Source organism: Pseudophryne corroboree, unplaced genomic scaffold (assembly GCF_028390025.1).
Source record: "Pseudophryne corroboree isolate aPseCor3 unplaced genomic scaffold, aPseCor3.hap2 scaffold_1139, whole genome shotgun sequence".
Lineage (NCBI taxonomy): Eukaryota > Metazoa > Chordata > Amphibia > Anura > Myobatrachidae > Pseudophryne > Pseudophryne corroboree.
In genome coordinates this window covers 69740-138761 of record NW_026967764.1, presented here as the reverse complement: position 1 = coordinate 138761, position 69022 = coordinate 69740, and the positions used below count along the sequence as shown (strand labels likewise).

The following is a 69022-nucleotide window of genomic DNA, read 5'->3' as shown; positions in this document are numbered from 1 at the left end:
AGATGCATCCTCATTTCAATATCTACTGAAATAATACAGGTTGACACCAGGAAACATTAACGCCACTGCATCCTTGCTGCTTTCTCATGTGGAAGTCTGTTTAATGTGAAAACAAGGTGATATCTAATTAGCACACAGGTAAGGAATTAAGAAAATCTTTATTTAAGGGTGAAGATGTTTCTCACAAAATCGTTGCCCCAATGCATCATTGAAATTCAAGCTGGAAAGATGATTTTAATATATCACTTGTACATTTTGTATTGCTCTTCTGGTGACAATGTAGTTTGTTTTTGTCAATTACCATTTTAATAATCGGGTAAAGAAAATTAATTGGATTTTTGAAAGAAAACAATACTGTCAATATACTATTAAAAAAAATTAAAATGGTAAAAGTTATTGTACTTTAAGTAAAAATAAAAGCTAAAATATCAATCCCAGTTTTGGATTACTTTAATGAACAAAAAAAAAATGCATATAGCAAAGGATAGTTTCAATCTGCCTACCTCTGGGTTATGGGCCCAGCATGCTTCCAGTGCAGTACTCTGCTGCACATGTAAGTGCAAAAGATCCTGAAGCACTCACTCATCATGCGAAAGTACCAATGTGTTTCTTCATTGGTTGCTGGAAGAAACATCTTACAAAAACTCTCCAGATTATTGACTTTTTAAAGTTTTTCTAGGAAACGTTCTAGATGAATGCTTATTAGTCTTTGTCAGTATGTACTTTTTGCAAAGTGTCTCTGTGGCGCAATCGGTTAGTGTGTTCAGCTATTAATCAAAAGGTTGGTGGTTCAATCCCACCCAGGGACGTAATTGACCTTGTGATCAGATTTTGGTGATATTTAAGTAGACAAGTCAAAATTTCGAAAACCCCTGTTATGGTGTAGGGTACCTGGCCTTCTCTGATGTAATCAGAGTTAGATTTGATTCAGTGATTTTATAAAAACAGCTAGGAAGCACAATTTAGCAGTGGGTTGCAGAGAAAAAGAAATATGCTGGCAAAAAAATCCAATTGACTGATTAAACAGCTCTTCATTTTCTGGCTTTATTTTTATGCTAACAAATTTGTTCTCTGAAAAGTGTCCACAAAGCCAAGTATCTGATTAACATCTTTGTAGGGATGGTTTTTCACCTATTACTAAATTAAACTTGCTTCATTGGAAAGGCAGCAAGATGCATCCTCATTTCAATATCTACTGAAATAATACAGGTTGACACCAGGAAACATTAACGCCACTGCATCCTTGCTGCTTTCTCATGTGGAAGTCTGTTTAATGTGAAAACAAGGTGATATCTAATTAGCACACAGGTAAGGAATTAAGAAAATCTTTATTTAAGGGTGAAGATGTTTCTCACAAAATCGTTGCCCCAATGCATCATTGAAATTCAAGCTGGAAAGATGATTTTAATATATCACTTGTACATTTTGTATTGCTCTTCTGGTGACAATGTAGTTTGTTTTTGTCAATTACCATTTTAATACTCGGGTAAAGAAAATTAATTGGATTTTTGAAAGAAAACAATACTGTCAATATACTATTAAAACAAATTAAAATGGTAAAAGTTATTGTACTTTAAGTAAAAATAAAAGCTAAAATATCAATCCCAGTTTTGGATTACTTTAATGAACAAAAAAAAAATGCATATAGCAAAGGATAGTTTCAATCTGCCTACCTCTGGGTTATGGGCCCAGCATGCTTCCAGTGCAGTACTCTGCTGCACATGTAAGTGCAAGAGATCCTGAAGCACTCACTCATCATGCGAAAGTACCAATGTGTTTCTTCATTGGTTGCTGGAAGAAACATCTTACAAAAACTCTCCAGATTATTGACTTTTTAAAGTTTTTCTAGGAAACGTTCTAGATGAATGCTTATTAGTCTTTGTCAGTATGTACTTTTTGCAAAGTGTCTCTGTGGCGCAATCGGTTAGTGTGTTCAGCTATTAATCAAAAGGTTGGTGGTTCAATCCCACCCAGGGACGTAATTGACCTTGTGATCAGATTTTGGTGATATTTAAGTAGACAAGTCAAAATTTCGAAAACCCCTGTTATGGTGTAGGGTACCTGGCCTTCTCTGATGTAATCAGAGTTAGATTTGATTCAGTGATTTTATAAAAACAGCTAGGAAGCACAATTTAGCAGTGGGTTGCAGAGAAAAAGAAATATGCTGGCAAAAAAATCCAATTGACTGATTAAACAGCTCTTCATTTTCTGGCTTTATTTTTATGCTAACAAATTTGTTCTCTGAAAAGTGTCCACAAAGCCAAGTATCTGATTAACATCTTTGTAGGGATGGTTTTTCACCTATTACTAAATTAAACTTGCTTCATTGGAAAGGCAGCAAGATGCATCCTCATTTCAATATCTACTGAAATAATACAGGTTGACACCAGGAAACATTAACGCCACTGCATCCTTGCTGCTTTCTCATGTGGAAGTCTGTTTAATGTGAAAACAAGGTGATATCTAATTAGCACACAGGTAAGGAATTAAGAAAATCTTTATTTAAGGGTGAAGATGTTTCTCACAAAATCGTTGCCCCAATGCATCATTGAAATTCAAGCTGGAAAGATGATTTTAATATATCACTTGTACATTTTGTATTGCTCTTCTGGTGACAATGTAGTTTGCTTTTGTCAATTACCATTTTAATAATCGGGTAAAGAAAATTAATTGGATTTTTGAAAGAAAACAATACTGTCAATATACTATTAAAACAAATTAAAATGGTAAAAGTTATTGTACTTTAAGTAAAAATAAAAGAGCAAAAATATCAATCCCAGTTTTGGATTACTTTAATTAACAAAAAAAAAATGCATATAGCAGAGGATAGTTTCAATCTGCCTACCTCTGGGTTATGGACCCAGCATGCTTCCATTACAGTACTCTGCTGCACATGTAAGTGCAAGAGATCCTGAAGCACTCACTCATCATGGGAAAGTACCAATGTGTTTCTTCATTGGTTGATGGAAGAAACATCATACAAAAACTCTCCACATTATTGACTTTTTAAAATGTTTCTAGGAATCGTTCTAGATGAATGCTTATTAGCCTTTGTCAGTATGTACTTTTGCAAAGTGTCGCGGTGGCGCAATCAGTTAGTGTGTAAGGCTATTAACCAAAAGGTTGGTGGTTCAATCCCACCCAGGGACTTAATTGACCTTGTTATCAGATTTTGGTGATCTTTAAGTAGACAAGTCAAAATTTCAAACCCCCTGTTATGGTGTAGGGTACCTGGCCTTCTCTGATGTAATCAGAGTTAGATTTGATTCAGTGATTTTATAAAAACAGCTAGGAAGCACAATTTAGCAGTGGGTTGCAGAGAAAAAGAAAAATGCTGGCAGAAAAATCCAATTGAGTGATTAAACAGCTCTTCATTTTCTGGCTTTATTTTTATGCTAACTAATTTGTTCTCTGAAAAGTGTCCACAAAGCCAAGTATCTGATTAACATATTTGTAGGGATGGTTTTTCACCTATTACTAAATTAAACTTGCTTCATTGGAAAGGCAGCAAGATGCATCCTCATTTCAATATCTACTGAAATAATACAGGTTGACACCAGGAAACATTAACGCCACTGCATCCTTGCTGCTTTCTCATGTGGAAGTATGTTTAATGTGAAAACAAGGTGATATCTAATTAGCACACAGGTAAGGAATTAAGAAAATCTTTATTTAAGGGTGAAGATGTTTCTCACAAAATCGTTGCCCCAATGCATCATTGAAATTCAAGCTGGAAAGATGATTTTAATATATCACTTGTACATTTTGTATTGCTCTTCTGGTGACAATGTAGTTTGTTTTTGTCAATTACCATTTTAATAATAGGGTAAAGAAAATTAAGTGGATTTTTGAAAGAAAACAATACTGTCAATATACTATTAAAACAAATTAAAATGGTAAAAGTTATTGTACTTTAAGTAAAAATAAAAGCTAAAATATCAATCCCAGTTTTGGATTACTTTAATGAACAAAAAAAAATGCATATAGCAAAGGATAGTTTCAATCTGCCTACCTCTGGGTTGTGGACCCAGCATGCTTCCATTGCAGTACTCTGCTGCACATGTAAGTGCAAGAGATCCTGAAGCACTCACTCATCATGCAAAAGTACCAATGTGTTTCTTCATTGGTTGCTGGAAGAAACATCTTACAAACACTCTCCAGATTATTGACTTTTTAAAGTTTTTCTAGGAAACGTTCTAGATGAATGCTTATTAGTCTTTGTCAGTATATACTTTTTGCAAAGTGTCTCCGTGGCGCAATCGGTTAGTGTGTTCAGCTATTAATCAAAAGGTTGGTGGTTCAATCCCACCCAGGGACGTAATTGACCTTGTGATCAGATTTTGGTGATATTTAAGTAGACAAGTCAAAATTGCAAACCCCCTCTTATGGTGTAGGGCAGGCATTCCCAACCACGGTCCTCAAGGCACACCAACAGTGCAGGTTTTAGTGATATCCAGGCTGCAGCACAGATGGTTAAATCAAAATAACTGAGCTACTAATTAAGTTACCTGTGCTGAAGCCTGGATATCACTAAAACCTGCACTGTTAGTGTGCCTTGAGGACCGTGGTTGGGAATGCCTGGTGTAGGGTACCTGGCCTTCTCTGATGTAATCAGAGTTAGATTTGATTCAGTGATTTTATAAAAACAGCTAGGAAGCACAATTTAGCAGTGGGTTGCAGAGAAAAAGAAATATGCTGGCAGAAAAATCCAATTGAATGATTAAACAGCTCTTCATTTTCTGGCTTTATTTTTATGCTAACTAATTTGTTCTCTGAAAAGTGTCCACAAAGCCAAGTATCTGATTAACATATTTGTAGTGATGGTTTTTCACCTATTACTAAATTAAACTTGCTTCATTGGAAAGGCAGCAAGATGCATCCTCATTTCAATATCTACTGAAATAATACAGGTTGACACCAGGAAACATTAACGCCACTGCATCCTTGCTGCTTTCTCATGTGGAAGTCTGTTTAATGTGAAAACAAGGTGATATCTAATTAGCACACAGGTAAGGAATTAAGAAAATCTTTATTTAAGGGTGAAGATGTTTCTCACAAAATCGTTGCCCCAATGCATCATTGACATTCAAGCTGGAAAGATGATTTTAATATATCACTTGTACATTTTGTATTGCTCTTCTGGTGACAATGTAGTTTGTTTTTGTCAATTACCATTTTAATAATCGGGTAAAGAAAATTAATTGGATTTTTGAAAGAAAACAATACTGTCAATATACTATTAGAAAAAATTAAAATGGTAAAAGTTATTGTACTTTAAGTAAAAATAAAAGCTAAAATATCAATCCCAGTTTTGGATTACTTTAATGAACAAAAAAAAAATGCATATAGCAAAGGATAGTTTCAATCTGCCTACCTCTGGGTTATGGGCCCAGCATGCTTCCAGTGCAGTACTCTGCTGCACATGTAAGTGCAAGAGATCCTGAAGCACTCACTCATCATGCGAAAGTACCAATGTGTTTCTTCATTGGTTGCTGGAAGAAACATCTTACAAAAACTCTCCAGATTATTGACTTTTTAAAGTTTTTCTAGGAAACGTTCTAGATGAATGCTTATTAGTCTTTGTCAGTATGTACTTTTTGCAAAGTGTCTCTGTGGCGCAATCGGTTAGTGTGTTCAGCTATTAATCAAAAGGTTGGTGGTTCAATCCCACCCAGGGACGTAATTGACCTTGTGATCAGATTTTGGTGATATTTAAGTAGACAAGTCAAAATTTCGAAAACCCCTGTTATGGTGTAGGGTACCTGGCCTTCTCTGATGTAATCAGAGTTAGATTTGATTCAGTGATTTTATAAAAACAGCTAGGAAGCACAATTTAGCAGTGGGTTGCAGAGAAAAAGAAATATGCTGGCAAAAAAATCAAATTGACTGATTAAACAGCTCTTCATTTTCTGGCTTTATTTTTATGCTAACAAATTTGTTCTCTGAAAAGTGTCCACAAAGCCAAGTATCTGATTAACATCTTTGTAGGGATGGTTTTTCACCTATTACTAAATTAAACTTGCTTCATTGGAAAGGCAGCAAGATGCATCCTCATTTCAATATCTACTGAAATAATACAGGTTGACACCAGGAAACATTAACGCCACTGCATCCTTGCTGCTTTCTCATGTGGAAGTCTGTTTAATGTGAAAACAAGGTGATATCTAATTAGCACACAGGTAAGGAATTAAGAAAATCTTTATTTAAGGGTGAAGATGTTTCTCACAAAATCGTTGCCCCAATGCATCATTGAAATTCAAGCTGGAAAGATGATTTTAATATATCACTTGTACATTTTGTATTGCTCTTCTGGTGACAATGTAGTTTGCTTTTGTCAATTACCATTTTAATAATCGGGTAAAGAAAATTAATTGGATTTTTGAAAGAAAACAATACTGTCAATATACTATTAAAACAAATTAAAATGGTAAAAGTTATTGTACTTTAAGTAAAAATAAAAGAGCAAAAATATCAATCCCAGTTTTGGATTACTTTAATTAACAAAAAAAAAATGCATATAGCAGAGGATAGTTTCAATCTGCCTACCTCTGGGTTATGGACCCAGCATGCTTCCATTACAGTACTCTGCTGCACATGTAAGTGCAAGAGATCCTGAAGCACTCACTCGTCATGGGAAAGTACCAATGTGTTTCTTCATTGGTTGATGGAAGAAACATCATACAAAAACTCTCCACATTATTGACTTTTTAAAATGTTTCTAGGAATCGTTCTAGATGAATGCTTATTAGCCTTTGTCAGTATGTACTTTTGCAAAGTGTCGCGGTGGCGCAATCAGTTAGTGTGTAAGGCTATTAACCAAAAGGTTGGTGGTTCAATCCCACCCAGGGACTTAATTGACCTTGTTATCAGATTTTGGTGATCTTTAAGTAGACAAGTCAAAATTTCAAACCCCCTGTTATGGTGTAGGGTACCTGGCCTTCTCTGATGTAATCAGAGTTAGATTTGATTCAGTGATTTTATAAAAACAGCTAGGAAGCACAATTTAGCAGTGGGTTGCAGAGAAAAAGAAAAATGCTGGCAGAAAAATCCAATTGAGTGATTAAACAGCTCTTCATTTTCTGGCTTTATTTTTATGCTAACTAATTTGTTCTCTGAAAAGTGTCCACAAAGCCAAGTATCTGATTAACATATTTGTAGGGATGGTTTTTCACCTATTACTAAATTAAACTTGCTTCATTGGAAAGGCAGCAAGATGCATCCTCATTTCAATATCTACTGAAATAATACAGGTTGACACCAGGAAACATTAACGCCACTGCATCCTTGCTGCTTTCTCATGTGGAAGTCTGTTTAATGTGAAAACAAGGTGATATCTAATTAGCACACAGGTAAGGAATTAAGAAAATCTTTATTTAAGGGTGAAGATGTTTCTCACAAAATCGTTGCCCCAATGCATCATTGAAATTCAAGCTGGAAAGATGATTTTAATATATCACTTGTACATTTTGTATTGCTCTTCTGGTGACAATGTAGTTTGTTTTTGTCAATTACCATTTTAATAATCGGGTAAAGAAAATTAATTGGATTTTTGAAAGAAAACAATACTGTCAATATACTATTAAAAAAATTAAAATGGTAAAAGTTATTGTACTTTAAGTAAAAATAAAAGCTAAAATATCAATCCCAGTTTTGGATTACTTTAATGAACAAAAAAAAAATGCATATAGCAAAGGATAGTTTCAATCTGCCTACCTCTGGGTTATGGGCCCAGCATGCTTCCAGTGCAGTACTCTGCTGCACATGTAAGTGCAAGAGATCCTGAAGCACTCACTCATCATGCGAAAGTACCAATGTGTTTCTTCATTGGTTGCTGGAAGAAACATCTTACAAAAACTCTCCAGATTATTGACTTTTTAAAGTTTTTCTAGGAAACGTTCTAGATGAATGCTTATTAGTCTTTGTCAGTATGTACTTTTTGCAAAGTGTCTCTGTGGCGCAATCGGTTAGTGTGTTCAGCTATTAATCAAAAGGTTGGTGGTTCAATCCCACCCAGGGATGTAATTGACCTTGTGATCAGATTTTGGTGATATTTAAGTAGACAAGTAAAAATTTCGAAAACCCCTGTTATGGTGTAGGGTACCTGGCCTTCTCTGATGTAATCAGAGTTAGATTTGATTCAGTGATTTTATAAAAACAGCTAGGAAGCACAATTTAGCAGTGGGTTGCAGAGAAAAAGAAATATGCTGGCAAAAAAATCCAATTGACTGATTAAACAGCTCTTCATTTTCTGGCTTTATTTTTATGCTAACAAATTTGTTCTCTGAAAAGTGTCCACAAAGCCAAGTATCTGATTAACATCTTTGTAGGGATGGTTTTTCACCTATTACTAAATTAAACTTGCTTCATTGGAAAGGCAGCAAGATGCATCCTCATTTCAATATCTACTGAAATAATACAGGTTGACACCAGGAAACATTAACGCCACTGCATCCTTGCTGCTTTCTCATGTGGAAGTCTGTTTAATGTGAAAACAAGGTGATATCTAATTAGCACACAGGTAAGGAATTAAGAAAATCTTTATTTAAGGGTGAAGATGTTTCTCACAAAATCGTTGCCCCAATGCATCATTGAAATTCAAGCTGGAAAGATGATTTTAATATATCACTTGTACATTTTGTATTGCTCTTCTGGTGACAATGTAGTTTGCTTTTGTCAATTACCATTTTAATAATCGGGTAAAGAAAATTAATTGGATTTTTGAAAGAAAACAATACTGTCAATATACTATTAAAACAAATTAAAATGGTAAAAGTTATTGTACTTTAAGTAAAAATAAAAGAGCAAAAATATCAATCCCAGTTTTGGATTACTTTAATTAACAAAAAAAAAATGCATATAGCAGAGGATAGTTTCAATCTGCCTACCTCTGGGTTATGGACCCAGCATGCTTCCATTACAGTACTCTGCTGCACATGTAAGTGCAAGAGATCCTGAAGCACTCACTCATCATGGGAAAGTACCAATGTGTTTCTTCATTGGTTGATGGAAGAAACATCATACAAAAACTCTCCACATTATTGACTTTTTAAAATGTTTCTAGGAATCGTTCTAGATGAATGCTTATTAGCCTTTGTCAGTATGTACTTTTGCAAAGTGTCGCGGTGGCGCAATCAGTTAGTGTGTAAGGCTATTAACCAAAAGGTTGGTGGTTCAATCCCACCCAGGGACTTAATTGACCTTGTTATCAGATTTTGGTGATCTTTAAGTAGACAAGTCAAAATTTCAAACCCCCTGTTATGGTGTAGGGTACCTGGCCTTCTCTGATGTAATCAGAGTTAGATTTGATTCAGTGATTTTATAAAAACAGCTAGGAAGCACAATTTAGCAGTGGGTTGCAGAGAAAAAGAAAAATGCTGGCAGAAAAATCCAATTGAGTGATTAAACAGCTCTTCATTTTCTGGCTTTATTTTTATGCTAACAAATTTGTTCTCTGAAAAGTGTCCACAAAGCCAAGTATCTGATTAACATCTTTGTAGGGATGGTTTTTCACCTATTACTAAATTAAACTTGCTTCATTGGAAAGGCAGCAAGATGCATCCTCATTTCAATATCTACTGAAATAATACAGGTTGACACCAGGAAACATTAACGCCACTGCATCCTTGCTGCTTTCTCATGTGGAAGTCTGTTTAATGTGAAAACAAGGTGATATCTAATTAGCACACAGGTAAGGAATTAAGAAAATCTTTATTTAAGGGTGAAGATGTTTCTCACAAAATCGTTGCCCCAATGCATCATTGAAATTCAAGCTGGAAAGATGATTTTAATATATCACTTGTACATTTTGTATTGCTCTTCTGGTGACAATGTAGTTTGTTTTTGTCAATTACCATTTTAATAATCGGGTAAAGAAAATTAATTGGATTTTTGAAAGAAAACAATACTGTCAATATACTATTAAAAAAAATTAAAATGGTAAAAGTTATTGTACTTTAAGTAAAAATAAAAGCTAAAATATCAATCCCAGTTTTGGATTACTTTAATGAACAAAAAAAAAATGCATATAGCAAAGGATAGTTTCAATCTGCCTACCTCTGGGTTATGGGCCCAGCATGCTTCCAGTGCAGTACTCTGCTGCACATGTAAGTGCAAGAGATCCTGAAGCACTCACTCATCATGCGAAAGTACCAATGTGTTTCTTCATTGGTTGCTGGAAGAAACATCTTACAAAAACTCTCCAGATTATTGACTTTTTAAAGTTTTTCTAGGAAACGTTCTAGATGAATGCTTATTAGTCTTTGTCAGTATGTACTTTTTGCAAAGTGTCTCTGTGGCGCAATCGGTTAGTGTGTTCAGCTATTAATCAAAAGGTTGGTGGTTCAATCCCACCCAGGGATGTAATTGACCTTGTGATCAGATTTTGGTGATATTTAAGTAGACAAGTCAAAATTTCGAAAACCCCTGTTATGGTGTAGGGTACCTGGCCTTCTCTGATGTAATCAGAGTTAGATTTGATTCAGTGATTTTATAAAAACAGCTAGGAAGCACAATTTAGCAGTGGGTTGCAGAGAAAAAGAAATATGCTGGCAAAAAAATCCAATTGACTGATTAAACAGCTCTTCATTTTCTGGCTTTATTTTTATGCTAACAAATTTGTTCTCTGAAAAGTGTCCACAAAGCCAAGTATCTGATTAACATCTTTGTAGGGATGGTTTTTCACCTATTACTAAATTAAACTTGCTTCATTGGAAAGGCAGCAAGATGCATCCTCATTTCAATATCTACTGAAATAATACAGGTTGACACCAGGAAACATTAACGCCACTGCATCCTTGCTGCTTTCTCTTGTGGAAGTCTGTTTAATGTGAAAACAAGGTGATATCTAATTAGCACACAGGTAAGGAATTAAGAAAATCTTTATTTAAGGGTGAAGATGTTTCTCACAAAATCGTTGCCCCAATGCATCATTGAAATTCAAGCTGGAAAGATGATTTTAATATATCACTTGTACATTTTGTATTGCTCTTCTGGTGACAATGTAGTTTGCTTTTGTCAATTACCATTTTAATAATCGGGTAAAGAAAATTAATTGGATTTTTGAAAGAAAACAATACTGTCAATATACTATTAAAACAAATTAAAATGGTAAAAGTTATTGTACTTTAAGTAAAAATAAAAGAGCAAAAATATCAATCCCAGTTTTGGATTACTTTAATTAACAAAAAAAAAATGCATATAGCAGAGGATAGTTTCAATCTGCCTACCTCTGGGTTATGGACCCAGCATGCTTCCATTACAGTACTCTGCTGCACATGTAAGTGCAAGAGATCCTGAAGCACTCACTCATCATGGGAAAGTACCAATGTGTTTCTTCATTGGTTGATGGAAGAAACATCATACAAAAACTCTCCACATTATTGACTTTTTAAAATGTTTCTAGGAATCGTTCTAGATGAATGCTTATTAGCCTTTGTCAGTATTTACTTTTGCAAAGTGTCGCGGTGGCGCAATCAGTTAGTGTGTAAGGCTATTAACCAAAAGGTTGGTGGTTCAATCCCACCCAGGGACTTAATTGACCTTGTTATCAGATTTTGGTGATCTTTAAGTAGACAAGTCAAAATTTCAAACCCCCTGTTATGGTGTAGGGTACCTGGCCTTCTCTGATGTAATCAGAGTTAGATTTGATTCAGTGATTTTATAAAAACAGCTAGGAAGCACAATTTAGCAGTGGGTTGCAGAGAAAAAGAAAAATGCTGGCAGAAAAATCCAATTGAGTGATTAAACAGCTCTTCATTTTCTGGCTTTATTTTTATGCTAACTAATTTGTTCTCTGAAAAGTGTCCACAAAGCCAAGTATCTGATTAACATATTTGTAGGGATGGTTTTTCACCTATTACTAAATTAAACTTGCTTCATTGGAAAGGCAGCAAGATGCATCCTCATTTCAATATCTACTGAAATAATACAGGTTGACACCAGGAAACATTAACGCCACTGCATCCTTGCTGCTTTCTCATGTGGAAGTCTGTTTAATGTGAAAACAAGGTGATATCTAATTAGCACACAGGTAAGGAATTAAGAAAATCTTTATTTAAGGGTGAAGATGTTTCTCACAAAATCGTTGCCCCAATGCATCATTGAAATTCAAGCTGGAAAGATGATTTTAATATATCACTTGTACATTTTGTATTGCTCTTCTGGTGACAATGTAGTTTGTTTTTGTCAATTACCATTTTAATAATCGGGTAAAGAAAATTAATTGGATTTTTGAAAGAAAACAATACTGTCAATATACTATTAAAAAAAATTAAAATGGTAAAAGTTATTGTACTTTAAGTAAAAATAAAAGCTAAAATATCAATCCCAGTTTTGGATTACTTTAATGAACAAAAAAAAAATGCATATAGCAAAGGATAGTTTCAATCTGCCTACCTCTGGGTTATGGGCCCAGCATGCTTCCAGTGCAGTACTCTGCTGCACATGTAAGTGCAAGAGATCCTGAAGCACTCACTCATCATGCGAAAGTACCAATGTGTTTCTTCATTGGTTGCTGGAAGAAACATCTTACAAAAACTCTCCAGATTATTGACTTTTTAAAGTTTTTCTAGGAAACGTTCTAGATGAATGCTTATTAGTCTTTGTCAGTATGTACTTTTTGCAAAGTGTCTCTGTGGCGCAATCGGTTAGTGTGTTCAGCTATTAATCAAAAGGTTGGTGGTTCAATCCCACCCAGGGATGTAATTGACCTTGTGATCAGATTTTGGTGATATTTAAGTAGACAAGTAAAAATTTCGAAAACCCCTGTTATGGTGTAGGGTACCTGGCCTTCTCTGATGTAATCAGAGTTAGATTTGATTCAGTGATTTTATAAAAACAGCTAGGAAGCACAATTTAGCAGTGGGTTGCAGAGAAAAAGAAATATGCTGGCAAAAAAATCCAATTGACTGATTAAACAGCTCTTCATTTTCTGGCTTTATTTTTATGCTAACAAATTTGTTCTCTGAAAAGTGTCCACAAAGCCAAGTATCTGATTAACATCTTTGTAGGGATGGTTTTTCACCTATTACTAAATTAAACTTGCTTCATTGGAAAGGCAGCAAGATGCATCCTCATTTCAATATCTACTGAAATAATACAGGTTGACACCAGGAAACATTAACGCCACTGCATCCTTGCTGCTTTCTCATGTGGAAGTCTGTTTAATGTGAAAACAAGGTGATATCTAATTAGCACACAGGTAAGGAATTAAGAAAATCTTTATTTAAGGGTGAAGATGTTTCTCACAAAATCGTTGCCCCAATGCATCATTGAAATTCAAGCTGGAAAGATGATTTTAATATATCACTTGTACATTTTGTATTGCTCTTCTGGTGACAATGTAGTTTGCTTTTGTCAATTACCATTTTAATAATCGGGTAAAGAAAATTAATTGGATTTTTGAAAGAAAACAATACTGTCAATATACTATTAAAACAAATTAAAATGGTAAAAGTTATTGTACTTTAAGTAAAAATAAAAGAGCAAAAATATCAATCCCAGTTTTGGATTACTTTAATTAACAAAAAAAAAATGCATATAGCAGAGGATAGTTTCAATCTGCCTACCTCTGGGTTATGGACCCAGCATGCTTCCATTACAGTACTCTGCTGCACATGTAAGTGCAAGAGATCCTGAAGCACTCACTCATCATGGGAAAGTACCAATGTGTTTCTTCATTGGTTGATGGAAGAAACATCATACAAAAACTCTCCACATTATTGACTTTTTAAAATGTTTCTAGGAATCGTTCTAGATGAATGCTTATTAGCCTTTGTCAGTATGTACTTTTGCAAAGTGTCGCGGTGGCGCAATCAGTTAGTGTGTAAGGCTATTAACCAAAAGGTTGGTGGTTCAATCCCACCCAGGGACTTAATTGACCTTGTTATCAGATTTTGGTGATCTTTAAGTAGACAAGTCAAAATTTCAAACCCCCTGTTATGGTGTAGGGTACCTGGCCTTCTCTGATGTAATCAGAGTTAGATTTGATTCAGTGATTTTATAAAAACAGCTAGGAAGCACAATTTAGCAGTGGGTTGCAGAGAAAAAGAAAAATGCTGGCAGAAAAATCCAATTGAGTGATTAAACAGCTCTTCATTTTCTGGCTTTATTTTTATGCTAACAAATTTGTTCTCTGAAAAGTGTCCACAAAGCCAAGTATCTGATTAACATCTTTGTAGGGATGGTTTTTCACCTATTACTAAATTAAACTTGCTTCATTGGAAAGGCAGCAAGATGCATCCTCATTTCAATATCTACTGAAATAATACAGGTTGACACCAGGAAACATTAACGCCACTGCATCCTTGCTGCTTTCTCATGTGGAAGTCTGTTTAATGTGAAAACAAGGTGATATCTAATTAGCACACAGGTAAGGAATTAAGAAAATCTTTATTTAAGGGTGAAGATGTTTCTCACAAAATCGTTGCCCCAATGCATCATTGAAATTCAAGCTGGAAAGATGATTTTAATATATCACTTGTACATTTTGTATTGCTCTTCTGGTGACAATGTAGTTTGTTTTTGTCAATTACCATTTTAATAATCGGGTAAAGAAAATTAATTGGATTTTTGAAAGAAAACAATACTGTCAATATACTATTAAAAAAAATTAAAATGGTAAAAGTTATTGTACTTTAAGTAAAAATAAAAGCTAAAATATCAATCCCAGTTTTGGATTACTTTAATGAACAAAAAAAAAATGCATATAGCAAAGGATAGTTTCAATCTGCCTACCTCTGGGTTATGGGCCCAGCATGCTTCCAGTGCAGTACTCTGCTGCACATGTAAGTGCAAGAGATCCTGAAGCACTCACTCATCATGCGAAAGTACCAATGTGTTTCTTCATTGGTTGCTGGAAGAAACATCTTACAAAAACTCTCCAGATTATTGACTTTTTAAAGTTTTTCTAGGAAACGTTCTAGATGAATGCTTATTAGTCTTTGTCAGTATGTACTTTTTGCAAAGTGTCTCTGTGGCGCAATCGGTTAGTGTGTTCAGCTATTAATCAAAAGGTTGGTGGTTCAATCCCACCCAGGGATGTAATTGACCTTGTGATCAGATTTTGGTGATATTTAAGTAGACAAGTCAAAATTTCGAAAACCCCTGTTATGGTGTAGGGTACCTGGCCTTCTCTGATGTAATCAGAGTTAGATTTGATTCAGTGATTTTATAAAAACAGCTAGGAAGCACAATTTAGCAGTGGGTTGCAGAGAAAAAGAAATATGCTGGCAAAAAAATCCAATTGACTGATTAAACAGCTCTTCATTTTCTGGCTTTATTTTTATGCTAACAAATTTGTTCTCTGAAAAGTGTCCACAAAGCCAAGTATCTGATTAACATCTTTGTAGGGATGGTTTTTCACCTATTACTAAATTAAACTTGCTTCATTGGAAAGGCAGCAAGATGCATCCTCATTTCAATATCTACTGAAATAATACAGGTTGACACCAGGAAACATTAACGCCACTGCATCCTTGCTGCTTTCTCATGTGGAAGTCTGTTTAATGTGAAAACAAGGTGATATCTAATTAGCACACAGGTAAGGAATTAAGAAAATCTTTATTTAAGGGTGAAGATGTTTCTCACAAAATCGTTGCCCCAATGCATCATTGAAATTCAAGCTGGAAAGATGATTTTAATATATCACTTGTACATTTTGTATTGCTCTTCTGGTGACAATGTAGTTTGCTTTTGTCAATTACCATTTTAATAATCGGGTAAAGAAAATTAATTGGATTTTTGAAAGAAAACAATACTGTCAATATACTATTAAAACAAATTAAAATGGTAAAAGTTATTGTACTTTAAGTAAAAATAAAAGAGCAAAAATATCAATCCCAGTTTTGGATTACTTTAATTAACAAAAAAAAAATGCATATAGCAGAGGATAGTTTCAATCTGCCTACCTCTGGGTTATGGACCCAGCATGCTTCCATTACAGTACTCTGCTGCACATGTAAGTGCAAGAGATCCTGAAGCACTCACTCATCATGGGAAAGTACCAATGTGTTTCTTCATTGGTTGATGGAAGAAACATCATACAAAAACTCTCCACATTATTGACTTTTTAAAATGTTTCTAGGAATCGTTCTAGATGAATGCTTATTAGCCTTTGTCAGTATTTACTTTTGCAAAGTGTCGCGGTGGCGCAATCAGTTAGTGTGTAAGGCTATTAACCAAAAGGTTGGTGGTTCAATCCCACCCAGGGACTTAATTGACCTTGTTATCAGATTTTGGTGATCTTTAAGTAGACAAGTCAAAATTTCAAACCCCCTGTTATGGTGTAGGGTACCTGGCCTTCTCTGATGTAATCAGAGTTAGATTTGATTCAGTGATTTTATAAAAACAGCTAGGAAGCACAATTTAGCAGTGGGTTGCAGAGAAAAAGAAAAATGCTGGCAGAAAAATCCAATTGAGTGATTAAACAGCTCTTCATTTTCTGGCTTTATTTTTATGCTAACTAATTTGTTCTCTGAAAAGTGTCCACAAAGCCAAGTATCTGATTAACATATTTGTAGGGATGGTTTTTCACCTATTACTAAATTAAACTTGCTTCATTGGAAAGGCAGCAAGATGCATCCTCATTTCAATATCTACTGAAATAATACAGGTTGACACCAGGAAACATTAACGCCACTGCATCCTTGCTGCTTTCTCATGTGGAAGTCTGTTTAATGTGAAAACAAGGTGATATCTAATTAGCACACAGGTAAGGAATTAAGAAAATCTTTATTTAAGGGTGAAGATGTTTCTCACAAAATCGTTGCCCCAATGCATCATTGAAATTCAAGCTGGAAAGATGATTTTAATATATCACTTGTACATTTTGTATTGCTCTTCTGGTGACAATGTAGTTTGTTTTTGTCAATTACCATTTTAATAATCGGGTAAAGAAAATTAATTGGATTTTTGAAAGAAAACAATACTGTCAATATACTATTAAAAAAAATTAAAATGGTAAAAGTTATTGTACTTTAAGTAAAAATAAAAGCTAAAATATCAATCCCAGTTTTGGATTACTTTAATGAACAAAAAAAAATGCATATAGCAAAGGATAGTTTCAATCTGCCTACCTCTGGGTTATGGGCCCAGCATGCTTCCAGTGCAGTACTCTGCTGCACATGTAAGTGCAAGAGATCCTGAAGCACTCACTCATCATGCGAAAGTACCAATGTGTTTCTTCATTGGTTGCTGGAAGAAACATCTTACAAAAACTCTCCAGATTATTGACTTTTTAAAGTTTTTCTAGGAAACGTTCTAGATGAATGCTTATTAGTCTTTGTCAGTATGTACTTTTTGCAAAGTGTCTCTGTGGCGCAATCGGTTAGTGTGTTCAGCTATTAATCAAAAGGTTGGTGGTTCAATCCCACCCAGGGATGTAATTGACCTTGTGATCAGATTTTGGTGATATTTAAGTAGACAAGTCAAAATTTCGAAAACCCCTGTTATGGTGTAGGGTACCTGGCCTTCTCTGATGTAATCAGAGTTAGATTTGATTCAGTGATTTTATAAAAACAGCTAGGAAGCACAATTTAGCAGTGGGTTGCAGAGAAAAAGAAATATGCTGGCAAAAAAATCCAATTGACTGATTAAACAGCTCTTCATTTTCTGGCTTTATTTTTATGCTAACAAATTTGTTCTCTGAAAAGTGTCCACAAAGCCAAGTATCTGATTAACATCTTTGTAGGGATGGTTTTTCACCTATTACTAAATTAAACTTGCTTCATTGGAAAGGCAGCAAGATGCATCCTCATTTCAATATCTACTGAAATAATACAGGTTGACACCAGGAAACATTAACGCCACTGCATCCTTGCTGCTTTCTCATGTGGAAGTCTGTTTAATGTGAAAACAAGGTGATATCTAATTAGCACACAGGTAAGGAATTAAGAAAATCTTTATTTAAGGGTGAAGATGTTTCTCACAAAATCGTTGCCCCAATGCATCATTGAAATTCAAGCTGGAAAGATGATTTTAATATATCACTTGTACATTTTGTATTGCTCTTCTGGTGACAATGTAGTTTGCTTTTGTCAATTACCATTTTAATAATCGGGTAAAGAAAATTAATTGGATTTTTGAAAGAAAACAATACTGTCAATATACTATTAAAACAAATTAAAATGGTAAAAGTTATTGTACTTTAAGTAAAAATAAAAGAGCAAAAATATCAATCCCAGTTTTGGATTACTTTAATTAACAAAAAAAAAATGCATATAGCAGAGGATAGTTTCAATCTGCCTACCTCTGGGTTATGGACCCAGCATGCTTCCATTACAGTACTCTGCTGCACATGTAAGTGCAAGAGATCCTGAAGCACTCACTTATCATGGGAAAGTACCAATGTGTTTCTTCATTGGTTGATGGAAGAAACATCATACAAAAACTCTCCACATTATTGACTTTTTAAAATGTTTCTAGGAATCGTTCTAGATGAATGCTTATTAGCCTTTGTCAGTATGTACTTTTGCAAAGTGTCGCGGTGGCGCAATCAGTTAGTGTGTAAGGCTATTAACCAAAAGGTTGGTGGTTCAATCCCACCCAGGGACTTAATTTACCTTGTTATCAGATTTTGGTGATCTTTAAGTAGACAAGTCAAAATTTCGAAAACCCCTGTTATGGTGTAGGGTACCTGGCCTTCTCTGATGTAATCAGAGTTAGATTTGATTCAGTGATTTTATAAAAACAGCTAGGAAGCACAATTTAGCAGTGGGTTGCAGAGAAAAAGAAATATGCTGGCAAAAAAATCCAATTGACTGATTAAACAGCTCTTCATTTTCTGGCTTTATTTTTATGCTAACAAATTTGTTCTCTGAAAAGTGTCCACAAAGCCAAGTATCTGATTAACATCTTTGTAGGGATGGTTTTTCACCTATTACTAAATTAAACTTGCTTCATTGGAAAGGCAGCAAGATGCATCCTCATTTCAATATCTACTGAAATAATACAGGTTGACACCAGGAAACATTAACGCCACTGCATCCTTGCTGCTTTCTCATGTGGAAGTCTGTTTAATGTGAAAACAAGGTGATATCTAATTAGCACACAGGTAAGGAATTAAGAAAATCTTTATTTAAGGGTGAAGATGTTTCTCACAAAATCGTTGCCCCAATGCATCATTGAAATTCAAGCTGGAAAGATGATTTTAATATATCACTTGTACATTTTGTATTGCTCTTCTGGTGACAATGTAGTTTGCTTTTGTCAATTACCATTTTAATAATCGGGTAAAGAAAATTAATTGGATTTTTGAAAGAAAACAATACTGTCAATATACTATTAAAACAAATTAAAATGGTAAAAGTTATTGTACTTTAAGTAAAAATAAAAGAGCAAAAATATCAATCCCAGTTTTGGATTACTTTAATTAACAAAAAAAAAATGCATATAACAGAGGATAGTTTCAATCTGCCTACCTCTGGGTTATGGACCCAGCATGCTTCCATTACAGTACTCTGCTGCACATGTAAGTGCAAGAGATCCTGAAGCACTCACTCATCATGGGAAAGTACCAATGTGTTTCTTCATTGGTTGATGGAAGAAACATCATACAAAAACTCTCCACATTATTGACTTTTTAAAATGTTTCTAGGAATCGTTCTAGATGAATGCTTATTAGCCTTTGTCAGTATGTACTTTTGCAAAGTGTCGCGGTGGCGCAATCAGTTAGTGTGTAAGGCTATTAACCAAAAGGTTGGTGGTTCAATCCCACCCAGGGACTTAATTGACCTTGTTATCAGATTTTGGTGATCTTTAAGTAGACAAGTCAAAATTTCAAACCCCCTGTTATGGTGTAGGGTACCTGGCCTTCTCTGATGTAATCAGAGTTAGATTTGATTCAGTGATTTTATAAAAACAGCTAGGAAGCACAATTTAGCAGTGGGTTGCAGAGAAAAAGAAAAATGCTGGCAGAAAAATCCAATTGAGTGATTAAACAGCTCTTCATTTTCTGGCTTTATTTTTATGCTAACTAATTTGTTCTCTGAAAAGTGTCCACAAAGCCAAGTATCTGATTAACATATTTGTAGGGATGGTTTTTCACCTATTACTAAATTAAACTTGCTTCATTGGAAAGGCAGCAAGATGCATCCTCATTTCAATATCTACTGAAATAATACAGGTTGACACCAGGAAACATTAACGCCACTGCATCCTTGCTGCTTTCTCATGTGGAAGTCTGTTTAATGTGAAAACAAGGTGATATCTAATTAGCACACAGGTAAGGAATTAAGAAAATCTTTATTTAAGGGTGAAGATGTTTCTCACAAAATCGTTGCCCCAATGCATCATTGAAATTCAAGCTGGAAAGATGATTTTAATATATCACTTGTACATTTTGTATTGCCCTTCTGGTGACAATGTAGTTTGTTTTTGTCAATTACCATTTTAATAATAGGGTAAAGAAAATTAAGTGGATTTTTGAAAGAAAACAATACTGTCAATATACTATTAAAACAAATTAAAATGGTAAAAGTTATTGTACTTTAAGTAAAAATAAAAGCTAAAATATCAATCCCAGTTTTGGATTACTTTAATGAACAACAAAAAAATGCATATAGCAAAGGATAGTTTCAATCTGCCTACCTCTGGGTTATGGACCCAGCATGCTTCCATTGCAGTACTCTGCTGCACATGTAAGTGCAAGCGATCCTGAAGCACTCACTCATCATGCGAAAGTACCAATGTGTTTCTTCATTGGTTGCTGGAAGAAACATCTTACAAACACTCTCCAGATTATTGACTTTTTAAAGTTTTTCTAGGAAACGTTCTAGATGAATGCTTATTAGTCTTTGTCAGTATATACTTTTTGCAAAGTGTCTCTGTGGCGCAATCGGTTAGTGTGTTCAGCTATTAATCAAAAGGTTGGTGGTTCAATCCCACCCAGGGACGTAATTGACCTTGTGATCAGATTTTGGTGATATTTAAGTAGACAAGTCAAAATTGCAAACCCCCTCTTATGGTGTAGGGTACCTGGCCTTCTCTGATGTAATCAGAGTTAGATTTGATTCAGTGATTTTATAAAAAAACAGCTAGGAAGCACAATTTAGCAGTGGGTTGCAGAGAAAAAGAAAAATGCTGGCAGAAAAATCCAATTGAGTGATTAAACAGCTCTTCATTTTCTGGCTTTATTTTTATGCTAACTAATTTTTTCTCTGAAAAGTGTCCACAAAGCCAAGTATCTGATTAACATCTTTGTAGGGATGGTTTTTCACCTATTACTAAATTAAACTTGCTTCATTGGAAAGGCAGCAAGATGCATCCTCATTTCAATGTCTACGGAAATAATACAGGTTGACACCAGGAAACATTAACGCCACTGCATCTTTGCTGTTTTCTCATGTGGAAGTCTGTTTAATGTGAAAACAAGGTGATATCTAATTAGCACACAGGTAAGGAATTAAGAAAATCTTTATTTAAGGGTGAAGATGTTTCTCACAAAATCGTTGCGCCAATGCATCATTGAAATTCAAGCTGGAAAGATGATTTTAATATATCACTAGTACATTTTGTATTGCTCTTCTGGTGACAATGTAGTTTGTTTTTGTCAATTACCATTTTAATAATCGGGTAAAGAAAATTAAGTGGATTTTTGAAAGAAAACAATACTGTCAATTATAAGGGCACGGTCGTGCCCTTATATTAAGGCTGAATCGAACAAACGGAATTCTCCCATAGGGAACTTCTGAGATGGGCGCATGGTGTTTGAGGGGCTACACCTCAAAACTGATAGGACGTACTGAGCTGAAATTTGGCATGGACGCGTAGAATCGTCACCCGCTGCTGCAGGCCAAATTTCAGGGCAAAATAATAAAAAATGAGGAATTGGGAGTAAGCTAAAGTTCCAACTGTCAGTTTTTTTCTGCCACTCCCTCTGTGGCTTTTTGACAACGTTTTCCTATAGAGTGAATGAAGATTTTTTTGGGAAGGCATAACTCAGGATAGAGGACGAATTAAGACTTGGGGTTTGTTTTACTAGATAGAGTATGCCCCAGTGTAGTGCCTTTTGGGGTTGTGGTTTTTCAGAAAGTTATAGGGTTTTTTTAATTAAGAGAAATATGCCCCATTATAGAGATAGGGCATTTCAATTTGTTGCGCCTGCGCAGTGACCGCCAGCAGGGGGTGTACAGAGAGTAGCTCTGGCAGTTGGGCACGAGGAGACAGAGCGGGAAGGAGTCACGTGGAGCTGCAGGAGGACAGCCAGCGGTTCCCGGCGTGTGAGTTCATTGAGGTCCATGAAGCGGGAGGAGATCGCCGGAGCTGCGTAGCACTGGGTGAGTTCTGTCAGGCAGCCCACCGCTGTGTACCCAGCTTCCACTTCTCCCCCGCGTGTCCGGCCACCCTCCCTTCCCGCCCGCCCGGCCACCCTCCCCTCCCGCCCGCCCGCCCGCCCGCTCGCCCGCCCGCTTGCCCGCTGTGTGCCCGGCCGCCCGCCGGACCTTCCCTGGTGGCTGCCTGCGTCTCCTCCCCGCGTCTGTGGTGCGGCTGGCAGTAGGAGGCGTCTCGGGCAGCTGTGTCCGGCCACTCCTCCCTCCTCCTCCTCCTGCTGTGTCCGGCCCTCCCTACCTGCAGTATGCGGTATTTATCAAGGTCTCTATGGTCACCAGTCACCCCCCTTCCCCCTCTCGCCCTCCCTGCTGTGTGTCCGTCTCCCCCCCCCTGCTGTGTGTCCGTCGCCCCCCCCCCCTTGCCCTCCCTGCTGTGTGTCCCCCCCTCCTCCCTGCAGTGTGTTCCCCCCCGTGCCCTCCCTGCTGTGTGTCCGGCCACCCTCCCCTCCTCCCGCTGTGTCCGGCCACCCCCCCCTCCCGCTGTGTCCGGCCACCCCCCCCCCCCTCTCGCTGTGTCCGTCCACCCCCCCCCTCCCGCTGTGTCCGGCCACCCCCCCCTCCCGCTGTGACCGGCCACCCCCCCCACTCCCGCTGTGTCTGGCCACCCCCCCCTCCCGCTGTGTCCGGCCACCCTCCCCTCCTCCCGCTGTGTCCGGCCACCCTCCCCTCCTCCCGCTGTGTCCGGCCACCCCCCCCCTCCCGCTGTGTCCGGCCACCCCCCCTCCCGCTGTGTCCGTCCACCCCCCCCTCCCGCTGTGTCCGGCCACCCTCCCCCTCCCGCTGTGTCCGGCCACCCCCCCCCTCATCCCGCTGTGTCCGGCCACCCCCCCTCCTCCCGCTGTGTCAGGCCACCCCCCCTCCTCCCGCTGTGTCTGTCCACCCCCCCTCCTCCTCTCTGCTGTGTGTCCGTTCTCCCCCCGCCCTCCCTGCTGTGTGTCCGTCCCCCCCCGCCCTCCCTGCAGCGCCTGACACACGCACACGCAGCGCCTGACACACACGCACACACGCAGCACCTGACACACACACACAGACGCAGCACCTGACACTCACACGGACCTGACACACACGCACACACTCACACGCAGCGCCTGACACACACAGACACGCAGCGCCTGACACACACAGACACGCAGCGCCTGACACACACACACTCACGCACCTGACACACACACTCACGCACCTGACACACACACACACACTCACGCACCTGACACACACACACTCACGCACCTGACACACGCACACTCACGCACCTGACACACGCACACGGCACGCAGCACCTGACACACACACACATCACCTGACACACACACACACACACACACGCAGCACCTGACACACAGACATGCAGCGCCTGACACACACACACAGACACGCAGCACCTGACACACACACGCAGACACGCAGCACCTGACACACACACACACACGCAGCACCTGACACACACACGCAGACATGCAGCACCTGACACACACACGCAGACACGCAGCACCTGACACACACACGCAGACACGCAGCACCTGACACAGACACGCAGCACCTGACACACACACATACGCAGCACCTGACACACACACACACACAGCACCTGACACACACACACGCAGCACCTGACACAGACATGCAGCGCCTGACACACACACGCAGACATGCAGCACCTGACACACACATGCAGCACCTGACAGACACACACACACACACACACATGCAGCACCTGACACACCCACACACACAGACATGCAGCACCTGACACACCCACACACACACGCAGCACCTGACACACATACATACATGTGGCATTTAACGCACACACGCACAGCACCTGACACACAATCATATACACTCAGAGCACCTAACACACACATACACTCGCAGCACCTCACACACACTCGTATACACACGCAGCACCTGCCACTCACACATATATACACATGTAGCACCTGCCACTCCCACATACATGAACAGCACCTAACACACACATATATACATGCAGCACCTGACACACACATACACGTGCAGCACCTGACAGTCACACACATACAGATGCGACACAAACACATACACGCTCAACACCTGACACCCACGTGGCAGCTGACGCATACAAATGCAGCACCTGAGATACACACATATACACGTGCAGCACCTGAGACACACACATACACGTACAGCACCTGACACACACACACATGTATGTACACGTGCGGCTCCAGGCACACACATACGTACGTACACACGCGGAATTTAACACACACACACACACATACACGTGCGGCACCTGACACACATGTACGAACACGCGTGGCTCCTGACACACACACACGCGTGGCTCCTGACACACACACACACACACATGTACGAACACGCGCGGCTCCTGACACACACACGTATATACGTATACGCACGGCACCTGACACCTACACGTATGTACGTATACGCACGGCTCCTGACACCCACACGCATGTACACGCGCGGCTCCTGGCACACACACACACACACACGTACGTACACGCGCGGCACCTGACACACGCCTGTACGTACACACATGCACAGCACCTGACATACACACATGTAGGTACGCGCCACCTGACACACACACACACACACACGTACACGTACGACACTTGACACACACGTACGTACACGCACGGCACTGACACGTATGTACGCGCACGGCACCTGACACTCACGTACATACTAGTGATGAGTGGGTTCGGTTCGTCGGAATCCGAACCCCCCGAACTTCACCCATTTTACACGGGTCCGAGGCAGGTTCGAACCTTCCCGCCTTGCTCGGCTAGCCTGAGCGCGCACGAACGTCATCATCCCGCTGTCGGATTCTCGCGAGATTCGGATGTCTGCATTCGTGGAAAGGGATCCCATGTGTAAACATGGGACCCCTTTCAGTCCGTCTGGTCCGGGTGTTCGGTTTGTTGTTTTGCCAAGTACGTGGATTTAATCTGGAACCTGGATCAGGTGAGTATAATTATCTTTTATTTTCAGGTACCCGTGGATTCTACTTGGAGAAGAGGACCGACTGCTTCATGTCAACATAGGTAAGTATGTGTGTGTCGGCAGGTGGGAAATAAAGTTATACTTTCACGGTGTCTGTGTCCTGTTTTTATTTGGGTATTTTTTCCCCAGTAGAACTACAGGTACCAGCGGGCCCGTTTTTCTCCTGCATGCTGGTACTTGTGGTTCTCCAAGTACCAGCTTGCGGGGGAGGCTTGCTGGGACTTGTAGTACTACTAGAAAAAACAATATTCTTTAAATTTTCTCAAGGCTATCAGCCTCCCATCCGCAGCCCTTGGATGGGGGGGACAGCCTCGGGCTTCACCCCTGGCCCTTAGGTGGCTGGGGGGGGGACCCCTTGATTGAAGGGGTCACCACTCCCCCAGGGTACCCCGGCCAGGGGTGACTAGTTGGATATTTAATGCCACGGCCGCAGGGCACTGTATAAAAGTGACCCCCGGCTGTGGCATTATCTGTCCAGCTAGTGGAGCCCGATGCTGGTGTAAAAAATACGGGGGACCCCTACTCTTTTTGTCCCCCGTATTTTTTGCACCAGCACCAGGCGCAGAGCCCGGTGCTGGTTTTAAAAATACGGGGGATCCCCTGTCCGTTTTTCCCCCGGATTTTTAGAACCAGGACCGGCTCGAAGAGCCCGAGGCTGGTTATGCTTTGGAGGGGGGACCCACGCAATTTTTTTTTCGGGTTTTTCACATTCCATTTAAAAAATAAATAATATTTAAAAAAATATATAAATAATACTTGTGCCTCCAAAAAAGACAAACCAAGTACCTAATCCCTTCTAATATAAATAGATATGCTATTACCAAAAAAAAAAAACTGCAAAAAAAAAACATGTTTTTAAATTTTTTTTATTAGATTCCGCCAGCAAAGTGTGGCGGATTGAAAATGACGAATTTACTGTTTAAAAGCACTGTTGTCGAATTTACAAACTTCAATTGAATATACTTTTGTCGAATTGCCGCATTTGTACCATTGCAGAAAAGTCGAATTTGTCAAATGTCGAATTTTAAAGTCGAATTTTGAAAGCCTGTAAGAATAGGCTCCGTCCCCTTCTACCCCTGTACCTTGCTCTCTCCTGTCTGTGCTCTCTCCCGTCTGTAGGACTAGGCCCCGCCCCCTTCTTACCCTCCTGTGACTGCTCTCTCCTGACAAGCGGACCAGGCCTGCCCCCTACACGCTGCTGGTGTCTTCATTGTTACTTGGTCTGGAGCTCCGTTGGGGAGAGAACTCACGTGAGCTCATTAAGAATGAGGAACTGGGATGTTTTAATTTTATTGTGAGTAGTGTAGTGTGGTGATGTAGTATGTTGTATGGGGGGTATAGTGTAATTATGAAGTGCAGCATATGGGAGGGCTGTAGCATAGTGATGTAGTGTGGCATATGGGGGGTGGTAGCGCATAGGCGTGCGTACAGGGGGTGCCTGGTGCGCACAGGCACTCCCTAATGTCCAGCACCGCTGCACGCCACACTTGCTGTAGCACAGTGATCGCTGACTGTGTGATCGGTGGAGCCTAGCCTGCAGCTCATTTCCGTACCTCCCACCACCGCTGCACCCGACCCCCCTCTGCCTGCTGCTAATACTATGCTGAGTGCATTCGTCGGCGGCCTCACTGGGGGGACTGGCGTCACCTTGCAATGTGACGTGGTGATGTCCGCCCATGCTCTCCTCCCGCCCACCTGTGCTTTCCTCCTGCTGCGGTCTCTCAGTCCTAGTGTGCCGCGGCCGCCACACCACTGGCAGTGTTCCTCTAGGAGGGACTGGGAGCTGCTGGCAGACACATTCTGCTGAGACTTACTTGTCAGTGCGGGTTCCGGACGGCAGGCGGCGGGTGGGAGGGCAGACGGGGAGCAGGTGTCACAAGGAGTGTGTGGGTAACTAATTCACAATACTTCCGCTCAACGTGGCACTGCTGGTCCTTCATCTCCCATGTCTCTTCACCAGGTGGCGGGCGGCCCGGAAATTAAGTGATGTGTTGTGCAGCAGTCAGTGTGAAGTGACTGTGAGTAACACTGGTGGTGCTGATGATGCTGCTGCAGAATCTGGAAGCAATTAATTCATAAATATAATGTACTCTATCAGTGTTTCTCTGACGTCCTAGTGGATGCTGGGAACTCCGTAAGGACCATGGGGATTAGCGGCTCCGCAGGATACTGGGCACAAAAGTAAAGCTTTAGGACTACCTGGTGTGCACTGGCTCCTCCCCCTATGACAATCCTCCAAGCCTCAGTTAGATTTTTGTGCCCGGCCGAGAAGGGTGCACACTAGGGGCTCTCCTGAGCTTCTTAGTGAAAGTTTAGTTTTAGGTTTTTTATTTTCAGTGAGACCTGCTGGCAACAGGCTCACTGCATCGAGGGACTAAGGGGAGAAGAAGCGAACTCACCTGCGTGCAGAGTGGATTGGGCTTCTTAGGCTACTGGACACCATTAGCTCCAGAGGGACCGAACACAGGCCCAGCCTCGGAGCTCGGTCCCAGAGCCGCGCCGCCGGCCCCCTTACAGAGCCAGAAGCAAGAAGAGGTCCGGAAAATCGGCGGCAGAAGACATCCTGTCTTCACCAAGGTAGCGCACAGCACTGCAGCTGTGCGCCATTGCTCCTCAGCACACTTCACACTTCGGTCACTGAGGGTGCAGGGCGCTAGGGGGGGCACCCTGAGCAGCAATAGAAACACCTTGGCTGGCGAAAATACATCACATATAGCCCCCAGGGCTATATGGATGAATTTTAACCCCTGGCAGATTCCACAGAAAAACGGGAGAAAAGGCCGCCGAGAAGGGGGCGGAGCCTATCTCCTCAGCACACTGGCGCCATTTTCTCTCACAGCTCCGTTGGAGGGAAACTCCCTGGCTCTCCCCTGCAGTTACTACACTACAGAAAGGGGTTAAAAAAGAGAGGGGGGCACTAATTAGGCGTAGTATAACAATACAGCAGCTATAAGGGGAAAAACACTTATATAAGGTTATCCCTGTATATATATATATATATATATAGCGCTCTGGTGTGTGCTGGCATACTCTCCCTCTGTCTCCCCAAAGGGCTAGTGGGGTCCTGTCCTCTATCAGAGCATTCCCTGTGTGTGTGTGTGTCGGTACGATTGTGTCGACATGTATGAGGAGGAAAATGGTGTGGAGGCGGAGCAATTGCCTGTAATGGAGTTGTCACCCCCTAGGGAGTCGACACCTGAGTGGCTGAGCTTATGGAAGGAATTACGTGACAGTGTCAGCTCTTTACAAAAGATTGATGACATGAGACAGCCGGCTACTCAGCCTGTGCCTGTCCAGGTGTCTCAAAAGCCATCAGGGGCTCTAAAACGCCCGTTACCGCAGATGGCAGATACAGACGCCGACACGGATACTGATTCCAGTGTCGACGATTAAGAGACGAATGTGACTTCCAGTAGGGCCACACGTTACATGATTGAGGCTATGGAAAATGTTTTTACACATTTCTGATAATACCAGTACCACTAAAAAGGGTATTATGTTGGGTGAGAAAAAACTGCCTGTAGTTTTTCCTGCATCTGAGGAATTAAATGAAGTGTGTGATGATGCGTGGGTTTCCCCCGATAAAAACTGTTAATTCCTAAAAAGTTATTAGCATCATACCCCTTCCCGCCAGAGGATAGGGCACATTGGGAAACACCCCCTAGGGTGAATAAAGCGCTCACACGCTTGTCTAAACAGGTGGCACTACCGTCCCCGGATACGGCCGCCCTTAAGGAACCTGCTGACAGAAAGCAGTAAAATATCCTAAAATGTATATACACTCACACGGGTGTGATACTGCGACCAGCAATCGCCTCAGCCTGGATGTGCAGTGCTGGGGTGGCTTGGTCGGATTCCCTGACTGACAATATTGATACCCTAGATAGGGACAGTATATTACTGACTATAGAGCATTTAAAAGATGCTTTCTATATATGCGTGATGCACAGAGGGATATTTGCCGACTGGCATCAAGAGTAAGTGCGCTGTCCATTTCTGCCAGAAGAGGGTTATGGACAAGACAGTGGTCAGGTGATGCTGATTCCAAAAGGCATATGGAAGTATCGCCTTATAAAAGGGAGGAGTTATTTGGGGTAGGTCTAACAGACCTGGTGGCCACGGCAACGGCTGGGAAATCCACATTTTTACCCCAGGTAGCCTCTCAACATAAGAAGACGCCGTATTATCAGGCGCAGTCCTTTGGGCCCCATAAGGGCAAGCGGGCAAAAGGCTCCTCATTTCTGCCCCGTGGCAGAGGGAGAGGAAAAAGGCTGCAGCAAACAGCCAGTTCCCAGGAACAGAAACGGTGGGGGCCCGTCTCATAAATTTCAGCGTGCAGTGGGCTCACTCACAGGTGGACCCCTGGATCCTTCAGGTGGTATCTCAGGGGTACAAATTGGAATTCGAGACGTCTCCCCTTCGCCGTTTTCCTAAAGTCTGCTTTACCGACGTCTCCCTCCGACAGGGAGGCGGTATGGGAAGCCATTCACAAGCTGTATTCCCAGCAGGTGATAATCAAGGTACCCCTCCTACAACAGGGAAAGGGGTATTATTCCACGCTGTTTGTGGTACCGAAGCCGGACGGCTCGGTGAGACCTAATTTAAATCTGAAATCCTTGAACACTTACATACAAAGGTTCAAATTCAAGATGGAGTCACTCAGAGCGGTGATGGCAAACCGGGAAGAAGGGGATTATATGGTGTCTCTGGACATCAAGGATGCTTATCTCCATGTCCCAAATTACCCTTCTCACCAAGGGTACCTCAGGTTTGTGGTACAGAACTGTCACTATCAGTTTCAGACGCTGCCGTTTGGTTTGTCCACGGCACCCCGGGTCTTTACCAAAGTAATGGCCGAAATGATGATACTCCTTCGAAGGAAGGGAGTTTTAATTATCCCTTACTTGGACGATCTCCGGATAAGGGCAAGATCCAGGGAACAGTTGGTAGTCGGGGTAGCACTATCTCAAGTAGTGTTGCGGCAGCACGGTTGGATTCTTAATATTCCAAAATCGCAGCTGATTCCGACGACACGTCTTCTATTCCTAAGGATGATCCTGGACACAGTCCAGAAAATAAGAATTTACTTACCGATAATTCTATTTCTCATAGTCCGTAGTGGATGCTGGGGACTCCGAAAGGACCATGGGGAATAGCGGCTCCGCAGGAGACTGGGCACAAAGTAAAAGCTTTAGGACTAGCTGGTGTGCACTGGCTCCTCCCCCTATGACCCTCCTCCAAGCCTCAGTTAGGATACTGTGCCCGGACGAGCGTACACAATAAGGAAGGATTTTGAATCCCGGGTAAGACTCATACCAGCCACACCAATCACACCGTACAACTTGTGATCTGAACCCAGTTAACAGCATGATAACAGAAGGAGCCTCTGAAAAGATGGCTCACAACAACAATAACCCGATTTTTGTAACAATAACTATGTACAAGTAATGCAGACAATCCGCACTTGGGATGGGCGCCCAGCATCCACTATGGACTATGAGAAATAGAATTATCGGTAAGTAAATTCTTATTTTCTCTAACGTCCTAGTGGATGCTGGGGACTCCGAAAGGACCATGGGGATTATACCAAAGCTCCCAACCGGGTGGGAGAGTGCGGATGACTCTGCAGCACCGAATGAGAGAACTCCAGGTCCTCCTCAGCCAGGGTATCAAATTTGTAGAATTTAGCAAACATGTTTTCCCCTGACCAAGTAGCTGCTCGGCAAAGTTGTAAAGCCGAGACCCCTCGGGCAGCCGCCCAAGATGAGCCCACTTTCCGTGTGGAATGGGCTTTTACAGATTTTGGCTGTGGCAGGCCTGCCACAGAATGTGCAAGCTGAATTGTACTACAAATCCAACGAGCAATCGTCTGCTTAGAAGCAGGAGCACCCAGCTTGCTGGGTGCATACAGGATAAACAGCGAATCAGATTTTCTGACTCCAGCCGTCCTGGAAACATATATTTTCAGGGCCCTGACTACGTCCAGCAACTTGGAATCCTCCAAGTCCCTAGTAGCCGCAGGCACCACATATGAAAAATTAGGTAAGGGCTTTTATAGGATAAAGCCGCCAATTCTGAGACACGATGTACAGAGAGCCAACGTAATAAATAACAATGTTTATTAATAAAACATATAAAAAGATTAATTGTCAAATAACCGGTGAAAAATATATATAAATATATATAAGAACATTCTACCTTTGAGAAAGTCACGTGAACGTGACGAAACGCGTCAGGACCCGCCCCTATCCACACTCAGCTCAGGTGAAATCTTCCAGGTGTTCCTTGGACCCCGCTGCACCCTCCTTCTACAGCATCCGACATCAGCGGCTTCAGCGCACACGCCGCCACGACCGGGTTGTGAGAGAGACGGTCCATTCCTTTCCGCTGCACAGCGTATATGGGCATTGCAGGACATTGAAGCCGAGGACGCTCGGCTCTTACCAGCCCATTTTGGAAAGGTATTGAATATCAATTTCAACTGAGGGACTTTTTTATTCATTAGGATCCTACCAACACACCTGGTATTTATCAACTATCTAACAAGTGAATCACTGAACTTTTCACCCCAATAAGCTGAGTCATTACAATATACCACTAGTTCACGTCTAGTGACTGTTCTTATATATATTTGTATATATTTTTCACCGGTTATTTGACAATTAATCTTTTTATATGTTTTATTAATAAACATTGTTATTTTTTACGTTGGCTCTCTGTACATCATGTTTCGTTCCTGATATTCAGCGCAGCCGTTTGTTCTTTTTCTATGCTATCACCACAATACTACACATAGTATTCCGGCAAGCGCAGACTATCAGGAACATAAAATTGTGATTATTTAATTCTATGAAACACGTATTGGTTTTCACTTTTTATTTTGATGATTAGGCGCTCGTTTGTTGCAGTTTTTTGTTTTGGTCAATTCTGAGACACGCCTGGCTGAAGCCAGGGCTAACAGCATTACCACTTTCCATGTGAGATATTTTAAGTCCACAGTGGTGAGTGGTTCAAACCAATGTGATTTTAGGAATCCCAAAACTACATTGAGATCCCAAGGTGCCACTGGAGGCACAAAAGGAGGCTGTATATGCAGTACTCCCTTGACAAACGTCTGAACTTCAGGAACAGAAGCCAGTTCTTTTTGGAAGAATATTGACAGGGCCGAAATTTGAACCTTAATGGACCCTAATTTGAGGCCCATAGACAGTCCTGTTTGCAGGAAATGCAGGAAACGACCCAGTTGAAATTCCTCTGTAGGGGCCTTCCTGGCCTCGCACCACGCAACATATTTACGCCAAATACGGTGATAATGTTGTATGGTTACATCCTTCCTGGCTTTGATCAGGGTAGGGATGACTTCATCCGGAATGCCTTTTTCCTTCAGGATCCGGCGTTCAACCGCCATGCCGTCAAACGCAGCCGCGGTAAGTCTTGGAACAGACATGGTCCCTGCTGGAGCAGGTCCTTTCTTAGAGGTAGAGGCCACGGGTCTTCCGTGAGCATCTCTTGAATTTCCGGGTACCAAGTCCTTCTTGGCCAATCCGGAGCCACGAGTATAGTCTTTACTCCTCTCCTTCTTATGATTCTCAGTACTTTTGGTATGAGAGGAAGAGGAGGGAACACATACACTGACTGGTACACCCACGGTGTTACCAGAGAGTCCACAGCTATTGCCTGAGGGTCCCTTGACCTGGCGCAATATCTATCCAGCTTTTTGTTGAGGCGGGACGCCATCATGTCCACCCTTTGGTTTTTCCCAACGGTTCACAATCATGTGGAAGACTTCTGGGTGAAGTCCCCACTCCCCCGGGTGAAGATCGTGTCTGCTGAGGAAGTCTGCTTCCCAGTTGTCCACTCCCGGAATGAACACTGCTGACAGTGCTATCACATGATTCTCCGCCCAGCGAAGAATCCTTGCCACTTCCATCATTGCCCTCCTGCTTCTTGTGCCGCCCTGTCTGTTTACGTGGGCGACTGCCGTGATGTTGTCCGACTGGATCAACACCGGCTGACCCTGAAGCAGAGGTCTTGCCTGACTTAGGGCATTGTAAATGGCCCTTAGTTCCAGGATATTTATGTGAAGTGACGTTTCCATGCTTGACCACAAGCCCAGGAAATTTCTTCCCTGTGTGACTGCTCCCCAGCCTCTCAGGCTGGCATCCGTGGTCACCAGGACCCAATCCTGAATGCCGAATCTGCGGCCCTCTAGGAGATGAGCACTCTGTAACCACCACAGGAGAGACATCCTTGTCCTTGGAGACAGGGTTATCCGCTGATGCATTTGAAGATGCGATCCGGACCATTTGTCCAGCAGATCCCACTGAAAAGTTCTTGCATGGAATCTGCCGAATGGAATCGCTTCGTAAGAAGCCACCATCTTTCCCAGGACCATTGTGCATTGTACTGACACTTGGCCTGGTCTTAGGAGGTTCCTGACTATGTCGGATAACTCCTTGGCTTTCTCCTCCGGGAGAAACACCTTTTTCTGTACTGTGTCCAGAATCATCCCTAGGAACAGCAGACGTGTCGTCGGAATCAGCTGCGATTTTGGAATATTTAGAATCCATCCGTGCTGTCGTAGTACTACTTGAGATAGTGCTACTCCGACCTCTAACTGTTCTCTGGACCTTGCCTGCTTACTTTGTGCCTTCCAATGCACAATGCAAACTACAGGTAGTGCTGCAGGGCCCACACCCTTTTACTTGCCGTACAGAGCAGCTCTGGAGCTGTTACAGTGCCCAGCTGCTGCAAGAAATCAGCTTGAATGCTTCAGGGGCTGGGGCATAGCCAACATGAGCCCCACACCGAAGGAGGGTGGAGGTGTTTAATGCGAACTAGGGGTCATCCAAGCGCCGCAAAAGGCCGCCATGCCCTGCACGCCCCTTTTCTCTTTTCATATGCAGACGAGGGTTGAAGCCAACTTTGACCCACTGCTTGGATGACATCACCGTATGCAAATCCATCTGCTGCAGGCCTTCCCCCAGGAATGCTTGCACTAGTTGTTGCATTTGGTTTGTTGTTTGACCCACTGCTTGGATGACATCACCGTATGCAAATCCATCTGCTGCAGGCCTTCCCCCAGGAATGCTTGCACTAGTTGTTGCATTTGGTTTGTTGTTTGGGGGTGCTTCATTATTAGGCAGCCTTCTGCCCTCCCATGTTCATCTGAAAATTTGTGTTCTCCCTGCAGTTGTTGTCCCCAGATGAGAGTTCCCTTGTGCTGCCTCAGTTGAATCTCCTTTACTTGACAGAGATGTGCCTGAGCAGCGGCCCTCCCCAGCCCTATCCCAAATCATACTTATTTTGCATAGGAGATACCATGGTCATGAAGATTGTTCTCCCAGGGTGAGGTTCATTCATTGCATTCTGGGTATGCTGACCCCTGTGATTTCCCCAAATGTGGGAAACTCGACTGCATTATTTGTGGTAGTGGGGGACTGTGTTTGTGCTTTCCTCTGGTCAGCTCTGGTAAAAGTCAGATTTATTTGTCTCAGATCTTCCTCTAGCCTTGTTCTTCTTTCGAGAGTTCCCTTGTGCTGCCTCAGTTGGATCTCCTTCACTTGACAGGGGGGTACCCGAGCAGCGACCCTCCCCAGCTCTAGCCCAACTTCTACTTACCTGGCAGGTGAGATACTATGATCATGTAGGTGCTTCTCCCAGGGCAAGGCTCACCCATTGCACTCTGGGTGTGCTGCTCCTGCGATTTCCCCAAATGTGGGAAACTTGACTGCATAATTTGTGTTTCCCCTGGTCGGCTCTCATATAATTCAGATCTCTTTGTCTCAGGTCTCTCTCCAGCCTAGTTTGCTGTCTGTTTCAACTTCTCTTTTCTTGAGCCGCTCCCTTCTATGCCCTTGCGCACTATCCTGACTTCTCCCGTCTGCTTACTTTGTGCCTTCCAATGCACAATGCAAACTACAGGTAGTGCTGCAGGGCCCACACCCTTTTACTTGCCGTTCAGAGCAGCTCTGGAGCTGTTACAGTGCCCAGCTGCTGCAAGAAATCAGCTTGAATGCTTCAGGGGCTGGGGCATAGCCAACATGAGCCCCACACCGAAGGAGGGTGGAGGTGTTTAATGCGAACTAGGGGTCATCCAAGCGCCGCAAAAGGCCGCCATGCCCTGCACGCCCCTTTTCTCTTTTCATATGCAGACGAGGGTTGAAGCCAACTTTGACCCACTGCTTGGATGACATCACCATATGCAAATCCATCTGCTGCAGGCCTTCCCCCAGGAATGCTTGTACTAGTTGTTGCATTTGGTTTGTTGTTTGGGGGTGCTTCAGTATTAGGCAGCCTTCTGCCCTCCCATGTTTATCTGGAAATATGTGTTCTCCCTGCAGTTGTTGTCCCCAGATGAGAGTTCCCTTGTGCTGCCTCAGTTGAATCTCCTTTACTTGACAGAGATGTGCCTGAGCAGCGGCCCTCCCCAGCCCTATCCAAAATCATACTTATTTTGCATAGGCGATACCATGGTCATGAAGATTGTTCTCCCAGGGTGAGGTTCATTCATTGCATTCTGGGTATGCTGACCCCTGTGATTTCCCCAAATGTGGGAAACTCGACTGCATTATTTGTGGTAGTGGGGGACTGTGTTTGTGCTTTCCTCTGGACAGCTCTGGTAAAAGTCAGATTTATTTGTCTCAGATCTTCCTCTAGCCTTGTTCTTCTTTCGAGAGTTCCCTTGTGCTGCCTCAGTTGGATCTCTTTCACTTGACAGGGGGGTGCCAGAGCAGCGACCCTCCTCAGCTCTAGCCCAACTCCTACTTACCTGCCAGGTGAGATACTTTGATCATGAAGGTGCTTCTCCCAGGGCAAGGCTCACCCATTGCACTCTGGGTGTGGTGCCCCTGCGATTTCCCCAAATGTGGGAAGCTTGACTGCATAATTTGTGTTTCCCCTGGTCAGCTCTCGTATAATTCAGATCTCTTTGTCTCAGGTCTCTCTCCAGCCTAGTTTGCTGTCTGTTTCCACTTCTTTTTTCATGAGCCCCTCCCTTTAATACCCTTGTGCACTATCCTGACTTCTCCTCCTGTCTGCTTACTTTGTGCCTTCCAATGCACAATGCAAACTACAGGTAGTGCTGCAGGGCCCACACCCTTTTACTTGCCGTACAGAGCAGCTCTGGAGCTGTTACAGTGCCCAGCTGCTGCAAGAAATCAGCTTGAATGCTTCAGGGGCTGGGGCATAGCCAACATGAGCCCCACACCGAAGGAGGGTGGAGGTGTTTAATGTGAACTAGGGGTCATCCAAGCGCCGCAAAAGGCCGCCATGCCCTGCACGCCCCTTTTCTCTTTTCATATGCAGACGAGGGTTGAAGCCAACTTTGACCCACTGCTTGGATGACATCACCGTATGCAAATCCATCTGCTGCAGGCCTTCCCCCAGGAATGCTTGCACTAGTTGTTGCATTTGGTTTGTTGTTTGGGGGTGCTTCAGTATTAAGCAGCCTTCTGCCCTCCCATGTTCATCTGAAAATATGTGTTCTCCCTGCAGTTGTTGTCCCCAGATGAGAGTTCCCTTGTGCTGCCTCAGTTGAATCTCCTTTACTTGACAGAGATGTGCCTGAGCAGCGGCCCTCCCCAGCCCTATCCCAAATCATACTTATTTTGCATAGGAGATACCATGGTCATGAAGATTGTTCTCCCAGGGTGAGGTTCATTCATTGTATTCTGGGTATGCTGACCCCTGTGATTTCCCCAAATGTGGGAAACTCGACTGCATTATTTGTGGTAGTGGGGGACTGTGTTTGTGCTTTCCTCTGGTCAGCTCTGGTAAAAGTCAGATTTATTTGTCTCAGATCTTCCTCTAGCCTTGTTCTTCTTTCGAGAGTTCCCTTGTGCTGCCTCAGTTGGATCTCTTTCACTTGACAGGGGGGTGCCCGAGCAGCGACCCTCCCCAGCTCTAGCCCAACTCCTACTTACCTGCCAGGTGAGATACTATGATCATGAAGGTGCTTCTCCCAGGGCAAGGCTCACCCATTGCACTCTGATTTCCCCAAATGTGGGAAGCTTGACTGCATAATTTGTGTTTCCCCTGGTCGGCTCTCGTATAATTCAGATCTCTTTGTCTCAGGTCTCTCTCCAGCCTAATTTGCTGTCTGTTTCCACTTCTTTTTTCATGAGCCCCTCCCTTTTATACCCTTGTGCACTATCCTGACTTCTCCTCCTGTCTGCTTTCTTTGTGCCTTCCAATGCACAATGCAAACTACAGGTAGTGCTGCAGGGCCCACACCCTTTTACTTGCCGTACAGAGCAGCTCTGGAGCTGTTACAGTGCCCAGCTGCTGCAAGAAATCAGCTTGAATGCTTCAGGGGCTGGGGCATAGCCAACATGAGCCCCACACCGAAGGAGGGTGGAGGTGTTTAATGCGAACTAGGGGTCATCCAAGCGTCGCAAAAGGCCGCCATGCCCTGCACGCCCCTTTTCTCTTTTCATATGCAGACGAGGGTTGAAGCCAACTTTGACCCACTGCTTGGATGACATCACCGTATGCAAATCCATCTGCTGCAGGCCTTCCCCCAGGAATGCTTGCACTAGTTGTTGCATTTGGTTTGTTGTTTGGGGGTGCTTCAGTATTAGGCAGCCTTCTGCCCTCCCATGTTCATCTGAAAATATGTGTTCTCCCTGCAGTTGTTGTCCCCAGATGAGAGTTCCCTTGTGCTGCCTCAGTTGAATCTCCTTTACTTGACAGAGATGTGCATGAGCAGCGGCCCTCCCCAGCCCTATCCCAAATCATACTTATTTTGCATAGGAGATACCATGGTCATGAAGATTACTCTCCCAGGGTGAGGTTCATTCATTGCATTCTGGGTATGCTGACCCCTGTGATTTCCCCAAATGTGGGAAACGCGACTGCTTTATTTGTTGGTAGTGGGGGGACTGTGTTTGTGCTTTCTTCTGGTCAGCTCTGGTAAAAGTCAGATTTCTTTGTCTCAGATCTTCCTCTAGCCTTGTTCTTCTTTCGAGAGTTCCTTTGTGCTGCCTCAGTTGGATCTCCTTCACTTGACAGGGGGGTGCCCGAGCAGCGACCCTCCCCAGCTCTTGCCCAACTCCTACTTACCTGCCAGGTGAGATACTATGATCATGAAGGTGCTTCTCCCAGGGCAAGGCTCACCCATTGCACTCTGGGTGTGCTGCCCCTGCGATTTCCCCAAATGTGGGAAACTTGACTGCATAATTTGTGTTTCCCCTGGTCGGCTCTCGTATAATTCAGATCTCTTTGTCTCAGGTCTCTCTCCAGCCTAGTTTGCTGTCTGTTTCCACTTCTCTTTTCTTGAGCCGCTCCCTTCTATGCCCTTGCGCACTATCCTGACTTCTCCCGTCTGCTTACTTTGTGCCTTCCTACGCACAATGCGAACTACAGGTAGTGCTGCAGGGCCCACACCCTTTTAGTTGCCTTACAGAGCAGCTCTGGAGCTGTTACAGTGCCCAGCTGCTGCAAGAAATCAGCTTGAATGCTTCAGGGGCTGGGGCATAGCCAACATGAGCCCCACACCGAAGGAGGGTGGAGGTGTTTAATGCGAACTAGGGGTCATCCAAGCGCCGCAAAAGGCCGCCATGCCCTGCATAACCCTTTTCTCTTTTCATATGCAGATGAGGGTTCCAGCCAACTTTGGCCCACTGCTTGGATGACATCACCGTATGCAAATCCGTCTTCTGCAGACCTTCACCCAGGAATGCTTTTACTAGTTGTTGCATTTGGTTTGTTGTTTGGGGGTGCTTCAGTATTAGGCAGCCTTCTGTCCTCCCATGTTCATCTGAAAATATGTGTTCTCCCTGCAGTTGTTGTCCCCAGATGAGAGTTCCCTTGTGCTGCCTCAGTTGAATCTCCTTTACTTGACAGAGATGTGCCTGAGCAGCGGCCCTCCCCAGCCCTATCCCAAATCATACTTATTTTGCATAGGAGATACCATGGTCATGAAGATTGTTCTCCCAGGGTGAGGTTCATTCATTGCATTCTGGGTATGCTGACCCCTGTGATTTCCCCAAATTTGGGAAACTCGACTGCATTATTTGTGGTAGTGGGGGACTGTGTTTGTGCTTTCCTCTGGTCAGCTCTGGTAAAAGTCAGATTTCTTTGTCTCAGATCTTCCTCTAGCCTTGTTCTTCTTTCGAGAGTTTCCTTGTGCTGCCTCAGTTGGATCTCCTTCACTTGACAGGGGGGTGCCCGAGCAGCGACCCTCCCAAGCTCTAGCCCAACTCCTACTTACCTGCCAGGTGAGATACTATAATCAGGAAGGTGCTTCTCCCAGGGCAAGGCTCACCCATTGCACTCTGGGTGTGCTGCTCCTGCGATTTCCCCAAATGTGGGAAACTTGACTGCATAATTTGTGTTTCCCCTGGTCGGCTCTCGTATAATTCAGATCTCTTTGTCTCAGGTCTCTCTCCAGCCTAGTTTGCTGTCTGTTTCAACTTCTCTTTTCTTGAGCCGCTCCCTTCTATGCCCTTGCGCACTATCCTGACTTCTCCCGTCTGCTTACTTTGTGCCTTCCAATGCACAATGTAAACTACAGGTAGTGCTGCAGGGCCCACACCCTTTTACTTGCCGTTCAGAGCAGCTCTGGAGCTGTTACAGTGCCCAGCTTCTGCAATAAATCAGCTTGAATGCTTCAGGGGATGGGGCATGGCCAACATGAGCCCCACACCAAAGGAGGGTGGGGGTGTTTAATGCGAACTAGGGGTCATCCAAGCACCGCAAAAGGCCGCCATGCCCTGCACGCCCCTTTTCTCTTTTCATATGCAGATGAGGGTTGAAGCCAACTTTGACCCACTGCTTGGATGACATCACCGTATGCAAATCCGTCTTCTGCAGAACTTACCCCAGGAATGCTTGCACTAGTTGTTGCATTTGGTTTGTTGTTTGGGGGTGCTTCAGTATTAGGCAGCCTTCTGCCCTCCCATGTTCATCTGAAAATATGTGTTCTCCCTGCAGTTGTTGTCCCCAGATGAGAGTTCCCTTGTGCTGCCTCAGTTGAATCTCCTTTACTTGACAGAGATGTGCATGAGCAGCGGCCCTCCCCAGCCCTATCCCAAATCATACTTATTTTGCATAGGAGATACCATGGTCATGAAGATTACTCTCCCAGGGTGAGGTTCATTCATTGCATTCTGGGTATGCTGACCCCTGTGATTTCCCCAAATGTGGGAAACGCGACTGCTTTATTTGTTGGTAGTGGGGGACTGTGTTTGTGTTTTCCTCTGGTCAGCTCTGGTAAAAGTCAAATTTCTTTGTCTCAGATCTTCCTCTAGCCTTGTTCTTCTTTCGAGAGTTTCCTTGTGCTGCCTCAGTTGGATCTCCTTCACTTGACAGGGGGGTGCCCGAGCAGCGACCCTCCCCAGCTCTAGCCCAACTCCTACTTACCTGCCAGGTGAGATACTATGATCATGAAGGTGCTTCTCCCAGGGCAAGGCTCACCCATTGCACTCTGGGTGTGCTGCCCCTGCGATTTCCCCAAATGTTGGAAACTTGACTGCATAATTTGTGTTTCCCCTGGTCAGGTCTCGTATAATTCAGATCTCTTTGTCTCAGGTCTCTCTCCAGCCTAGTTTGCTGTCTGTTTCAACTTCTCTTTTCTTGAGCCGCTCCCTTTTATACCCTTGTGCACTATCCTGACTTCTCCTCCTGTCTGCTTACTTTGTGCCTTCCAATGCGCAATGCAAACTACAGGTAGTGCTGCAGGGCCCACACCCTTTTACTTGCCTAACAGAACAGCTCTGGAGCTGTTACAGTGCCAAGCTGCTGCAAGAAATCAGCTTGAATGCTTCAGGGGATGGGGCATGGCCAACATGAGCCCCACACCGAAGGAGGGTGGGGGTGTTTAATGCGAACTAAGGGTCATCCAAGCGCCGCAAAAGGCCGCCATGCCCTGCATACCCCTTTTCTCTTTTCATATGCAGATGAGGGTTCCAGCCAACTTTGGCCCACTGCTTGGATGACATCACCGTATGCAATTCCGTCTTCTGCAGAACTTCCCCCAGGAATGCTTGTACTAGTTGTTGCATTTGGTTTGTTGTTTGGGGGTGCTTCAGTATTAGGCAGCCTTCTGCCCTCCCATGTTCATCTGAAAATATGTGTTCTCCCTGCAGTTGTTGTCGCCAGATGAGAGTTTCCTTGTGCTGCCTCAGTTGAATCTCCTTTACTTGACAGAGATGTGCATGAGCAGCGGCCCTCCCCAGCCCTATCCCAAATCATACTTATTTTGCATAGGAGATACCATGGTCATGAAGATTGTTCTCCCAGGGTGAGGTTCATTCATTGCATTTTGGGTATGCTGACCCCTGTGATTTCCCCAAATGTGGGAAACTCGACTGCATTATTTGTGGTAGTGGGGGACTGTGTTTGTGCTTTCCTCTGGTCAGCTCTGGAAAAAGTCAGATTTCTTTGTCTCAGATCTTCCTCTAGCCTTGTTCTTCTTTCGAGAGTTCCCTTGTGCTGCCTCAGTTGGATCTCTTTCACTTGACAGGGGGGTGCCCGAACAGCGACTTTCCCCAGCTCTAGCCCAACTCCTACTTACCTGCCAGGTGAGATACTATGATCATGAAGGTGCTTCTCCCAGGGCAAGGCTCACCCATTGCACTCTGGGTGTGCTGCCCCTGCGATTTCCCCAAATGTGGGAAACTTGACTGCATAATTTGTGTTTCCCCTGGTCGGCTCTCGTATAATTCAGATCTCTTTGTCTCAGGTCTCTCTCCAGCCTAGTTTGCTGTCTGTTTCCACTTCTCTTTTCTTCAGCCGCTCCCTTCTATACCCTTGTGCACTATCCTGACTTCTCCTCCCATCTGCTTACTTTGTGCCTTCCAATGCACAATGCAAACTACAGGTAGTGCTGCAGGGCCCACACCCTTTTACTTGCCTTACAGAGCAGCTCTGGAGCTGTTACAGTGCCCAGCTGCTGCAAGAAATCAGCTTGAATGCTTCAGGGGATGGGGCATGGCCAACATGAGCCCCACACCAAAGGAGGGTGGAGGTGTTTAATGCGAACTAGGGGTCATCCAAGCACCGCAAAAGGCCGCCATGCCCTGCACGCCCCTTTTCTCTTTTCATATGCAGATGAGGGTTGAAGCCAACTTTGACCCACTGCTTGTATGACATCACCGTATGCAAATCCGTCTTCTGCAGAACTTCCCCCAGGAATGCTTGGACTAGTTGTTGCATTTGGTTTGTTGTTTGGGGGTGCTTCAGTATTAGGCAGCCTTCTGCCCTCCCATGTTCATCTGAAAATATGTGTTCTCCCTGCAGTTGTTGTCCCCAGATGAAAGTTCCCTTGTGCTGCCTCAGTTGAATCTCCTTTACTTGACAGAGATGTGCATGAGCAGCGGCCCTCCCCAGCCCTATTCCAAATCATACTTATTTTGCATAGGAGATACCATGGTCATGAAGATTTTTCTCCCAGGGTGAGGTTCATTCATTGCATTTTGGGTATGCTGACCCCTGTGATTTCCCCAAATGTGGGAAACTTGACTGCATTATTTGTGGTAGTGGGAGACTGTGTTTGTGCTTTCCTCTGGTCAGCTCTGGTAAAAGTCAGATTTCTTTGTCTCAGATTTTCCTTTAGCCTTGTTCTTCTTTCGAGAGTTCCCTTGTGCTGCCTCAGTTGGATCTCCTTCACTTTACAGGGGGGTACCCGAGCAGCGACCCTCCCCAGCTCTAGCCCAACTCCTACTTACCTGCCAGGTGAGATACTATGATCATGAAGGTGCTTCTCCCAGGGCAAGGCTCACCCATTGTACTCTGGGTGTGCTGCTCCTGCGATTTCCCCAAATGTGGGAAACTTGACTGCATAATTTGTGTTTCCCCTGGTCGGCTCTCGTATAATTCAGATCTCTTTGTCACAGGTCTCTCTCCAGCCTAGTTTGCTGTCTATTTCCACTTCTCTTTTCTTCAGCCGCTCCCTTCTATACCCTTGTGCACTATCCTGACTTCTCCTCCCGTCTGCTTACTTTGTGCCTTCCAATGCACAATGCAAACTACAGGTAGTGCTGCAGGGCCCACACCCTTTTACTTGCCTTACAGAGCAGCTCTGGAGCTGTTACAGTGCCCAGCTGCTGCAAGAAATCAGCTTGAATGCTTCAGGGGATGGGGCATGGCCAACATGAGCCCCACACCAAAGGAGGGTGGAGGTGTTTAATGCGAACTAGGGGTCATCCAAGCACCGCAAAAGGCCGCCATGCCCTGCACGCCCCTTTTCTCTTTTCATATGCAGATGAGGGTTGAAGCCAACTTTGACCCACTGCTTGGATGACATCACCGTATGCAAATCCGTCTTCTGCAGAACTTCCCCCAGGAATGCTTGCACTAGTTGTTGCATTTGGTTTGTTGTTTGGGGGTGCTTCAGTATTAGGCAGCCTTCTGCCCTCCCATGTTCATCTGAAAATATGTGTTCTCCCTGCAGTTGTTGTCCCAAGATGAGAGTTCCCTTGTGCTGCCTCAGTTGAATCTCCTTTACTTGACAGAGATGTGCATGAGCAGCGGCCCTCCCCAGCCCTATTCCAAATCATACTTATTTTGCATAGGAGATACCATGGTCATGAAGATTTTTCTCCCAGGGTGAGGTTCATTCATTGCATTTTGGGTATGCTGACCCCTGTGATTTCCCCAAATGTGGGAAACTTGACTGCATTATTTGTGGTAGTGGGAGACTGTGTTTGTGCTTTCCTCTGGTCAGCTCTGGTAAAAGTCAGATTTCTTTGTCTCAGATTTTCCTTTAGCCTTGTTCTTCTTTCGAGAGTTCCCTTGTGCTGCCTCAGTTGGATCTCCTTCACTTTACAGGGGGGTACCCGAGCAGCGACCCTCCCCAGCTCTAGCCCAACTCCTACTTACCTGCCAGGTGAGATACTATGATCATGAAGGTGCTTCTCCCAGGGCAAGGCTCACCCATTGTACTCTGGGTGTGCTGCTCCTGCAATTTCCCCAAATGTGGGAAACTTGACTGCATAATTTGTGTTTCCCCTGGTCGGCTCTCGTATAATTCAGATCTCTTTGTCTCAGGTCTCTCTCCAGCCTAGTTTGCTGTCTGTTTCCACTTCTCTTTTCTTCAGCCGCTCCCTTCTATACCCTTGTGCACTATCCTGACTTCTCCTCCCGTCTGCTTACTTTGTGCCTTCCAATGCACAATGCAAACTACAGGTAGTGCTGCAGGGCCCACACCCTTTTACTTGCCTTACAGAGCAGCTGTTACAGTGCCCAGCTGCTGCAAGAAATCAGCTTGAATGCTTCAGGGGCTGGGGCATAGCCAACATGAGCCCCACACCGAAGGAGGGTGGAGGTGTTTAATGCAAACTAGGGGTCAGACAAGCGCCGCAAAAGGCCACCATGCCCTGCACGCCCCTTTTCTGTTTTCATATGCAGACGAGGGTTGAAGCCAACTTTGACCCACTGCTTGGATGACATCACCATATGCAAATCCATCTGCGGCAGGCCTTCCCCCAGGAATGCTTGCACTAGTTGTTGCATTTGGTTTGTTGTTTGGGGGTGCTTCAGTATTAGGCAGCCTTCTGCCCTCCCATGTTCATCTGAAAATATGTGTTCTCCCTGCAGTTGTTGTCCCAAGATGAGAGTTCCCTTTTGCTGCCTCAGTTGAATCTCCTTTACTTGACAGAGATGTGCATGAGCAGCGGCCCTCCCCAGCCCTATTCCAAATCATACTTATTTTGCATAGGAGATACCATGGTCATGAAGATTGTTCTCCCAGGGTGAGGTTCATTCATTGCATTTTGGGTATGCTGACCCCTGTGATTTCCCCAAATGTGGGAAACTTGACTGCATTATTTGTGGTAGTGGGAGACTGTGTTTGTGCTTTCCTCTGGTCAGCTCTGGTAAAAGTCAGATTTCTTTGTCTCAGATTTTCCTTTAGCCTTGTTCTTCTTTCGAGAGTTCCCTTGTGCTGCCTCAGTTGGATCTCCTTCACTTTACAGGGGGGTACCCGAGCAGCGACCCTCCCCAGCTCTAGCCCAACTCCTACTTACCTGCCAGGTGAGATACTATGATCATGAAGGTGCTTCTCCCAGGGCAAGGCTCACCCATTGTACTCTGGGTGTGCTGCTCCTGCGATTTCCCCAAATGTGGGAAACTTGACTGCATAATTTGTGTTTCCCCTGGTCGGCTCTCGTATAATTCAGATCTCTTTGTCTCAGGTCTCTCTCCAGCCTAGTTTGCTGTCTGTTTCCACTTCTCTTTTCTTCAGCCGCTCCCTTCTATACCCTTGTGCACTATCCTGACTTCTCCTCCCGTCTGCTTACTTTGTGCCTTCCAATGCACAATGCAAACTACAGGTAGTGCTGCAGGGCCCACACCCTTTTACTTGCCTTACAGAGCAGCTCTGGAGCTGTTACAGTGCCCAGCTGCTGCAAGAAATCAGCTTGAATGCTTCAGGGGATGGGGCATGGCCAACATGAGCCCCACACCAAAGGAGGGTGGAGGTGTTTAATGCGAACTACGGGTCATCGAAGCACCGCAAAAGGCCGCCATGCCCTGCACGCCCCTTTTCTCTTTTCATATGCAGATGAGGGTTGAAGCCAACTTTGACCCACTGCTTGGATGACATCACCGTATGCAAATCCGTCTTCTGCAGAACTTCCCCCAGGAATGCTTGCACTAGTTGTTGCATTTGGTTTGTTGTTTGGGGGTGCTTCAGTATTAGGCAGCCTTCTGCCCTCCCATGTTCATCTGAAAATATGTGTTCTCCCTGCAGTTGTTGACCCAAGATGAGAGTTCCCTTGTGCTGCCTCAGTTGAATCTCCATTACTTGACAGAGATGTGCATGAGCAGCGGCCCTCCCCAGCCCTATTCCAAATCATGCTTATTTTGCATAGGAGATACCATGGTCATGAAGATTTTTCTCCCAGGGTGAGGTTCATTCATTGCATTTTGGGTATGCTGACCCCTGTGATTTCCCCAAATGTGGGAAACTTGACTGCATTATTTGTGGTAGTGGGAGACTGTGTTTGTGCTTTCCTCTGGTCAGCTCTGGTAAAAGTCAGATTTCTTTGTCTCACATTTTCCTTTAGCCTTGTTCTTCTTTCGAGAGTTCCCTTGTGCTGCCTCAGTTGGATCTCCTTCACTTTACAGGGGGGTACCCGAGCAGCGACCCTCCCCAGCTCTAGCCCAACTCCTACTTACCTGCCAGGTGAGATACTATGATCATGAAGGTGCTTCTCCCTGGGCAAGGCTCACCCATTGTACTCTGGGTGTGCTGCTCCTGCAATTTCCCCAAATGTGGGAAACTTGACTGCATAATTTGTGTTTCCCCTGGTCGGCTCTCGTATAATTCAGATCTCTCTGTCTCAGGTCTCTCTCCAGCCTAGTTTGCTGTCTGTTTCCACTTCTCTTTTCTTCAGCCGCTCCCTTCTATACCCTTGTGCACTATCCTGACTTCTCCTCCCGTCTGCTTACTTTGTGCCTTCCAATGCACAATGCAAACTACAGGTAGTGCTGCAGGGCCCACACCCTTTTACTTGCCTTACAGAGCAGCTCTGGAGCTGTTACAGTGCCCAGCTGCTGCAAGAAATCAGCTTGAATGCTTCAGGGGCTGGGGCATAGCCAACATGAGCCCCACACCGAAGGAGGGTGGAGGTGTTTAATGCAAACTAGGGGTCAGACAAGCGCCGCAAAAGGCCACCATGCCCTGCACGCCCCTTTTCTGTTTTCATATGCAGACGAGGGTTGAAGCCAACTTTGACCCACTGCTTGGATGACATCACCATATGCAAATCCATCTGCGGCAGGCCTTCCCCCAGGAATGCTTGCACTAGTTGTTGCATTTGGTTTGTTGTTTGGGGGTGCTTCAGTATTAGGCAGCCTTCTGCCCTCCCATGTTCATCTGAAAATATGTGTTCTCCCTGCAGTTGTTGTCCCCAGATGAGAGTTCCCTTGTGCTGCCTCAGTTGAATCTCCTTAACTTGACAGAGATGTGCCTGAGCAGCGGCCCACCCCAGCTCTATCCCAAATCATACTTATTTTGCATAGGAGATACCATGGTCATGAAGATTATTCTCCCAGGGTGAGGTTCATTCATTGCATTCTGGGTATGCTGACCCCTGTGATTTCCCCAAATGTGGGAAACTCGACTGCTTTATTTGTGGTAGTGGGGGACTGTGTTTGTGTTTTCCTCTGGTCAGCTCTGGTAAAAGTCAGATTTCTTTGTTTCAGATCTTCCTCTAGCCTTGTTCTTCTTTTGAGAGTTCCCTTGTGCTGCCTCAGTTGGATCTCCTTCACTTGACAGGGGGGTGCCCGAGCAGAGACCCTCCCCAGCTCTAGCCCAACTCCTACTTACCTGCCAGGTGAGATACTATGATCATGATGGTGCTTCTCCCAGGGCAAGGCTCACCCATTGCACTCTGGGTGTGCTGCCCCTGCGATTTCCCCAAATGTGGGAAACTTGACTGCATAATTTGTGTTTCCCCTGGTCGGCTCTCGTATAATTCAGATCTCTTTGTCTCAGGTCTCTCTCCAGCCTAGTTTGCTGTCTGTTTCCACTTCTCTTTTCTTCAGCCGCTCCCTTCTATACCCTTGTGCACTATCCTGACTTCTCCTCCCGTCTGCTTACTTTGTGCCTTCCAATGCACAATGCAAACTACAGGTGGTGCTGCAGGGCCCACACCCTTTTACTTGCCTTACAGAGCAGCTCTGGAGCTGTTACAGTGCCCAGCTGCTGCAAGAAATCTGCTTGAATGCTTCAGGGGATGGGGCATGGCCAACATGAGCCCCACACCAAAGGAGGGTGGAGGTGTTTAATGCGACCTAGGGGTCATCCAAGCACCGCAAAAGGCCGCCATGCCCTGCACGCCCCTTTTCTCTTTTCATATGCAGATGAGGGTTGAAGCCAACTTTGACCCACTGCTTGGATGACATCACCGTATGCAAATCCGTCTTCTGCAGAACTTCCCCCAGGAATGCTTGCACTAGTTGTTGCATTTGGTTTGTTGTTTGGGGGTGCTTCAGTATTAGGCAGCCTTCTGCCCTCCCATGTTCATCTGAAAATATGTGTTCTCCCTGCAGTTGTTGTCCCCAGATGAGAGTTCCCTTGTGCTGCCTCAGTTGAATCTCCTTTACTTGACAGAGATGTGCATGAGCAGCGGCCCTCCCCAGCCCTATTCCAAATCATACTTATTTTGCATAGGAGATACCATGGTCATGAAGATTGTTCTCCCAGGGTGAGGTTCATTCATTGCATTTTGGGTATGCTGACCCCTGTGATTTCCCCAAATGTGGGAAACTTGACTGCATTATTTGTGGTAGTGGGGGACTGTGTTTGTGCTTTCCTCTGGTCAGCTCTGGTAAAAGTCAGATTTCTTTGTCTCAGATTTTCCTCTAGCCTTGTTCTTCTTTCGAGAGTTCCCTTGTGCTGCCTCAGTTGGATCTCCTTCACTTTACAGGGGGGTACCCGAGCAGCGACCCTCCCCAGCTCTAGCCCAACTCCTACTTACCTGCCAGGTGAGATACTATGATCATGAAGGTGCTTCTCCCAGGGCAAGGCTCACCCATTGCTCTGGGTGTGCTGCTCCTGCGATTTCCCCAAATGTGGGAAACTTGACTGCATAATTTGTGTTTCCCCTGGTCGGCTCTCGTATAATTCAGATCTCTTTGTCTCAGGTCTCTCTCCAGCCTAGTTTGCTGTCTGTTTCCACTTCTCTTTTCTTGAGCCGCTCCCTTCTATGCCCTTGCGCACTATCCTGACTTCTCCTCCTGTCTGCTTACTTTGTGCCTTCCAACGCACAATGCGAACTACAGGTAGTGCTGCAGGGCCCACACCCTTTTACTTGCCTTACAGAGCAGCTCTGGAGCTGTTACAGTGCCCAGCTGCTGCAAGAAATCAGCTTGAATGCTTCAGGGGCTGGGGCATAGCCAACATGAGCCCCACACCAAAGGAGGGTGGAGGTGTTTAATGCAAACTAGGGGTCAGACAAGCGCCGCAAAAGGCCACCATGCCCTGCACGCCCCTTTTCTCTTTTCATATGCAGACGAGGGTTGAAGCCAACTTTGACCCACTGCTTGGATGACATCACCATATGCAAATCCATCTGCGGCAGGCCTTCCCCCAGGAATGCTTGCACTAGTTGTTGCATTTGGTTTGTTGTTTGGGGGTGCTTCAGTATTAGGCAGCCTTCTGCCCTCCCATGTTCATCTGAAAATATATGTTCTCCCTGCAGTTGTTGTCCCCAGATGAGAGTTCCCTTGTGTTGCCTCAGTTAAATCTCCTTTACTTGACAGAGATGTGCATGAGCAGCGGCCCTCCCCAGCCCTATTCCAAATCATACTTATTTTGCATAGGAGATACCATGGTCATGAAGATTTTTCTCCCAGGGTGAGGTTTATTCATTGCATTTTGGGTATGCTGACCCCTGTGATTTCCCCAAATGTGGGAAACTTGACTGCATTATTTGTGGTAGTGGGAGGCTGTGTTTGTGATTTCTTCTGGTCAGCTCTGGTAAAAGTCAGATTTCTTTGTCTCAGATTTTCCTTTAGCCTTGTTCTTCTTTCGAGAGTTCCCTTGTGCTGCCTCAATTGGATCTCCTTCACTTTACAGGGGGGTACCCGAGCAGCGACCCTCCCCAGCTCTAGCCCAACTCCTACTTACCTGCCAGGTGAGATACTATGATCATGAAGGTGCTTCTCCCAGGGCAAGGCTCACCCATTGTACTCTGGGTGTGCTGCTCCTGCGATTTCCCCAAATGTGGGAAACTTGACTGCATAATTTGTGTTTCCCCTGGTCGGCTCTCGTATAATTCAGATCTCTTTGTCTCAGGTCTCTCTCCAGCCTAGTTTGCTGTCTGTTTCCACTTCTCTTTTCTTCAGCCGCTCCCTTCTATACCCTTGTGCACTATCCTGACTTCTCCTCCCGTCTGCTAACTTTGTGCCTTCCAATGCACAATGCAAACTACAGGTAGTGCTGCAGGGCCCACACCCTTTTACTTGCCTTACAGAGCAGCTCTGGAGCTGTTACAGTGGCCAGCTGCTGCAAGAAATCAGCTTGAATGCTTCAGGGGCTGGGGCATAGCCAACATGAGCCCCACACCGAAGGAGGGTGGAGGTGTTTAATGCAAACTAGGGGTCAGTCAAGCGCCGCAAAAGGCCACCATGCCCTGCACGCCCCTTTTCTGTTTTCATATGCAGACGAGGGTTGAAGCCACCTTTGACCAACTGCTTGGATGACATCACCACAAATCCATCTGCGGCAGGCCTTCCCCCAGGAATGCTTGCACTAGTTGTTGCATTTGGTTTGTTGTTTGGGGGTGCTTCAGTATTAGGCAGCCTTCTGCTCCACCCTCCTTTGGTGTGGGGCTCATGTTGGCCATGTCCCATCCCCTGAAGCATTCAAGCAGATTTCTTGCAGCAGCTGGGCACTGTAACAGCTCCAGAGACGCTCTGTAAGGCAAGTAAAAGGGTGTGGGCCCTGCAGCACTACCTGTAGTTTGCATTGTGCATTGGAAGGCACAAAGTAAGCAGACTGGAGGAGAAGTCAGGATAGTGCACAAGGGTATAGAAGGGAGCGGCTGAAGAAAAGAGAAGTGGAAACAGACAGCAAACTAGGCTGGAGAGAGATCTGAGACAAAGAGATCTGAATTATACGAGAGCCGACCAGGGGAAACACAAATTATGCAGTCAAGTTTCCCACATTTGGGGAAATCGCAGGGGCAGCACACCCAGAGTGCAATGGGTGAGCCTTGCCCTGGGAGAAGCACCTTCATGATCATAGTATCTCACCTGGCAGGTAAGTAGGAGTTGGGCTAGAGCTGGGGAGGGTCGCTGCTCGGGCACCCCCCTGTTAAGTGAAGGAGATCCAACTGAGGCAGCACAAGGGAACTCTCGAAAGAAGAACAAGGCTAAAGGAAAATCTGAAACAAAGAAATCTGACTTTTACCAGAGCTGACCAGAAGAAATCACAAACACAGCCTCCCACTACCACAAATAATGCAGTCGAGTTTCCCACATTTGGGGAAATCACAGGGGTCAGCATACCCAAAATGCAATGAATGAACCTCACCCTGGGAGAAAAATCTTCATGACCATGGTATCTCCTATGCAAAATAAGTATGATTTGGAATAGGGCTGGGGAGGGCCGCTGCTCATGCACATCTCTGTCAAGTAAAGGAGATTCAACTGAGGCAGCACAAGGGAACTCTCATCTTGGGACAACAACTGCAGGGAGAACATATATTTTCAGATGAACATGGGAGGGCAGAAGGCTGCCTAATACTGAAGCACCCCCAAACAACAAACCAAATGCAACAACTAGTGCAAGCATTCCTGGGGGAAGGCCTGCCGCAGATGGATTTGCATATGGTGATGTCATCCAAGCAGTTGGTCAAAGTTGGCTTCAACCCTCGTCTGCATATGAAAAGAGAAAAGGGGCGTGCAGGGCATGGCGGCCTTTTGCGGCGCTTGGCTGACCCCTAGTTTGCATTAAACACCTCCACCCTCCTTTGGTGTGGGGCTCATGTTGGCTATGCCCCAGCCCCTGAAGCATTCAAGCTGAATTCTTGCAGCAGCTGGGCACTGTAACAGCTCCAGAGCTGCTCTGTAAGGCAAGTAAAAGGGTGTGGGCCCTGCAGCACTACCTGTAGTTCGCAGATGGATTTGCCGCCATAGAATGCGCCTGCTGAATCGTGTTACAGATCCAGAGAGCAATAGTCTGCTTTGAAGCAGGGGTGCCAATCTTGTTGGCTGCATACAGGACAAACAGTGCTTCTGTTTTTCTGACTCTAGCCGTTCTGGCCACGTAAATTTTCAAAGCCCTGACCACATCAAGGGACTCGGAATCCTCCAAGTCACGCGTAGCCACAGGCATCACAATAGGTTGGTTCATATGAAAGGATGATTCCACTTTTAGCAGGAATTGAGGACGGGTCTGCAATTCCGCTGCCACCGCGCTACAACCCCGGCCGACGCAATTGCCGGTCTGAGTAAGGTACCAGAATGTGTGTAAATGGACTTTAGGGTAACCTCCTGCTTGCGGTCAGCAGGGTCCCTGATGGTAGCCGTATCCTGGGATGGCAGCGCTACCTTTTTGGATAAGCGTGTCAATGCTTTATCCACCCTAGCGGAGGATTCCCACCGTATCCTGTCCATTGGCGGGAAAGGATACGCCATAAGAATCCTTTTGGGAATCTGCAGCTTTTTGTCTGGAGATTCCCAAGCTTTTTCACATAATTCGTTCAACTCATGTGAGGGGGGAAAGGTTATCTCAGGTTTCTTTCCCTTATACATGTGTACCCTCGTGTCAGGGACAGGGGACTCTGTGATGTGCAAAACATCTTTTAGTGCAATAATCATATATCGAATACATTTAGCCAATTTTGGCTGTAACTTTGCATCATCGTAGTCGACACTGGAGTCAGAATCCGTGTCGGTATCTGTGTCAACTATTTGGGATAGTGGGCGCTTTTGAGACCCCGAAGGTCCTTGCGACATAGGGACAGGCATGGGTTGACTCCCTGACTGTTCCCTAGCTTCAGCTTTGTCTAATCTCTTGTGTAATAAGTTTACATTAGCACTTAAAACATTCCACATATCCATCCAGTCAGGTGTCGGCGTTGTCGATGGAGACACCACATTAATTTGCTCCTGCTCCTCTCTAGGAGAGCCTTCTACCTCAGACATGTCGACACACGTGTACCGACACACCATACACTCAGGGAATCCTCTTATCTGAGGACAGTTCCCCAACAAGGCCCTTTGGAGAGACAGAGAGAGAGAGTATGCCAGCACACACCCCAGCGCTATATGACCCAGGAAAAAAACACAATAATTTTATGTTTACCCAGTAGCGCTGTATTTCCATATATATATGCGCCTAATTATGTGCCCCCCTCTTCTTTAAGACCCTCTTTCTACCGTGGTATAAGCAGGGGAGAGTCCGTGGAGCTTCCCCTCAGCGGTGCTGTGGAGAAAATGGCGCTGGTGAGTGCAGAGGGAGAAGCCCCACCCCCTCAGCGACGGGCTTCTGTCCCGCTCAAATATAGTAAAAAAAAGGCGGGGGCTCTTATATATATATACAGTGCCTAGCTGCATATATATTTATTTTGCCAAAGAGAGGTCTATATTGCTGCCCAGGGCATCCCCCCTGCGCCCTTCACCCTTACACTGACTGCCGTGTGAGAGGTGTATGGGAGCAATGGAGCACAGCTTTACTGCTGTGCGTTACCTCAGTGAAGATCATGAAGTCTTCCGCCGCCTCTGAAGTCTTCTTTTCTTCTCATACTCACCCGGCTTCTATCTTCCGGCTCTGCGAGGGGGACGGCGGCGCGGCGCTGGGACGGACGGCGAGGGTGAGACCTGCGTACCGATCCCTCTGGAGCTAATGCTGTACAGTAGCCTAAGAAGCAGAGCCTATCAACTCACAGAAGTAGGTGTGCATCTCTTCCCTCCGCCCCTCGATGCAGGGAGTCTGTTGCCAGCAGGCTCCCTGAAAATAAAAAAATCTAACAAATATACTTTCTGTCAGGAAACTCAGGAGAGCTCCCTGAAAAGCACCCAGTCTCCTCTGGGCACAGTAGTAAACTGAGGTCTGGAGGAGGGGCATAGAGGGAGGAGCCAGTGCACACCCAGATCTAAAGTCTTTCTTAAAGTGCCCATGTCTCCTGCGGAGCCCGTCTATCCCCCATGGTCCTTACGGAGTCCCCAGCATCCTCTAGGACGTAAGAGAAAAATTATGCTGGCAGAAAAATCCAATTGAGTGATTAAACAGCTCCAGAGCTGCTCTGTAAGGCAAGTAAAAGGGTGTGGGCCCTGCAGCACTACCTGTAGTTTGCATTGTGCATTGGAAGCCTAGTTTGCTGTCTGTTTCCACTTCTTTTTTCTTGAGCCCCTCCCGTCTATACCCTTGTGCACTATCCTGACTTCTCTTCCCGTCTGCTTACTTTGTGCCTTCCAAAGCACAATGCAAACTACAGGTAGTGCTGCAGGGCCCACACCCTTTTACTTGCCTTACAGAGCAGCTCTTGAGCTGTTACAGTGCCCAGCTGCTGCAAGAAATCAGCGTGAATGCTTCAGGGGCTGGGGCATGGCCAACATGAGCCCCACACCGAAGGAGGGTGGGGGTGTTTAATGCGAACTAGGGGTCTCGCACAATGCGAACTACAGGTAGTGCTGCAGGGCCCACACCCTTTTACTTGCCTTACAGAGCAGCTCTGGAGCTGTTACAGTGCCCAGCTGCTGCAAGAAATGTGAACTAGGGGTCATCCAAGTGCCGCAAAAGGCTGCCATGCCCTGCACGCCCCTTTTCTCTTTTCATATGCAGACGAGGGTTGAAGCCAACTTTGACCCACTGCTTGGATGACATCGCCATATGCAAATCCATCTGCTGCAGGCCTTCCCCCAGGAATGCTTGCACTAGTTGTTGCATTTGGTTTGTTGTTTGGGGGTGCTTCAGTATTAGGCAGCCTTCTGCCCTCCCATGTTCATCTGAAAATATGTGTTCTCCCTGCAGTTGTTGTCCCCAGATGAGAGTTCCCTTGTGCTGCCTCAGTTGAATCTCCTTTACTTGACAGAGATGTGCCTGAGCAGCGGCCCTCCCCAGCCCTATCCCAAATCATACTTATTTTGCATAGGAGATACCATGGTCATGAAGACTGTTCTCCCAGGGAGCGGTTCATTCATTGCATTCTGGGTATGCTGACCCCTGTGATTTCCCCAAATGTGGGAAACTCGACTGCATTATTTAATGCGAACTAGGGGTCATCCAAGCACCGCAAAAGGCCGCCATGCCCTGCATACCCCTTTTCTCTTTTCATAAGCAGACGAGGTTTGAAGCCAACTTTGACCCACTGCTTGGATGACATCACTTGCTGCCTTACCAATGAAGCAAGTTTAATTTAATAATAGGTGAAAAACCATCCCTACAAAGGTGTTAATCAGATACTTGGCTTTGTGGACACTTTTCAGAGCACAAATTTGTTAGCATAAAATAAAGCCAGAAAATGAAGAGCTGTTTAATCACTCAATTGGATTTTTCTGCCAGCATATTTCTTTTTCTCTGCAACCCACTGCTAAATTGTGCTTCCTAGCTGTTTTTATAAAATCACTGAATCAAATCTAACTCTGATTACATCAGAGAAGGCCAGGTACCCTACACCATAACAGGGGGTTTGAAATTTTGACTTGTCTACTTAAAGATCACCAAAATCTGATAACAAGGTCAATTAAGTCTCTGGGTGGGATTGAACCACCAACCTTTTGGTTAATAGCCTTACACACTAACTGATTGCGCCACAGCAACACTTTGCAAAAGTCCATACTGACAAAGGCTAATATGCATTCATCTAGAACGATTCCTAGAAACATTTTAAAAAGTCAATAATGTGGAGAGTTTTTGTAAGATGTTTCTTCCATCAACCAATGAAGAAACACATTGGTACTTTCCCATGATGAGTGAGTGCTTCAGGATCTTTTGCACTTACATGTGCAGCAGAGTACTGTAATGGAAGTGCTGGGTCCATAACCCAGAGGTAGGCAGATTGAAACTATCCTCTGCTATATGCATTTTTTTTTGTTAATTAAAGTAATCCAAAACTGGGATTGATATTTTTGCTCTTTTATTTTTACTTAAAGTACAATAACTTTTACCATTTTAATTTGTTTTAATAGTATATTGACAGTATTGTTTTCTTTCAAAAATCCAATTAATTTTCTTTACCCGATTATTAAAATGGTAATTGACAAAAACAAACTACATTGTCACCAGAAGAGCAATACAAAATGTACAAGTGATATATTAAAATCATCTTTCCAGCTTGAATTTCAATGATGCATTGGGGCAACGATTTTGTGAGAAACATCTTCACCCTTAAATAAAGATTTTCTTAATTCCTTACCTGTGTGCTAATTAGATATCACCTTGTTTTCATATTAAACAGACTTCCACATGAGAAAACAGCAAAGATGCAGTGGCGTTAATGTTTCCTGGTGTCAACCTGTATTATTTCCGTAGATATTGAAATGAGGATGCATCTTGCTGCCTTTCCAATGAAGCAAGTTTAATTTAGTAATAGGTGAAAAACCATCCCTACAAAGATGTTAATCAGATACTTGGCTTTGTGGACACTTTTCTGAGAACAAATTTGTTATCATAAAAATAAAGCCAGAAAATGAAGAGCTGTTTAATCACTCAATTGGATTTTTCTGCCAGCATTTTTCTTTTTCTCTGCAACCCACTGCTAAATTGTGCTTCCTAGCTGTTTTTTTTATAAAATCACTTAATCAAATCTAACTCTGATTACATCAGAGAAGGCCAGGTACCCTACACCATAAGAGGGGGTTTGCAATTTTGACTTGTCTACTTAAATATCACCAAAATCTGATGACAAGGTCAATTACGTCCCTGGGTGGGATTGAACCACCAACCTTTTGATAAATAGCTGAACACACTAACCGATTGCGCCACAGAGACACTTTGCAGAAAATACATACTGACAAAGACTAATAAGCATTCATCTAGAACGTTTCCTAGAAAAACTTTAAAAAGTCAATAATCTGGAGAGTTTTTGTAAGATGTTTCTTCCAGCAACCAATGAAGAAACACATTGGTACTTTCGCATGATGAGTGAGTGCTTCAGGATCTCTTGCACTTACATGTGCAGCAGAGTACTGCAATGGAAGCATGCTGGGCCCATAACCCAGAGGTAGGCAGATTGAAACTATCCTTTGCTATATGCATTATTTTTTTGTACATTAAAGTAATTCATAACTGGGATTGATATTTTAGCTTTTATTTTTACTTAAAGTACAATAACTTTTACCATTTTAATTTGTTTTAATAGTATATTGACAGTATTGTTTTCTTTCAAAAATCCAAGCCACTGCATCTTTGCTGTTTTCTCATATGGAAGTCTGTTTAATGTGAAAACAAGGTGATATCTAATTAGCACACAGGTAAGGAATTAAGAAAATCTTTATTTAAGGGTGAAGATGTTTCTCACAAAATCGTTGCCCCAATGCATCATTGAAATTCAAGCTGGAAAGATGATTTTAATATATCACTTGTACATTTTGTATTGCTCTTCTGGTGACAATGTAGTTTGTTTTTGTCAATTACCATTTTAATAATCGGGTAAAGAAAATTAATTGGATTTTTGAAAGAAAACAATACTGTCAATATACTATTAAAACAAATTAAAATGGTAAAAGTTATTGTACTTTAAGTAAAAATAAAAGCTAAAATATCAATCCCAGTTTTGGATTACTTTAATGAACAAAAAAAAATGCATATAGCAAAGGATAGTTTCAATCTGCCTACCTCTGGGTTATGGGCCCAGCATGCTTCCAGTGCAGTACTCTGCTACACATGTAAGTGCAAGAGATCCTGAAGCACTCACTCATCATGCGAAAGTACCAATGTGTTTCTTCATTGGTTGCTGGAAGAAACATCTTACAAAAACTCTCCAGATTATTGACTTTTTAAAGTTTTTCTAGGAAACGTTCTAGATGAATGCTTATTAGTCTTTGTCAGTATGTACTTTTTGCAAAGTGTCTCTGTGGCGCAATCGGTTAGTGTGTTCAGCTATTAATCAAAAGGTTGGTGGTTCAATCCCACCCAGGGACGTAATTGACCTTGTGATCAGATTTTGGTGATATTTAAGTAGACAAGTCAAAATTGCAAACCCCCTCTTATGGTGTAGGGTACCTGGCCTTCTCTGATGTAATCAGAGTTAGATTTGATTAAGTGATTTTATAAAAAAACAGCTAGGAAGCACAATTTAGCAGTGGGTTGCAGAGAAAAAGAAAAATGCTGGCAGAAAAATCCAATTGAGTGATTAAACAGCTCTTCATTTTCTGGCTTTATTTTTATGATAACAAATTTGTTCTCTGAAAAGTGTCCACAAAGCCAAGTATCTGATTAACATCTTTGTAGGGATGGTTTTTCACCTATTACTAAATTAAACATGCTTCATTGGAAAGGCAGCAAGATGCATCCTCATTTCAATATCTACGGAAATAATACAGGTTGACACCAGGAAACATTAACGCCACTGCATCTTTGCTGTTTTCTCATGTGGAAGTCTGTTTAATGTGAAAACAAGGTGATATCTAATTAGCACACAGGTAAGGAATTAAGAAAATCTTTATTTAAGGGTGAAGATGTTTCTCACAAAATCGTTGCCCCAATGCATCATTGAAATTCAAGCTGGAAAGATGATTTTAATATATCACTTGTACATTTTGTATTGCTCTTCTGGTGACAATGTAGTTTGTTTTTGTCAATTACCATTTTAATAATCGGGTAAAGAAAATTAATTGGATTTTTGAAAGAAAACAATACTGTCAATATACTATTAAAACAAATTAAAATGGTAAAAGTTATTGTACTTTAAGTAAAAATAAAAGAGCAAAAATGTCAATCCCAGTTTTGGATTACTTTAATTAACAAAAAAAAATGCATATAGCAGAGGATAGTTTCAATCTGCCTACCTCTGGGTTATGGACCCAGCATGCTTCCATTACAGTACTCTGCTGCACATGTAAGTGCAAGAGATCCTGAAGCACTCACTCATCATGGGAAAGTACCAATGTGTTTCTTCATTGGTTGATGGAAGAAACATCTTACAAAAACTCTCCAGATTATTGACTATTTAAAGTTTTTATAGGAAACGTTCTAGATGAATGCTTATTAGCCTTTGTCAGTATGTACTTTTGAAAAGTGTCGCTGTGGCGCAATCAGTTAGTGTGTACGGCAATTAACCAAAAGGTTGGTGGTTCAATCCCACCCAGGGACGTAATTGACCTTGTTATCAGATTTTGTTGATCTTTAAGTAGACAAGTCAAAATTTCGAATACCCCTGTTATGGTGTAGGGTACCTGGCCTTCTCTGATGTAATCAGAATTAGATTTGATTCAGTGATTTTATAAAAACAGCTAGGAAGCACAATTTAGCAGTGGGTTGCAGAGAAAAAGAAATATGCTGGCAAAAAAATCCAATCGAGTGATTAAACAGCTCTTCATTTTCTGGCTTTATTTTTATGCTAACAAATTTGTTCTCTGAAAAGTGTCCACAAAGCCAAGTATCTGATTAACATCTTTGTAGGGATGGTTTTTCACCTATTACTAAATTAAACTTGCTTCATTGGAAAGGCAGCAAGATGCATCCTCATTTCAATATCTACTGAAATAATACAGGTTGACACCAGGAAACATCAACGCCACTGCATCCTTGCTGCTTTCTCATGTGGAAGTCTGTTTAATGTGAAAACAAGGAGATATCTAATTAGCACACAGGTAAGGAATTAAGAAAATCTTTATTTAAGGGTGAAGATGTTTCTCACAAAATCGTTGCCCCAATGCATCATTGAAATTCAAGCTGGAAAGATGATTTTAATATATCACTTGTACATTTTGTATTGCTCTTCTGGTGACAATGTAGTTTGCTTTTGTCAATTACCATTTTAATAATCGGGTAAAGAAAATTAATTGGATTTTTGAAAGAAAACAATACTGTCAATATACTATTAAAACAAATTAAAATGGTAAAAGTTATTGTACTTTAAGTAAAAATAAAAGAGCAAAAATATCAATCCCAGTTTTGGATTACTTTAATTAACAAAAAAAAATGCATATAGCAGAGGATAGTTTCAATCTGCCTACCTCTGGGTTATGGACCCAGCATGCTTCCATTACAGTACTCTGCTGCACATGTAAGTGCAAGAGATCCTGAAGCACTCACTCATCATGGGAAAGTACCAATGTGTTTCTTCATTGGTTGATGGAAGAAACATCTTACAAAAACTCTCCACATTATTGACTTTTTAAAATGTTTCTAGGAATCGTTCTAGATGAATGCTTATTAGCCTTTGTCAGTATCTACTTTTGCAAAGTGTTGCTGTGGCGCAATCAGTTAGTGTGTAAGGCTATTAACCAAAAGGTTGGTGGTTCAATTCCACCCAGGGACTTAATTGACCTTGTTATCAGATTTTGGTGATCTTTAAGTAGACAAGTCAAAATTTCAAACCCCCTGTTATGGTGTAGGGTACCTGGCCTTCTCTGATGTAATCAGAGTTAGATTTGATTCAGTGATTTTATAAAAACAGCTAGGAAGCACAATTTAGCAGTGGGTTGCAGAGAAAAAGAAATATGCTGGCAGAAAAATCCAATTGAGTGATTAAACAGCTCTTCATTTTCTGGCTTTATTTTTATGCTAACTAATTTGTTCTCTGAAAAGTGTCCACAAAGCCAAGTATCTGATTAACATATTTGTAGGGATGGTTTTTCACCTATTACTAAATTAAACTTGCTTCATTGGAAAGGCAGCAAGATGCATCCTCATTTCAATATCTACTGAAATAATACAGGTTGACACCAGGAAACATTAACGCCACTGCATCCTTGCTGCTTTCTCATGTGGAAGTCTGTTTAATGTGAAAACAAGGTGATATCTAATTAGCACACAGGTAAGGAATTAAGAAAATCTTTATTTAAGGGTGAAGATGTTTCTCACAAAATCGTTGCCCCAATGCATCATTGAAATTCAAGCTGGAAAGATGATTTTAATATATCACTTGTACATTTTGTATTGCTCTTCTGGTGACAATGTAGTTTGTTTTTGTCAATTACCATTTTAATAATAGGGTAAAGAAAATTAAGTGGATTTTTGAAAGAAAACAATACTGTCAATATACTATTAAAACAAATTAAAATGGTAAAAGTTATTGTACTTTAAGTAAAAATAAAAGCTAAAATATCAATCCCAGTTTTGGATTACTTTAATGAACAAAAAAAAATGCATATAGCAAAGGATAGTTTCAATCTGCCTACCTCTGGGTTATGGGCCCAGCATGCTTCCATTGCAGTACTCTGCTGCACATGTAAGTGCAAGAGATCCTGAAGCACTCACTCATCATGCGAAAGTACCAATGTGTTTCTTCATTGGTTGCTGGAAGAAACATCTTACAAAAACTCTCCAGATTATTGACTTTTTAAAGTTTTTCTAGGAAACGTTCTAGATGAATGCTTATTAGTCTTTGTCAGTATATAGTTTTTGCAAAGTGTCTCTGTGGCGCAATCGGTTAGTGTGTTCAGCTATTAATCAAAAGGTTGGTGGTTCAATCCCACCCAGGGACGTAATTGACCTTGTGATCAGATTTTGGTGATATTTAAGTAGACAAGTCAAAATTGCAAACCCCCTCTTATGGTGTAGGGTACCTGGCCTTCTCTGATGTAATCAGAGTTAGATTTGATTAAGTGATTTTATAAAAAAACAGCTAGGAAGCACAATTTAGCAGTGGGTTGCAGAGAAAAAGAAAAATGCTGGCAGAAAAATCCAATTGAGTGATTAAACAGCTCTTCATTTTCTGGCTTTATTTTTATGATAACAAATTTGTTCTCTGAAAAGTGTCCACAAAGCCAAGTATCTGATTAACATCTTTGTAGGGATGGTTTTTCACCTATTACTAAATTAAACTTGCTTCATTGGAAAGGCAGCAAGATGCATCCTCATTTCAATATCTACGGAAATAATACAGGTTGACACCAGGAAACATTAACACCACTGCATCTTTGCTGTTTTCTCATGTGGAAGTCTGTTTAATGTGAAAACAAGGTGATATCTAATTAGCACACAGGTAAGGAATTAAGAAAATCTTTATTTAAGGGTGAAGATGTTTCTCACAAAATCGTTGCCCCAATGCATCATTGAAATTCAAGCTGGAAAGATGATTTTAATATATCACTTGTACATTTTGTATTGCTCTTCTGGTGACAATGTAGTTTGTTTTTGTCAATTACCATTTTAATAATCGGGTAAAGAAAATTAAGTGGATTTTTGAAAGAAAACAATACAGTCAATTATAAGGGCACGGTCGTGCCCTTATATTAAGGCTGAATCGAACAAACGGAATTCTCCCATAGGGAACTTCTGAGATGGGGGCATGGTGTTTGAGGGGCTACACCTCAAAACTGATTGGACGTACTGAGCTGAAATTTGGTATGGACGCGTAGAATCGTCACCCGCTGCTGCAGGACAAATTTCAGGGCAAAATAATAAAAAATGAGGAATTGGGAGTAAGCTAAATTTCCAACTGTCAGTTTTTTTCTGCCACTCCCTCTGTGGCTTTTTGACAACGTTTTCCCATAGAGTGAATGAAGATTTTTTTGGGAAGGCATAAGTCAGGATAGAGGACGAATTAAGACTTGGGGTTTGTTTTACTAGATAGAGTATGCCCCAGTGTAGTGCCTTTTGGGGTTGTGGTTTTTCAGAAAGTTATAGGGTTTTTTTAATTAAGAGAAATATGCCCCATTATAGAGATAGGGCATTTCAATTTGTTGCGCCTGCGCAGTGACCGCCAGCAGGGGGTGTACAGAGAGTAGCTCTGGCAGTTGGGCACGAGGAGACAGAGCGGGAAGGAGTCACGTGGAGCTGCAGGAGGACAGCCAGCGGTTCCCGGCGTGTGAGTTCATTGAGGTCCATGAAGCGGGAGGAGATCGCCGGAGCTGCGTAGCACTGGGTGAGTTCTGTCAGGCAGCCCACCGCTGTGTACCCAGCATCCACTTCTCCCCCGCGTGTCCGGCCACCCTCCCCTCCCGCCCGCCCGGCCACCCTCCCCTCCCGCCCGCCCGCCCGCCCGCCCGCTCGCCCGCCCGCTCGCCCGCTGTGTGCCCGGCCGCCCGCCGGACCTTCCCTGGTGGCTGCCTGCGTCTCCTCCCCGCGTCTGTAGTGCGGCTGGCAGTAGGAGGCGCCTCGGGCAGCTGTGTCCGGCCACTCCTCCCTCCTCCTCCTCCCGCTGTGTCCGGCCCTCCCTCCGTGCAGTATGCGGTATTTATCAAGGTCTCTATGGTCACCAGTCACCCCCCCCTCCCCCTCTCGCCCTCCCTGCTGTGTGTCCGTCTCCCTCCCCCCCCCCTGCTGTGTGTCCGTCGCCCCCCCCTTGCCCTCCCTGCTGTGTGTCCCCCCCCTCCTCCCTGCAGTGTGTTCCCCCCCGCGCCCTCCCTGCTGTGTGTCCGGCCACCCTCCCCTCCTCCCGCTGTGTCCGGCCACCCTCCCCTCCTCCCGCTGTGTCCGGCCACCCCCCCCTCCCGCTGTGTCCGGCCACCCCTCCCTCTCGCTGTGTCCGTCCACCCCCCCTCCCGCTGTGTCCGGCCACCCCCCCCTCCCGCTGTGTCCGGCCACCCCCCCCTCCCGCTGTGTCTGGCCACCCCCCCTCCCGCTGTGTCCGGCCACCCTCCCCTCCTCCCGCTGTGTCCGGCCACCCCCCCCTCCCGCTGTGTCCGGCCACCCCCCCTCCCGCTGTGTCCGTCCACCCCCCCCTCCCGCTGTGTCCGGCCACCACCCCCTCCCGCTGTGTCCGGCCACCCCCCCCTCCCGCTGTGTCCGGCCACCCCCTCTCCTCCCGCTGTGTCCGGCCACCCCCCCTCCTCCCGCTGTGTCCGGCCACCCCCCTCCTCCCGCTGTGTCCGGGGCCACCCCCCCTCCTCCCGCTGTGTCCGGCCACCCCCCCTCCTCCTCTCTGCTGTGTGTCCGTTCTCCCCCCGCCCTCCCTGCTGTGTGTCCGTCCCCCCCCGCCCTCCCTGCTGTCCGTCCCCCCCGCCCTCCCTGCAGCGCCTGACACACGCACACGCAGCGCCTGACACACACGCACACACGCAGCACCTGACACACACACACAGACGCAGCACCTGACACTCACACGGACCTGACACACACGCACACACTCACACGCAGCGCCTTACACACACAGACACGCAGCGCCTGACACACACAGACACGCAGCACCTGACACACACACACTCACGCACCTGACACACACACTCACGCACCTGACACACACACACACACTCACGCACCTGACACACACACACTCACGCACCTGACACACGCACACTCACGCACCTGACACACGCACACGGCACGCAGCACCTGACACACACACACAGCACCTGACACACACACACGCAGCACCTGACACACAGACATGCAGCGCCTGACACACACACACGCAGACATGCAGCACCTGACACACACACGCAGACACGCAGCACCTGACACACACACACACACACACACACACACACACACACACACGCAGCACCTGACACACACACGCAGACACGCAGCACCTGACACACACACGCAGACACGCAGCACCTGACACACACACACACACACACACACACACTGCACCTGACACACACACACACACACACACACACAGCACCTGACACAGACATGCAGCGCCTGACACACACGCAGACATGCAGCACCTGACACACACATGCAGCACCTGACAGACACACACACACACACACACATGCAGCACCTGACACACCCACACACACAGACATGCAGCACCTGACACACCCACACACACACGCAGCACCTGACACACATACATACATACATGTGGCATTTAACGCACACACGCACAGCACCTGACACACAATCATATACACTCAGAGCACCTAACACACACATACACTCGCAGCACCTCACACACACTCGTATACACACGCAGCACCTGCCACTCACACATATATACACATGTAGCACCTGCCACTCCCACATACATGAACAGCACCTAACACACACATATATACATGCAGCACCTGACACACACATACACGTGCAGCACCTGACAGTCACACACATACAGATGCGACACAAACACATACACGCTCAACACCTGACACCCACGTGGCAGCTGACGCATACAAATGCAGCACCTGAGATACACACGTACAGCACCTGACACACACACACATGTATGTACACGCGCGGCTCCAGGCACACACATACGTACGTACACACGCGGAATTTAACACACACACACACATACACGTGCGGCACCTGACACACATGTACGAACACGCGCGGCTCCTGACACACACACACACACGCGTGGCTCCTGACACACACACACATGTACGAACACGCGCGGCTCCTGACACACACACGTATATACGTATACGCACGGCACCTGACACCTACACGTATGTACGTATACGCACGGCTCCTGACACCCACACGCATGTACACGCGCGGCTCCTGGCACACACACACACGTACGTACACGCGCGGCACCTGACACACGCCTGTACGTACACACATGCACAGCACCTGACATACACACATGTAGGTACGCGCCACCTGACACACACACACACACGTACACGCACGACACTTGACACACACGTACGTACACGCACGGCACTGACACGTATGTACGCGCACGGCACCTGACACTCACGTACATACTAGTGATGAGTGGGTTCGGTTCGTCGGAATCCGAACCCCCCGAACTTCACCCATTTTACACGGGTCCGAGGCAGGTTCGAACCTTCCCGCCTTGCTCGGCTAGCCCGAGCGCGCACGAACGTCATCATCCCGCTGTCGGATTCTCGCGAGATTCGGATGTCTGCATTCGTGGAAAGGGATCCCATGTGTAAACATGGGACCCCTTTCAGTCCGTCTGGTCCGGGTGTTCGGTTTGTTGTTTTGCCAAGTACGTGGATTTAATCTGGAACCTGGATCAGGTGAGTATAATTATCTTTTATTTTCAGGTACCCGTGGATTCTACTTGGAGAAGAGGACCGACTGCTTCATGTCAACATAGGTAAGTATGGGTGTGTCGGCAGGTGGGAAATAAAGTTAAATTTTTACGGTGTCTGTGTCCTGTTTTTATTTGGGTATTTTTTCCCCAGTAGAACTACAGGTACCAGCGGGCCCGTTTTTCTCCTGCATGCTGGTACTTGTGGTTCTCCAAGTACCAGCTTGCGGGGGAGGCTTGCTGGGACTTGTAGTACTACTAGAAAAAACAATATTATTTAAATTTTCTCAAGGCTATCAGCCTCCCATCCGCAGCCCTTGGATGGGGGGGACAGCCTCGGGCTTCACCCCTGGCCCTTGGGTGGCTGGGGGGGACCCCTTGATTGAAGGGGTCCCCACTCCCCAAGGGTACCCCGGCCAGGGGTGACTAGTTGGATATTTAATGCCACGGCCGCAGGGCACTGTATAAAAGTGACCCCCGGCTGTGGCATTATCTGTCCAGCTAGTGGAGCCCGATGCTGGTGTAAAAAATACGGGGGACCCCTACTCTTTTTGTTCCCCGTATTTTTTGCACCAGCACCAGGCGCAGAGCCCGGTGCTGGTTTTAAAAATACGGGGGATCCCCTGTCCGTTTTTCCCCCAGATTTTTAGAACCAGGACCGGCTCGAAGAGCCCGAGGCTGGTTATGCTTTGGAGGGGGGACCCACGCAATTTTTTTTCGGGTTTTTCACATTCCATTTAAAAAATAAATAATATTTTAAAAAATATATAAATAATACTTGTGCCTCCAAAAAAGACAAACCAAGTACCTAATCCCTTCTAATATAAATAGATATGCTATTACCAAAAAAAAAAAACTGCAAAAAAAAAAACATGTTTTTAATTTTTTTTTATTAGATTCCGCCAGCAAAGTGTGGCGGATTGAAAATGACGAATTTACTGTTTAAAAGCACTGTTGTCGAATTTACAAACTTCAATTGAATATACTTTTGTCGAATTGCCGCATTTGTACCATTGCAGAAAAGTCGAATTTGTCAAATGTCGAATTTTAAAGTCGAATTTTGAAAGCGTGTAAGAATAGGCTCCGTCCCCTTCTACCCCTGTACCTTGCTCTCTCCTGTCTGTGCTCTCTCCCGTCTGTAGGACTAGGCCCCGCCCCCTTCTTACCCTCCTGTGACTGCTCTCTCCTGACAAGTGGACCAGGCCTGCCCCCTACACGCTGCTGGTGTCTTCATTGTTACTTGGTCTGGAGCTCCGTTGGGGAGAGAACTCACGTGAGCTCATTAAGAATGAGGAACTGGGATGTTTTAATTTTATTGTGAGTAGTGTAGTGTGGTGATGTAGTATGTTGTATGGGGGGTATAGTGTAATTATGAAGTGCAGCATATGGGAGGGCTGTAGCATAGTGATGTAGTGTGGCATATGGGTGGTGGTAGCGCATAGGCGTGCGTACAGGGGGTGCCTGGTGCGCACAGGCACTCCCTAATGTCCAGCACCGCTGCACGCCACGCTTGCTGTAGCACAGTGATCGCTGAGTGTGTGATCGGTGGAGCCTAGCCTGCAGCTCATTTCCGTACCTCCCACCACCGCTGCACCCGACCCCCCTCTGCCTGCTGCTAATACTATGCTGAGTGCATTCGTCGGCGGCCTCACTGGGGGGACTGGCGTCACCTTGCAATGTGACATGGTGATGTCCGCCCATGCTCTCCTCCCGCCCACCTGTGCTTTCCTCCTGCTGCGGTCTCTCAGTCCTAGTGTGCCGCGGCCGCCACACCACTGGCAGTGTTCCTCTAGGAGGGACTGGGAGCTGCTGGCAGACACATTCTGCTGAGACTTACTTGTCAGTGCGGGTTCCGGACGGCAGGCGGCGGGTGGGAGGGCAGACGGGGAGCAGGTGTCACAAGGAGTGTGTGGGTAACTAATTCACAATACTTCCGCTCAACGTGGCACTGCTGGTCCTTCATCTCCCATGTCTCTTCACCAGGTGGCGGGCGGCCCGGAAATTAAGTGATGTGTTGTGCAGCAGTCAGTGTGAAGTGACTGTGAGTAACACTGGTGGTGCTGATGATGCTGCTGCAGAATCTGGAAGCAATTAATTCATAAATATAATGTACTCTATCAGTGTTTCTCTGACGTCCTAGTGGATGCTGGGAACTCCATAAGGACCATGGGGATTAGCGGCTCCGCTGGAGACTGGGCACAAAAGTAAAGCTTTAGGACTACCTGGTGTGCACTGGCTCCTCCCCCTATGACAATCCTCCAAGCCTCAGTTAGATTTTTGTGCCCGGCCGAGAAGGGTGCACACTAGGTGCTCTCCTGAGCTTCTTAGTGAAAGTTTAGTTTTAGGTTTTTTATTTTCAGTGAGACCTGCTGGCAACAGGCTCACTGCATCGAGGGACTAAGGGGAGAAGAAGCGAACTCACCTGCGTGCAGAGTGGATTGGGCTTCTTAGGCTACTGGACACCATTAGCTCCAGAGGGACCGAACACAGGCCCAGCCTCGGAGCTCGGTCCCAGAGCCGCGCCGCCGGCCCCCTTACAGAGCCAGAAGCAAGAAGAGGTCCGGAAAATCGGCGGCTGAAGACATCCTGTCTTCACCAAGGTAGCGCACAGCACTGCAGCTGTGCGCCATTGCTCCTCAGCACACTTCACACTTCGGTCACTGAGGGTGCAGGGCGCTAGGGGGGGGCGCCCTGAGCAGCAATAGAAACACCTTGGCTGGCGAAAATACATCACATATAGCCCCCAGGGCTATATGGATGAATTTTAACCCCTGCCAGATTCCACAGAAAAACGGGAGAAAAGGCCGCCGAGAAGGGGGCGGAGCCTATCTCCTCAGCACACTGGCGCCATTTTCTCTCACAGCTCCGTTGGAGGGAAGCTCCCTGGCTCTCCCCTGCAGTTACTACACTACAGAAAGGGGTTAAAAAAGAGAGGGGGGCACTAATTAGGCGTAGTATAACAATACAGCAGCTATAAGGGGAAAAACACTTATATAAGGTTATCCCTGTATATATATTATTAGCGCTCTGGTGTGTGCTGGCATACTCTCCCTCTGTCTCCCCAAAGGGCTAGTGGGGTCCTGTCCTCTATCAGAGCATTCCCTGTGTGTGTGCTGTGTGTCGGTACGATTGTGTCGACATGTATGAGGAGGAAAATGGTGTGGAGGCGGAGCAATTGCCTGTAATGGAGTTGTCACCCCCTAGGGAGTCAACACCTGA

The 69022-nt window shown here is 44.6% G+C and overlaps 28 non-coding genes and 2 pseudogenes across 28 annotated transcripts; 28 read left to right on the top strand and 2 right to left on the bottom strand.

The window, feature by feature from the left end:
• The first annotated feature begins 34634 nt into the window (after positions 1–34634).
• Positions 34635–34798, top strand: LOC134990105 (U1 spliceosomal RNA). The gene has a single exon (XR_010195025.1). It is a non-coding gene; the product is annotated as a U1 spliceosomal RNA (small nuclear RNA).
• A 152-nt stretch (positions 34799–34950) lies between these two features.
• On the top strand, positions 34951–35092 carry LOC134990103 (U1 spliceosomal RNA; annotated as a pseudogene).
• Positions 35093–35784: 692 nt separating this feature from the next.
• LOC134990094 (U1 spliceosomal RNA) lies at positions 35785–35948 on the top strand. Its single transcript, XR_010195016.1, has one exon. It is a non-coding gene; the product is annotated as a U1 spliceosomal RNA (small nuclear RNA).
• Positions 35949–36100: 152 nt separating this feature from the next.
• On the top strand, positions 36101–36263 carry LOC134990120 (U1 spliceosomal RNA). Its single transcript, XR_010195040.1, has one exon. It is a non-coding gene; the product is annotated as a U1 spliceosomal RNA (small nuclear RNA).
• A 674-nt stretch (positions 36264–36937) lies between these two features.
• On the top strand, positions 36938–37101 carry LOC134990122 (U1 spliceosomal RNA). The gene has a single exon (XR_010195041.1). It is a non-coding gene; the product is annotated as a U1 spliceosomal RNA (small nuclear RNA).
• Positions 37102–38073: 972 nt separating this feature from the next.
• On the top strand, positions 38074–38239 carry LOC134990104 (U1 spliceosomal RNA). Its single transcript, XR_010195024.1, has one exon. It is a non-coding gene; the product is annotated as a U1 spliceosomal RNA (small nuclear RNA).
• Positions 38240–38391: 152 nt separating this feature from the next.
• Positions 38392–38554, top strand: LOC134990108 (U1 spliceosomal RNA). The gene has a single exon (XR_010195028.1). It is a non-coding gene; the product is annotated as a U1 spliceosomal RNA (small nuclear RNA).
• A 671-nt stretch (positions 38555–39225) lies between these two features.
• LOC134990116 (U1 spliceosomal RNA) lies at positions 39226–39389 on the top strand. The gene has a single exon (XR_010195036.1). It is a non-coding gene; the product is annotated as a U1 spliceosomal RNA (small nuclear RNA).
• Positions 39390–39541: 152 nt separating this feature from the next.
• LOC134990117 (U1 spliceosomal RNA) lies at positions 39542–39704 on the top strand. Its single transcript, XR_010195037.1, has one exon. It is a non-coding gene; the product is annotated as a U1 spliceosomal RNA (small nuclear RNA).
• A 671-nt stretch (positions 39705–40375) lies between these two features.
• LOC134990110 (U1 spliceosomal RNA) lies at positions 40376–40540 on the top strand. The gene has a single exon (XR_010195030.1). It is a non-coding gene; the product is annotated as a U1 spliceosomal RNA (small nuclear RNA).
• A 152-nt stretch (positions 40541–40692) lies between these two features.
• On the top strand, positions 40693–40855 carry LOC134990118 (U1 spliceosomal RNA). Its single transcript, XR_010195038.1, has one exon. It is a non-coding gene; the product is annotated as a U1 spliceosomal RNA (small nuclear RNA).
• Positions 40856–41529: 674 nt separating this feature from the next.
• On the top strand, positions 41530–41693 carry LOC134990093 (U1 spliceosomal RNA). Its single transcript, XR_010195015.1, has one exon. It is a non-coding gene; the product is annotated as a U1 spliceosomal RNA (small nuclear RNA).
• Positions 41694–41845: 152 nt separating this feature from the next.
• LOC134990107 (U1 spliceosomal RNA) lies at positions 41846–42008 on the top strand. Its single transcript, XR_010195027.1, has one exon. It is a non-coding gene; the product is annotated as a U1 spliceosomal RNA (small nuclear RNA).
• Positions 42009–42682: 674 nt separating this feature from the next.
• LOC134990099 (U1 spliceosomal RNA) lies at positions 42683–42846 on the top strand. Its single transcript, XR_010195020.1, has one exon. It is a non-coding gene; the product is annotated as a U1 spliceosomal RNA (small nuclear RNA).
• A 152-nt stretch (positions 42847–42998) lies between these two features.
• LOC134990115 (U1 spliceosomal RNA) lies at positions 42999–43161 on the top strand. The gene has a single exon (XR_010195035.1). It is a non-coding gene; the product is annotated as a U1 spliceosomal RNA (small nuclear RNA).
• Positions 43162–43835: 674 nt separating this feature from the next.
• On the top strand, positions 43836–43999 carry LOC134990098 (U1 spliceosomal RNA). Its single transcript, XR_010195019.1, has one exon. It is a non-coding gene; the product is annotated as a U1 spliceosomal RNA (small nuclear RNA).
• Positions 44000–44151: 152 nt separating this feature from the next.
• On the top strand, positions 44152–44314 carry LOC134990111 (U1 spliceosomal RNA). The gene has a single exon (XR_010195031.1). It is a non-coding gene; the product is annotated as a U1 spliceosomal RNA (small nuclear RNA).
• Positions 44315–44980: 666 nt separating this feature from the next.
• Positions 44981–45144, top strand: LOC134990095 (U1 spliceosomal RNA). Its single transcript, XR_010195017.1, has one exon. It is a non-coding gene; the product is annotated as a U1 spliceosomal RNA (small nuclear RNA).
• Positions 45145–45296: 152 nt separating this feature from the next.
• Positions 45297–45459, top strand: LOC134990114 (U1 spliceosomal RNA). Its single transcript, XR_010195034.1, has one exon. It is a non-coding gene; the product is annotated as a U1 spliceosomal RNA (small nuclear RNA).
• Positions 45460–46133: 674 nt separating this feature from the next.
• LOC134990102 (U1 spliceosomal RNA) lies at positions 46134–46297 on the top strand. The gene has a single exon (XR_010195023.1). It is a non-coding gene; the product is annotated as a U1 spliceosomal RNA (small nuclear RNA).
• Positions 46298–46449: 152 nt separating this feature from the next.
• On the top strand, positions 46450–46612 carry LOC134990109 (U1 spliceosomal RNA). Its single transcript, XR_010195029.1, has one exon. It is a non-coding gene; the product is annotated as a U1 spliceosomal RNA (small nuclear RNA).
• Positions 46613–47286: 674 nt separating this feature from the next.
• On the top strand, positions 47287–47450 carry LOC134990097 (U1 spliceosomal RNA). Its single transcript, XR_010195018.1, has one exon. It is a non-coding gene; the product is annotated as a U1 spliceosomal RNA (small nuclear RNA).
• Positions 47451–47602: 152 nt separating this feature from the next.
• LOC134990112 (U1 spliceosomal RNA) lies at positions 47603–47765 on the top strand. The gene has a single exon (XR_010195032.1). It is a non-coding gene; the product is annotated as a U1 spliceosomal RNA (small nuclear RNA).
• Positions 47766–48439: 674 nt separating this feature from the next.
• On the top strand, positions 48440–48603 carry LOC134990123 (U1 spliceosomal RNA). Its single transcript, XR_010195042.1, has one exon. It is a non-coding gene; the product is annotated as a U1 spliceosomal RNA (small nuclear RNA).
• A 152-nt stretch (positions 48604–48755) lies between these two features.
• Positions 48756–48916, top strand: LOC134990119 (U1 spliceosomal RNA). The gene has a single exon (XR_010195039.1). It is a non-coding gene; the product is annotated as a U1 spliceosomal RNA (small nuclear RNA).
• Positions 48917–49590: 674 nt separating this feature from the next.
• LOC134990100 (U1 spliceosomal RNA) lies at positions 49591–49754 on the top strand. The gene has a single exon (XR_010195021.1). It is a non-coding gene; the product is annotated as a U1 spliceosomal RNA (small nuclear RNA).
• A 152-nt stretch (positions 49755–49906) lies between these two features.
• LOC134990113 (U1 spliceosomal RNA) lies at positions 49907–50069 on the top strand. The gene has a single exon (XR_010195033.1). It is a non-coding gene; the product is annotated as a U1 spliceosomal RNA (small nuclear RNA).
• Positions 50070–50893: 824 nt separating this feature from the next.
• Positions 50894–51056, bottom strand: LOC134990106 (U1 spliceosomal RNA). Its single transcript, XR_010195026.1, has one exon. It is a non-coding gene; the product is annotated as a U1 spliceosomal RNA (small nuclear RNA).
• A 152-nt stretch (positions 51057–51208) lies between these two features.
• LOC134990101 (U1 spliceosomal RNA) lies at positions 51209–51372 on the bottom strand. The gene has a single exon (XR_010195022.1). It is a non-coding gene; the product is annotated as a U1 spliceosomal RNA (small nuclear RNA).
• A 3497-nt stretch (positions 51373–54869) lies between these two features.
• Positions 54870–55048, top strand: LOC134990121 (U1 spliceosomal RNA; annotated as a pseudogene).
• The last annotated feature ends 13974 nt before the right edge of the window (positions 55049–69022 follow it).